Source organism: Balearica regulorum, unplaced genomic scaffold, assembly GCF_011004875.1.
Source record: "Balearica regulorum gibbericeps isolate bBalReg1 unplaced genomic scaffold, bBalReg1.pri scaffold_34_arrow_ctg1, whole genome shotgun sequence".
Taxonomy (NCBI): Eukaryota; Metazoa; Chordata; class Aves; order Gruiformes; family Gruidae; genus Balearica; species Balearica regulorum.
Window position 1 is genome coordinate 335,325 of NW_022679072.1, and position 70,459 is coordinate 405,783.

Here is a 70,459-nt window from a genome sequence, read left to right on the forward strand (position 1 = left end):
TGAAGCAGCAGGAACAACGTCTGCAGCAGGCAAATACCCCCTCACATTCCCTTCTCGGCCTGGGGCTGCCGTGTCGAGGGTCTGAACCTTTGCAAATGGCTTCTCTCTCCCGGGGACGGGGCAGGAGCGGCTGAGCAGGGCTCACCAGAGGAAACAGCTCGAACAGCTACGAGAAGAGCTGCCCAACAACCCTGTGATGCTGCTGACTGCAGACCAGGCCCTCAGTGCCCCTGTGAGAGGCCTCTCCAGCACGCTGTGTAAGGCTTCCTGCATGCTGCTGATGCGAAGGGACACGCTGGGGACAGCTGCACTTGTATTGCACTTCTCAGGAGGCTTGGGATGTTCCTGGGGGCTGTTTTAGTTCCTCTGTATATAAACCTCTGATGTGAGTTGGTCTCCTCGTCCTCCAAAGGAGTTCAGTGGAGCTGTCTGAGCCAGGGCAGGGCCAGGAGGGGATGGAAGGGAGAGGCAGGTGGGTTAAAGGCCGTTTGCACTGGGAGGTTGGGGAGGACCTTGCTGCAGGGACATGCAGGCAGCAAAAAAAGGGATGCTCTCTTGTCTCCATCTGCAGTTCCTCTAAGGGCGGCAGCACCACACAGTCGGGCTTCTGTTCCAGGCTTTCCGCCTCCTGTCAGGGTGCTCCCTCGGCACAGCCCGGGGTGTAGCAGGGAAACCTTGGCCATGGCTGGCCCTGCCGAGCTCCACGCCAAAGTGCTGCTGCTGCTGCTGAAGCACAGGGCCCAGGAGGTGAGGTGGAGGGAGACCGGGGCTGGAAGGGGCTTTGAACCCGCTGGGTGGGAGCAGGGCTGGGTGAAGCCTGATTTGAGTGTCGACAGTGTTGCCCCTCTCCTCACCCCATCCCTGGGAGAAGCCAGCTCTGCTCGACTCTGGGTTCGTGATGTCCCCAGCCTCTCCCGTCAGCCCCTGCTTCCCTGCTGGGTCCTTCCCCAGGCCAGGATGCTCTGTGAGGCTTTCTCTGTGGGTCTCGCTCCGAGCGTGAGGTTATGGGCTCTGAAGGGGAGCCCATACACCCCAGGGGGGACCACAGGTGGGTACCTGCCCACTGCTTACTACACGAAGGAGCGTTTGGGATACTTCCTTCACTCATGAGCAACACCCTGGACTGCGACCCCGTTTCTGTGGCACCGTCCAGTATCCACCCCATCCATCCCTCTCTTCTCAGGACCACGATTTCTTGGAGGATGAGCAGTTCTTCCTGGAGAGCCTGAAGAAAGCGTCCTACAACACTTCATCACTGTCAGCCTGAGTAGGTGGCATCCCCAGACGCTACCCAAGGGACGGCTGTGTCCGTCCTCGCAGGAGGCTGCTGTGCCCTCCACGTGAGGGAGGAAAACAAGCAATCAATAATCCCAGTTCTCCGCTGAAGAACTCTCGTTCTCTTTAAAACCAATCTCGGAGTGTTCAGAGTGTGAAATCCACCCCCATGGGCTGTGGAAAGCCCTCCCCACGGGTTGTCTGGCCTCCATCCCTTGGGGCAAGTGCCCCTGGCCACCTGGGCTCTCTCGGCCTCCTTTCTTGCTCTCTGTGTAAAACGGGAACTCTCTCCACTTCCAGCTGCGCTCTGCAAGCGGGCAGCCCCGCTAGGGCCGATGCCCAACGAAGATACTGACGTCAGCAACTTGGAAGCGCTGGAAAAATACCGCAGTTTCACTCGCTACTTCAAGCTGGCGGAAAAGGAGAGCAGGAAGCAGAGGTGGTAGAATCAAGTCTCCGATGTCTTGAGGTTTGTGTCTCTTTCACTCACTCTTTAACACTTTTGCAGGGCTCTTGGTTTGGGTATGTTGGGTATTTGCGTTTTTTACATACGTGATTTTTTCACCCCTCTCTGAAGAGCCAAAGACAGACATCAGCTTACTGCGTGATAAGCTGCCACGGGCAGAGGAAATCAAGGAAAGAAAAAAGATGCTGAGAGAGAACCGCCAGAATGCCGAGATGGAAAGAGCAGCACGGCTCCGGACTGGTCCGTGCCCCACCACCTCCTCTCCCTGCCCTGGCCGCTCTGGGTCCCCAGCCACCTCCTGCAGCGTTTCTCTCTCTCTCTGCAGTGCTGATCCCCCTTGGTGAAGTCAGAGCTGAGTGGGAGAAGACCAGCGGCCCATTCCACAAGCAGCGTGTGGCGGAGCACTGCGGGATATTTCGTGACTTGTTCAAGGGGGCCACGTTCACCCCCTGGGTTACCTTGAGGGTGGAGTACAGCCAAGAGGATGAAGACCTCGTGCCGGTCTACGATGGGAACATGGTGACTCCATCAGAGGTGCGTGAGGGGAGCTGGGAACACCCTTGACCCCATTGGAAGCCTGGGTGTTTCTGTCAGATGCTTCCAATGGGCATTGACCGTTCTGGGGGGTTTCTTGAGCAGGGTGTTTCCTCTGTGATGAACAAAATAGGTTTCTTGGACGTGATAAAGACAGAGCTTTGCAACAGGATCATTATCTGCTAGCAGGCTGATGTTTGTTAACGCTCTGGGGGCTCTCCAGGTGGAGCTGGATTACTTGGTGGCGTGGCCGTGCCCATGTTCTTTGCCTTGGAAATCATGACCTGTTGTTTGAGTGATTTACGTTCTCTTTGTGTTGCTCATTTAGGCTTCCAGTCCCCCTGCAGTGTCATATGAGGCAGATGAAGGCTCTCTCTGGACTTTGTGGCTGACAAATCCAGGTGAGTAGCAGGTTCTTTAAAAAGACCACGTTTAAACGGGGTTGTTTCACTCTGCTTTTGGTTAACTCCTGTTTCTTTTGGCTGCACAGGCAGAGATGATGGGATATCTTCTAAGTAGGGATGTATTATGCATGCAGGAAAGATTGTAGCCTCACCAAATCTCGAGTAGTTGAGAGATGGGACAGTGATGCAACAGGACCTATGTCAGAGTGTAGTGGAAGCAATTCCCTGATGCCCATCTTTTGCTTACCCCCAAACTCCTCTCTCCCTCAGCAGTCCGCCTGGGAGGTCGGTTAGCTGACACTTCACTCTGGGAAACCAGGACACAGTGAAGCGGCTGACCAAGAAGTCCTTTTAATCTCAGAATTGCATCTGTAGAGTTCTTTGTTCCTTGTTTTAAGCTCAGCCCTAGAAGAATGAGTTACTTTTCTGCTAGGAAAGGACTGTTGGGAGGTCTTGAGCTGCCCCCTCCGTTCCAAGCGGGTCTGGGCCTTCTCACTTTGGGGTTGATGCCAACACCAGGTTGTCACAAAGTTGTTTTTCTCCGTTGCAGATGGGCATTTACGAGACGCGAACTCGGAGTACCTCCACTGGCTGGTGTGAGTACTGCACATCAGAGCTGTGCGCTGCTTGGCTCGGGGAAAAGCCCAGGCGGAGAGGGCAGGAACTCCTCCAACAGAGCTTGGGAAAGAACTGTTTGCTACGGCAACAAACCGTGGCTTTCTCTGGTGCTCCTGCCATTAGCGTCTTTACCCCTGTGTTCTGGATGCAGTAGTTCCAGGCGTTGCTGCTGCTGTTCGGCATTCAAAACGCTGGGCGTGATTTTTCTTCCAGTGAAAGCAGCCTCTACTACCCGTTTGCTTGTCAAACGGGCATAAGTCACGTCGAAGTGCAGCACAGAGTGATTCGCAGTCCTGGGTGAGTCTGCTGGTCCTGATGTGGGGAAGTGAGTGATCCGTAGTGAAGTCAATTTCTTTGTGTTCAGGACGAACATCCCAGGCAACGACATCAAGTCGGGCAAGGAGATCTGTCATTACGTGCCCCCCTTCCCTGCCATGGGAACCGGCTGCCATCGCTTCGTCTTTCTCCTCTTCAAGCAAGACTGCCCCATAGATTTCAGCGAGGATGTTGGGCCCGTTGTCACCGAAATCCGGGAATAAACCTCGTAACACCAATGTAGTGTTCAAAGGCAGGCATTCTTTATTGCAGCGCTGGATGCACGGGGGATAGCTCCACCCAACGTGCATGCCAGGTGATCACCAACACACAGGTTATGTGGGATCAAAACATACATAGTCATCATCTTTCTCAGAAAAGGCAGTCCTATGATAATCATGTCTTAGAATCCATTTCCATATTCTCCTCCCTGTCACGCATGCTCAGTGATTTGAGTCGGTGGTCCTCAAGGGTCTCTGGTGGTCGTCAGTGGTCTCGCACCCGTGTCCGCTGGGTGACCCTCTTTGTGTGGGCATGCGCAGTACCCTTGCTGTGGGTGCACCTGTCCATAACGACTTCATAAGATTAATATCTCCAAACCTATTGTTCAGTTTGGTAGAGACTGTACATGGAACAGAGCAGCATTGTACCTTGCCATGGTCAGTTAGCTTCATTACGTATTACCTTGGTTACAAACTAATTATCTCAACCTCATTCTATAGTTTCTGTTTCACAGTCCCTATCCCACAGTTACACTGTCTGTAACAACGATGTACGTTATTAATATGGTTATTCTTTTTCTGCGCTGCACATCAAACCGTTCAAGCAGTTGTGAAATTTAACAGAGTTAGAAGAGTTTTCACTCTTTAGGCTGTGATGTTTATTAAATTATGTGTTACTTCCATAATACATTCTAAATTTTGATATGATAAATAGTATCTATTTATTCTAGTGACTATTTTGTTTTTGTTTTTCCTGGACAGATTTTATCAAAAGGGGAGCTGCAGGTCCAAAGAACGACACGCAGAGCTGGAGCAGATGTTTAGAGACATTGCGACTATTGTGGCTGACAAAGGTGTGGATCCCGAAACAAAGAGGCCATACACAGCAATCCTTACCGAAAGAGCCGTGAAGGACATTCACTGCTCCGTCAAACCACACAAGAGCACGAAGCAGCAGGTCAGTTTTCTTGCCAAATCGGCTTCTGCTCAGAGGTGTTGCCTTCAAGTGTAATTTCTCCGTTAGCGGTCACAGAGGGAACAGCAAAGCCCTCTGGTCTCACAGGCGCAGAGTGACTCCTCAGGTGGTTGGCAGGTGACTGCTGGGTACGAGCAGCCTCTGACACGCGTGCAGTTTGGTTTCTGACCATTCAGGGAAGGGAGACGGAAAGAAAGGAATTAAAGCAGCGACAGCGATATGCCTGGAACAGAAAAAAAGAGTCTTAGGATTTATTTTCCTTGAGGTGGTAAATCTGGGTTTACACCGGAGCCACATGGGTTTCTGTTGTTCTGCTGTGTAACTGCTACGTAACGTTGTTTCAGACAGGTTTGTTTAGTATTGGAAGTGATCTCCAACAGCAAGAACTCTGCCTTTTCTTGTTAATCTCTCAAAATAACGTAATGGCAAGGTCCCTGCGGCAGAGTGGCGGTGATCGGTACTGAGACGTGTGTCTGAAGCTCGTGCAAAGGATCCGAGATTTTGAGCTGTGCCTGTTCTGTAAGCAGGTATGTAACTGCTCTTTGTTCTGAATGTCTTTACAGGCCCTGGAAGCGATCAGGCAGTTAGAGGAGACCATGCAAATGGAACGTGCTCACATGAGGCTGCAATTTCGTCTTCCAGCACAGGAGGGGAAGAAACTGAGCTTGAGAAGCTCAAGCCCCTGATTAAAACTATTGAGAACGAAGACTTCCACGAACAGTTGGGAATTGTAAGCGGTCAAGCGATTCTTGTGTTTCCTACTTGATTTGACTACACCTGTACAGTTTACTGGGAGATGAATTAATCTATGGAAGTGGTTTCGATAAGCTGCAAGATTACCAGAGATTCTAAATCAGAGGGGTAGTTTGTAGTTTTTCATTTGACACAACCCTATTGATGAAAGCTTGGAAGTAGCCTTTATTACTCAGAGACTGCTGCTTGGAGCTGAGGAGAAGCCCCGTGTCATTTCTCTTTGCACCGATGATTTCCTTTGCAAATATGGAGTGTTCCTCTTGTGTACTTGGTGGGTCAGGCCTGTATTTTGACAGTGGTTAATTAGTTTGTTCAACAATAGTCTGTGGTAAAGTAAAATTTGGTATTGGTAAAAGTCTTTCTGAGAACAGACCAGAATCCAGCAATGTCTCTAGTCAAGAGACATGTCCCCAGCATGGACATGGAACTGCAGAACTGTGGAAAGATGACTTGATAGAAATCGCTGATCAACTCTGCAGAGTCCTTCGTAGGAACTAAACAATGCGGAGTGAGACAAAAGGGAAAGGAACGCTGGGAGTGCTCAGTCTGAAAGACGTGGAGGAAGGAGATGAAAAGCTTGAATAAGGAAAACCTTCCTGGCACAGTTCTACTTGAACAACATCCTACGAAATGACTGGTGTTAGCCACTCTCTTTTTTTTCCAATCTCTTGCTGCCACAGCTTTTCTGACACTAATCCTTTGGGATTTTTCCATGCAGTGTGGGGTTTTTTTAATCGTTTGACACTCGTTTGTTTACAGATGGGTTTGCCTGTAGGAACATTTGGTGTCAGAGTTGCACTACTGAGGATTGAGTTAAGACTTGATATGGAAGTTACTCTGGCTTTGGTTTGCTTTAATGAAGGGTTGCAGTTGAAGAGCATCTGACCGATACGGTGCCAAGAGGTTTTTCTTGAAGTTGTCGGTGTTGAGCGGAAGATGGCCTATGTGGCTGAGAGGGGGGTTTTGTGTGTGAGGAGAGGAACCTGAAGGAAAGGGAGCTGCGTTTTCACTCTGAAACAGGTGCAAAGCGTGGATCGTGCCTGAACTGACCTCGTGGCAGCGTGAAAACTGACTTAGCCTTCCGTAATTGGCTGCTCGATAATTAGAGTACTTTAAAGGGCCATTCTTAGAGATTTCCTTCACTGGCTATAACAATACTTGCTGAGTTAGGAAAAAAAATGTTCTCCAAATAAGGTATTCATAAAATATATTTAGCTACATTAATAAAAATGAACTATCATCTCTTTATATATATTACAGATAGAGAAAGAAATAAAAGAATTATTTTTCGTGAATAGTCTAGGAGGTCTCTGTGGCCGTGGCGATGCTTTTTGTAGGCTGAAGGCTCAGCCTGCGCTTGTGAGCTGTTCTCACATGGTAAAACGCGTGTGGGACAGGCAGCAGTGGCCCCTGGCCGTTGAGCTAGACGGGCTTTGTTGGGCCGTAATTCCCTGGCGGTAACTGTTTGTACGTGCTCCTTTTCTTCTCAGTGGGGTAGAGAACAATTCTGGCAGCTGTCCTTTAGCCTCTCTCTTTTTATGCTGCTTTCTAATACATGCACAGAATTTCCTGATTCTGGAACCATTTTATCCATTTTAAAATGCTTTCTCCTACCCCCCCAAAACAAGAGATAACTACATTATTAATCCTAAATACCAAAACAATTGGCTTTGTGGGCACTTAACCTCTACTTCGGCAAGTCCTGTTTCTCAGGTACAGTTCATCGAGGCTTAACTTCTCTGGTGGGTGTGGGGGTCCATTCATCGTCATCAGGCCTCGGTGCTCTTTTTACCCGTGGATAATGAATCCAGGAATTAAGTCCCTCTACTTTGACTGCAGTATCAGTCTTCAATAGCACGGTGTAGGGTCCTTTCCATTGCTCTTTTAGTGGTTCATCTTTCCAGGTCCGTCTGCAAACAACATCTCCGGGTTGGAACGGGTGAACTGGTGCCTCCAAGGGAAGAGACACCTTTTGATTTAGGTACCTGTGTGGTGAAGACAAAGTCTGCAAAAGAGAAATCAAATGTTCTTTAATTGCAGCCTGACCTCTTCTATGCATTTGGTCTCCCTTGACATTTCAAAGGTTTGTAGGAGATGCTTTCCCGTATACGATTTCCAAGGGGCTTACGCCTTCCTTCACCCTAGGGGTTATTCGGATTTGCAAAAGAGCTATGAGTAAGGCTTCTGTCCACTTAAGGTGTGCTTCCTGACAAAGTTGAGAGACTTGTCTTTGGAGAGTCTGATGCATTCTTCCTACTTTCCCACTAGACTGAGGCCTCCAGGGGGGGTGTAGTTCCCACTTAATCTGCAAAAACTTGGAAATCTCCTGTACTATTTCTGCAATAGAAATTCGGTCCGTTATCAGAGGAGATCCCCTCTGGAACACCAAATCTGGGTATCATTTCTTTTAACAAGATTTTAATTACCTCTCTAGCTTGGTTGGTATGACAAGGGAAAGCTTCTGGCCAACCAGAGGAGGTATCTACTAATACCAATAAATATTTATACTGGTTACATCTAGGTAATTCTGAAAAGTCCATTGGCCAGTATTCCCCAGGAGTTATTGTTAAAGAAAATCTACCGGACGTGAGTTACCCTAGGTTTGCTTTATTGCAGCGCTGGATGCACGGGGGAAACAGCTCCCCCAAACGCGCATGCCAGGTGATCACCAACATACAGGTTCTATAGAATCAAAATATACATATTCATTGTTTTTCCGAGAAAAGGCAGTCCTATGATAATCATTTCTTGGAATCATTTCCCTATTCTCCTCCCCATCACGCATGCTCAGTGATTTGAGTCGGTGGTCCTCAAGGGGTCTCTGGTGGTCGTCAGTGGTCTCGCACCCGTGTTCGCTGGCATGACCCTCTTCTTGCAGGCATGCGCAGTATCCTCGCTGTGGATACACTTGTCCGTTACAACTTACTTCATAAGATTAATATTCCCAGGCCTATTGTCCGGTTGGGTAGGGACTGTACAAGGAACGTAGCAGCATTGTACATTGCCATGGTCAGTTAGCTCCATTACCTATTACCTTGATTAGAAACCCCTTTCCCACAATTATAGGCTTTAAAACAGTTCTAAGCCTTAAGCAGCTTTCTAGTTAATGTCAGTTTTCTTATAGCTAAGCTTCTATATTTTTGACAGTTCCCTCCTTTTGTTTTCATTGCAATCCCTGCAATTATTGATATCTCCAAGCTCCTTGTAAGTTTGCTACTACACTAGAAAAACAGGTTATGCAACATTGAAAAAGCACTATTCTGCATACAATCCCTATGATCACTAAGGCTGCTACAGCAAGCGCCTTTTTGAGCCACACAGAGAAATCAGGAGCCCAGGAAGTCAACCACGGCACAGTATCAGGAAAACCCCAAGATGTATCGTCTTTTTGTACTTGTGGCATTTGAGAACTAATCTCCCAGGCTTTATGTACGTCAGTCAATAATTCCCCTGAACGATCTACATACATGCAACACCTCACATTTAGCATTGTACAAACTCTGCCTTGTGATGCTAACATCATATCTAGGGCCATACGATTTTGTAGGGTCATTTTGGAAAGTTCTGCAATTTCAATTTGCAAGGTTGTTAACCCACGAGCGGTATAATGTGCCAGTTTTTCAGTTTCTCCTGATATGTTTAAAATCGCTTTTTCCAGTTCACTCACCCCTAAAGATGGCATGAACCATCGGAGAAAAGAGTGAAATCCTGAGGGGTTTTCTATTAGTGGGTTATTGGTCCTTTTAACACCGAGTTAAAAAGGTGCGATGCCAGATTGGAAGCATTTATAGTTTTAGGGAGAAGTTGTAAATCCACAGTTACCAATCCTAGAGTGCAAATTCCTCCCCAGCGGGGTGGAAGTGCTTTATAAGCTTTGTCACCAACCACATAACCAAAATACTCCCAGTGCCTTTGGCCCCCTCCAGGCCCAGCTCAAGCGAGATTGAATATGATTAGTTGTGTTACATTTAGTCCAATTTCCCACAAAAGTGTGGTTAAGACAAAACTGCCCAGTCCAACTTTCGGGGGGGTAACATCTCGCTACACAGAGGATGTTACGATATTCGTCTCAAGGAGGAATTCTGAGGGTTAGTATTTGCTCCTCATATTTAGTCCTTATAGAGGGATTTCTCCAAAACTTTTCCCAAACGGAATCCTTCGGAATTGGAATACCAATTAAATCAAACCCACGACCTACAGATTTTGGTAAAGATGCACAAAGCCAACATTCAGTACAATTCCGATTCTTTCGCAAAGGACTTCATTAAAGAAACATGAGTGTTATTTAACCAAAAAGTTTCCTCTTCATTTCCAACTACACTTTGTTTACTTAATCTAGAGTTGGTCATTATTTTGTCAGTATTAGAAATGCCAGCTTGAAAACCCCATGGAAAATCATAATCATGTGCTACCGGAAAATTCCTAAACCCATCTCTGATAATGTAATACATTACAGAAAAGAATGGACTTGTCAGATTCAAATTGATACAACACCAATCATTGTGTTTACCCTCTGTCATTACCCAGAAGTGATGGTTGACGCACCAGGTTCCTCTTCCTGTTTGCGGCTCATATATATATATATGTGTGTGTGATATGGACACATATTCCATGTATAACTTCTTGATGATTCCGTTCCAGTCTCAGGATCTCCCATCACAAATCTAACACAAAAGTCTAGAAAAACATTAGGATTAAAAAAAGGATTCCATACAATCTCAGTATTTCTACCTACTACAATATTTTGCCCCTTTGCATTCTTAGTTCCCCAAACTTTACAACAGGTTTGCTCCCAGAGACTAGTATTACTATATTGTGCTATGGTTCCATTTGTAAGTACATCTCGGTATCGCAGGATGAACTTTGTCTACAAGGTATCAGTCTGACTCAAGAGAAAACCAATCAGCAAATACAGCAGTGCGTTGATTTTCATTCTGTCGCGGAATCTTTAAGCACACTGTGAGTGATGGATCCACGTCTCTTTTCCTTGTAGATTATTTCATAGCTAATCTACAGCATAAAAGGAGGTTAATAACACCATGTAAGGTCCTTCCCATTTGGGCTCAAATCTATTTTTCCGTTTTAAAATTCTTTATCTAGACTTTATCCCCTGGTTGAATATTGCGTACCTGAATTTCAGGTGTTATCCCTTGATACCAAGAAGCATGATTTCGTAATTGCATAAAAGAATTCTGCAAGTACAATAAATATTGAGTTACCTCCTTCATCTCCATCCAAAAGGCTTGTTTTTGCTGGAGTAGAAGTTCCAGGTACTGCTAAAATTCTCCCAAACTAAAACTGCTGCTGGAGATACACCTACTGCTTGCCTCGGTGTATTTCTAATGTCCCAAAGGACTACATTTGATGCTTCTGGCCACTTCAAGCCAGTTTGTTTACAGGTCTTTACTCATTTGTCTTTGATCGTCCTAGTCATCCTTTCTACTTGTCCTGACGATTGTGGATGACAAGGTGTGTGCAATTGCATCTTGGTATTTAATGAATGATAAATTTGCACTAAAATTGCGGCAGAGAAATGTGCTCCCCTGTCCGAGTCAATTATTTCAGGAACTCCGTACCTAGGTATTATCTCTTTTCACAGAGCTTTAACCACCGCTTTTGAGTCATTCTTTCGAGTTGGCAAAGCCTCCACCCAGCCCGAAAGCTGATCAATAATCACAAGTGAATAAGCATATCCCATAGCCCTAGGCATCTCCACGTAGTCAGTCTGTAGTTTTTGAAAAGGATATGTTGCTGGAGGTCGCTTTCCTGCTGGTGCCTTGATTTTCAAAGAGGCATACTGTTTGCACAGTCGACACCCTTCACAAACTCTTTTCATAGCAGTGTAAATCCCCGGGGCTGCCCACAATCTCTGCACTCGCAAAGCTATATTCTCAGGTCCACCATGGGTTTTCTCGTGGTGCCATCGCACAATCGGTATTAAATACCTTTTTGGGAGTAACGGCTTACCCCCTAGAGTCCATTGTCCATTCTGCTGTTCGGCTCCCAGCTTCTCCCAGAGCTGGCTGTCTTCCTCAGGAAGTTCCTCAAACAGCTTTTGCGTGTCTGGCAATTCCCGGTCGAGCTCTCCTTGATGGGTCAGTGTCATTGCAAAGATGACTTGTCGGGCTGCCGCTTTTGCAGCCTGGACCGCGAGCGCATTCCCTTTTGCCAATTGATTCTCTTGGTTGGTGTGTGCTTTAATATATATTACTGCTAGTTCAGATGGTAATTGGATCGCCTCCAAAAGTTCTTGAATCTGCTGTCCATGGGCGATCGTTTCACCTGCTGACGTGAGAAACCCCCTTTCTCTCCACAGCATACCTGTAGCATGACAAACTCCAAACGCGTACTTAGAGTCAGTATACAAATTAACCCGTATTCCGATCGCATATTGTGCAGCTTTCGTGAGGGCGACGATCTCTGCGCCTTGAGCACCTAAAGCGGGAGGCAAAGCTCCTGCTAACAATACCTTCCTTTCCGTGGTAACAGCAAACCCAGTACATTTCCATCCTTCTTCATAATAGGAGGAACCGTCAGTAAACAAGTTCATATCTGGGTTATCCAAAGGTTGATCTTGTCAGTCATCTCGTGGTTTGCTCGTCACTTTGATCATCTGTTCACAATCATGTTCATCCTTTTCTCCATACGTGGGCAGTGGCATTAAGGTGGCAGGATTCAAGGTATTCCATCTTTCCAATCTGAAATTGTCAGCAAGCAACAGTATTAGTTCATATTTATGGGCTCTTTGTGGAGAAAGTGCTTTCTCGGCATATTGTTTCAATCATATTTCAACGTCACGTGGCACACAGACTACTAGGGGATGTCCCAAGACTATGTTCCGGCTTTTTTCTACTAACTCAGCAGCGGTAGCCACAGCTCTTATGCAAAACGGAGTTCCTCTTGCTACTGAATCTAATGTGCAAGAATAATAGGCGATAGGGCTTTCATGTGGCCCTGAAGTTTGAACTAAAACTCCATTTGCCGTTCCTTTGTTTTCTGTGCAATAAAGTTTAAAGGGATTAGAACAGGCTGGAAGCCCCAAAGCTGGAGCTTGCATTAATGCTCCCTTTAATGCACAAAAAGCTTTTTCTTGTTCAGGACCCCAAGCTAGTGGTTCCACTTGCTCATTTTTTGTTGCCTCATTAAGAGGTTTCGCTATTTCACTGAATCCAGGAATCCACGGCCTACAAAATCCTACTTGTCCTAAAAATCCCCCGAAATGTTTCTTTGTTACTGGTCTGGGAATTTCTTGTAGAGCTCTTACCCGTTCTGGATCTACTTCTCTCCTCCCTGGTTTAAGAATAAACCCCAGATACTTTACCTGGTGTTGACAGAGTTGCACTTTGGATAGAGATGCACGGTGACCCTTTTTTGCAAGGTGGATGCACAAATATTCACTATCCCGCATACAATCTTCAGCCGTATGGCTTGCTAGTAACAAATCATCAACATACTTGAATCAAAACAGAACCCCCAGGAAATTTTAAGTCTCTTAGATCGTTTCTGAGAATTTGAGAGAAAGGTGGTTGGTGAACTAGTAGACCCTTGTGGCAAGCGTGTCCAAGTCAACTGTTTCCCTTGCCAAGTGAAGGCAAAAATCAATTGACTTTCTTCAGCAATAGGTATCCTGAAAAATGCTCCTGTGAAATCCAAAATGATCAAATATTGTGCCCATACAGGTATTTGGGGAAGAATTAAATCTGGGTCAGGGACAACAGGGTGTGGGGAAATGACATGCTCATTTACTGCACGGAGATCTTGAACAAATCTATATTCTGGATCCCCATCCTTATCTAATCGATGTTTACTTACTGGCAAGATTGGAGTATTCTATGGACTTTGACATTCCTTGAGTATTCCTTTTTCTAAGAAAACTACAATCTGCTTTTGAATACTTGGGATAGCCTCATCTGCAATCGGGTACTCTTTAATTGAGGGAGCTGACCCTCCTTTTGTTTTAATTCTTACCGGTTCTGCAGATAACAACAATCCTAGATCATCACCAGAGCTGCTCCATAGTTCCCTTGGAGAACTGCTTCAAGTCCTCCTGGAATTTTAAAAGCCGATTCTTCTTCTTCTTGTGGAATTTGCACAATTTCTGCTCCCATGATTATTAATTTGATTCCCGCCGGAGCAAGGAGTATTTGAGTACCAAATTCCTGCCAAAGATCACGTCCTAGCAAAGACACAGGTGAATCTGGAGATATCACAAATCTTCCCCATACCATTTTCTCTGCAATGATAATTGGAAGTGGGGTTGAAAGAGATTTCATTTCTTGTCCAACAACCCCTCTTCTAAGTACCTTCTCCTTAGAAAGCAATGTTTGTGGGAGTGCGTAATTCAAAAGGGACAAAGTTGCTCCTGTGTCTACTCAAAAATTCAAGAAAACGGTTCCCCGGGGGCAAGCGCGGCCGTGCGGGGGGCAGGCCTCCCCGGGGGAGGGGGGTGTCACCCTCCCGCCTCCCGGCGCCGAGAGCCCCCTACTCTGCCCGCGCCAGAGCCAGAGCCGGCAGGAGACGCGAGCCCCTACCTGACGGCGCCGCTCCGCCTCGCCCCCTCAGCCCGCGCCCGCGCCGCCCGCCCGCCTGCCGCCTTCGCTCCCAGCCGCGCCACCATCTTGCGTCTCACAAACTACTGCCCTTCTTTTGGGGCGGGGGGGCGGCGGGTGAGCCGGGAACTCCCAACGCCGCCGCCCGCAGCGCCCGCTCGTCTCCTCCCGGCGCCTCGCTGCCCCGGGGCGGGCGCGCGGGGAGGCCGGGCAGCGGCGGCCGGTGCCTCAGCCTCCCTGGCAGGGAGCGGGGGCGGAGCCGCTCCGCCGCCCCGCCCGTCAGGCGGCGGACAGCAGCCAGAGGGCGGCCGGGCCCCGCCGAGGCCGCGGGGGGCTGCCCCGGCGCCGCAGCGCCTCAGCCCGGGGGCCGCCGGCGTCTCGTCGTCCTCCGGTCGGGCGAGGTGCCGGCGCGAAGCGGCTGCGGCAGGGAGGCGCGGGGATAGCAGGCCGGGAGTGCCCAGGTGGCAGCGGCGCCCTCGCAGCCCGCTCCTCTGCCGCCAGACTTGGGCTCCGCGTAGAGCCTCCCGCCGAGCACCCAGACGGGTTTTAAGGACGGCGGCGTCTCCAGCCCCGTGAAGGCTTTTTCTCCGACGCCAGCCCCGAGTTTCCCTCGGGCGCCCCGAGCTGTCGCTGGGGGAGGCCATTGCCGCAGGGTCCAGATCCCCAAACCAGGGACGAGCGAGAAGTAACGGCTGTGAGGAAAAAACCCCACAACCTCTGCCCGCCGCCGCCCCCCCCCTTTTTTTTTTTCTGGTTTAGTTAGAGAATTTGGAGAAAGGAGACCCTTTACTACATACCTAGATACTTAAGTATTTAGTTTTAACTCCCAGTGCATACGTTTCTACATTCTGTTTCTTTCATCACTGTTTGCCATTTTGGTTCAGACACTAAAATGGGATGTGTTTCCCTGAGAGAGAAAATAAAGATGTGGCTTGTGGGAACCGTTAAAGAGTTACCAGTTGGTCATGGAAGACCCACGATTTACGCAATTACCATTAAAAACCCAAAGCCCCTGTAGAGGTGCAGTATCCTGTCCAGACTAGTGCCAGGAAGGAGTTTGATCAAAGCTTTGAAGAGCAAAAGTTTTGATCCCAGGAATGTTTCTGGTTCTTCCTTTCCACAGTCACTCCTGTTCAGTTTTCCCAACAGTTACGCGGGGAGCACGGCTAACAAACTGCTCCCACAGTCCCGTCAAAAATTGGTGACAGCAGCCAAGGCAGGCTAATGAAAAATAACCTGAATTCCGTTATTATATTTCCAATGTAGTATTTTCCTTTGTTTCAAGTTAGGTTTTTTGGACAGGCAAAAATATGCCATAGCAAAAGTTCTTATGTTTGTGGAGTGTTTCTCCTACATACTTTCTGTAGGTTGTTAATTCTGTGAAAGCCCCTTGAGGTGCTGTCACATAATGAAAAAAATCCACCTCTCAACTGCATTGAGAGAGGTTTCTAAAGGATTTACTTTTCATGTACCAAAATGAGACTTGGTTTAAAACCTTGATGGAATATGCGATGGGCTCTACAGCACCACAGACGAGTGCAGAACAACGTATTCCCACAAGTTGCAAAACGATGATAAAAAGTTTATCATTTTCTGTTCAAGAGAGGTACTGCAGTTATCTGGGAGACGTTGAGGTCTGCAGCGTTCCAAAGGCAATCAATCACAGCAGTATGTCACATAAAATATATATAGGACAACAATATCAAATAAAAGCAGTTAAAGGACTTTATTTGAGCTTTCTTAATAAATTTTAAGATGTATTTGTTTAACATATGTAGAAATATATATGTAGAAGTAATCTTTATTGAATTAATTATGTACAGATAACAACATGCAGTGAAAAGAAAACATAAGAGTAGAAGTCAAGTATGTGGAAATCAGCACTGAGCATAACTGAAGGCTGCAATTTCTTTCTTCATTTCCTAATAAGAAAAAAAGACAAACTAGCAGTCAGCATGAACAACAGCTTAAGAACCCTGTTTATTTCTTCATAAAAATATTAATAAAGGATCTGTACACACATACATAGTATAGTAATATTGAGCAAATACATCCGCTAGCACCACCATAACATCTTTCTATACCCGCTAGCTTCAAACACATGCTTATGTGTCCAAAATGGACTACAGAGACTGCGTGGTTCTGTATCAAGAGACTATGGAACTGTATCAACAGCGGTTCCAACAGTTAGAAAGAGGAGACAGTTCCTGAAAAGGCACAACTAAAAGCTGGAAACATTATTTGCTGCACTCTGAATAATTACTTGTTAAAGTCTTAGCTCTTCATACAGTAGAGCTTGCTCCTGACTGACTTGCAGTGTCACTCTGAAGAGGAGACTTTTTTTTTTTGTTAAAGCTAAAGGTAGAAGTAGGAAACAAAGAAATCAAGTCTCAACTTTTGATGCTTCAAGTCACAAAACCTCACAAGCCCAAAGATAACATTAATAAATCCCTTCTCATGCTAAACAACATCATTATGCTAGCTGAGAGATGGGCCCGTTTTTCAGGAACGGCCTCCCTGAATCCAAATACTCCTCCCTGTTGCACAATCAGAACAGAACGTCTGTTCTAACTCCTTCTCTGATGTGGAAGAAGAGATCAAGATGACCCGAGCTGAAGAGAAGAGGCCTCCTCTTTTTTAAGGCAGGCCGAGAGGCGTAAAGAATTTCATCTGTTCTCAGTCACAAGCATCTCAAAGACAAATGGATTCAAGGATCTTGAATCTGAAACCTGACTCTCCAACCTATCTCAATCGACTCAATGCTGGGAATGCCTGAGTGGGACCAAGGGCATCTCTGGAAGAGTTCTGACAACTCAGAAATCCTCTCTTAGAGGAAAAGAACAGAGAATTTGACTCATTAAGGTTAAACCGCCAGAGGCAGAAATCTCCCCATGTGTCAACTTAAAGATGCTCGAGCCATGCTTGTTAAAAAGAGATTGTGGTGAGACCAGAGAAAAGTCTCAAACTCTTGTTAGGTTTCCTACCTAATTTCTTTTCAGGAATGGAACGACTACTATATGAAGTGTTACCGTGTCTGACTGCCTGGAAGGGGAGAAAGAGGCAGCAACAGACTGGGGAAAGCACCCTCCTTATGTAGCCCCCCCACCCCTAAAAAGGTTCTGGAGAAGGACTGTTGACAGACTGAGGTTAACTGCTTTGAGAGGGCTGTGTGGGTGGACCCATTGTCTTCCAGTTCAAGCCATTTCCTGCTGAAACTGCCAACACTTATGCCAAATACAACAATGGTTTTGCAATAGGGATAAACCTCTTCCAGACTGAAATGAAAGCGCCTCGTAACACAGGCAACTAAGCAGTAAAGAGTAATGCTAAGGAAGCGTGATGTCCAGAGTGCGCACATACACGTGCCTAAGACACACGTGCATAACAATGATAGAAAGTGCTGTAAGAAAAGAAAAAATTACCTTCACTAATGCAGTTTTGTCGTAATCTTCCCGATGCTGGTAAATGCACTGACAAAGAACAGCACATAGTCTTTCCATGCGAAATATGTCGTACTTTTTAGTTACCGCCGTGACATAACGCAACAGTTGCTGAAAAAAAGAAAAAGGAAACTACAAGTTTGGAATAGTGCAAGATCCTTTGAATAGGCTCGTCATGTTTTCAGAAGCTAAACAGTAACAATACAACACAAACGACATCCTACCTTCTTATATTATGAAACATGAGTGACGGTTCAGAGAACAGATTAAATATCTCACAAGATTTAACTGAAGAACAGGAGTTACTTTTTCATACTTCAGAGAAGAGGAAAGCTTAAATTTCAGACACTGTTTTATTACCAGTCAATCTATCACAGCGACAATCCTAATTGCGAATCAACTGCTTCCAGAACAGCAGGGAATGACACAACCCACTTTGTCGTAGAGTTGCTGCCACAGCAAAGCCACTGTTCCATTTTATTAGAGAAAGTGTTGCTGCAATGCAGGGCACTGTAAAATGGATCTGTGGAAGCCAGGCTACAAATCTTCTGGATCCAGCTGTGCCAGCTGGAAACAGAAGCATCCTTGTGTCACCGAAATCCGGGAATATCCCCCGTGCATCCAGCGCTGCAATAAAGAATGCCTGCCTTTTAACACTACATTGGTGTTACGAGGTTTATTCCCGGATTTCGGTGACAGTTTCTGGCAACCCAGATGGGACTCTGCTTTTGAACCTCGACGGATCCGTGGGATCGCAGGATCTCCAGCCAGCACCGGGGAATTCTCGGGGAGAACCTCTGATCCCCGGACCGAAGAGCTCTGAGCAAGACCCCTGGGAGAGGTAAAGGCATTCTTATTTGATTTGAATATTGTTTTTTTCTCTTACAAGTTGAAGGCCTTATTCAAGGAGCCCCGTGGCTCACCGGGACAGGCCCACATTGGGACAGGCCCGCACCAGGACAGGCCCGCATTGGGACAGGCCCACACTAGGTTCAAGGAGCCTGTGGCTCTCCGGGACAGGCCCACATTGGGACAGGCCCGCACCGGGACAGGCCCGCATTGGGACAGGCCCACACTAGGAGCACGGGAGGCCTGCTCGTAAGGTGCGGTGAAAGCTGCGCAGAGTTGGGCTGAGGAGACGTTTCAGGTAAAAGTCTCTGATAGGCGAAAGCCTGTGGAGCAGGGCCCACTGGGGAGGGGAAGCCTCCAAGATTGGGATTTCTGGTGGCAGCAGAAATCCCTGGGATTTCCAGTGGCAGGGGAAATCCCTGAGGGAGCTCTAACACGGGTTGGAGTCCCTCTGACTAGTGCTTGTGATAGTGCACAATCACAACCACTGAGTCCTTGAGAGATGGGTACTTTTCCGAGTAAGAAATCAATCCCACGAAAAACACCACTGGGATGTATTTTGGAACATTGGAAAGATCTGGGAAACATTGATCCTTTGACTCAGAAACAGTTGATTGAATATTGTAATCACTGGTGGCCACTGTATATTTTAGAGAATGGGGAAAAGTGGCCGGAAAACAGGACGTTGCAGTATAACACAATTTTGCAACTAATGTTATTTTGTAAAAGGGAAGGTAAATGGCATGAAATGGCATATGTGGATTTGTTTTTCACGCTGCGAAATCATCCGGAATGGCAAAGACAATGTGAATTGGTTTCATCTAGTTCTACGGTAATGGCATTAAAGGGGCAGGAACCTGATAAAGATTTAAAAACAGGTTGCTCATCTTGTGATAGTGGTAAACGGTGTTTTAAATGTGAATTTGAAGATGATGATGTTGAACTGTTAGTTGCGCCTCGCAGGAGGTTAGGAAATGATCAAGGGGGTCAAAATCTGGGGGCCAATAATGCTTCCGCCCCTCTTGTGGAAGAAGAGGTGGAAGAATTCAGCCCAATTGCTGGGAGAACAAGGGGAAGAGGGGGAGGAAACGGATTAACTCCCCTCCAGGCCCCTCTTCGACAGGCTGTTGGCAACGAGGGTCCGGTAATGGTGAAAGTCCCCTTCTCCATAACCGATTTAAGAGCATGGAAAGAAACTGCAGGCACCTATCGGGATGACCCAGAAAGAGTTGCCAAAGTAATGGAAACAATAATTAGAACCCAAAATCCTGATTGGGAAGATTTGCAAGTAATATTGGATACATTATTGGAAGACACTGAAAAGAAAATGGTATTAAACACAGCCCGAAAACAAGTAGAAAGTGCCCATGCTAATGGAAATATACAAGGATCGGTGGACCAGAATTTTCCATCCACAAACCCTGAATGGGACCCTAATCAGCCAGGGCCCAGAGGAATGTTGACTAGGTACCAGAAGTGGATTTTATTTGGCATTAGAAATGCAATGCCAAAAGCAATTAATTGGTCTAAATTATATGAAATAAGACAAGAATTAAATGAATCCCCTTTGGCCTTTATGGAAAGACTGAAGGTGACTGCTAGAAAATATACCAATCTGGACCCAGAAAAACCAGAGGAAGCTTTACAATTGGCCTCTATATTTATGGGACAATCAGCCCCAGACATAAGGAAAAAGCTTCAGAAATTGGAAGGGGCTGAGTCCAGAGACTTAGGTAAAATGCTTGAAATTGCCTGGACTGTGTATAACAACAGGGAAAAGGAAAAAGAAGTTAGACAAATGCGAAGGGACACGCGAAGGGATGGGAGAATTCTGGCCGCTCTGACTGAGAATAATAAAGGAGGCATGGGAAGGGGACGAGGAATGAGCGTTGTTGATCGGGGGCTTGGAAGGAGAAGGGTGGTCTCCAGATTAGCAGGAGACCAATGTGCTATCTGCAAGGAGCATGGGCATTGGAAAAAGGATTGCCCCAAAGCTGGGGGATTAGATCCAATGCTTCAGGCCATTAAATTGATGACCTTGGATAATGAATCATGAAGGGGACCGGGGGAATCAACCCTAGCTGAGCCCCTGGTTACACTAAAGCTAGGGAATGAAGAAATGGAATTTTTAGTAGATACAGGGGCTACATATTCGGTATTGAACACATGTAAAGCAAAACTTAGCCATAAATCTGCAGAGGTTGTTGGTGCGACGGGGCAGAAACAAAACCGGCCCTTTTTGAAACCATTAAAATTTAAATTAGGAAAACAGTGGATAACACATCAATTTTTATATATGCCCGAATGTCCATTGCCTTTATTGGGGCGGGATTTATTAAGCAAATTAGAGGCACAAATTATTTTTAAAGATGGAGAAATTAGATTACTGATACCAGAATCAAAAGCTATAGAGGCGAGAGTGTTTGTGTTACAGGATTCCCCCAAGGAGGAACAGATTCCAGAAGTAGTGGACAATGCAGTTATCCCCCTGGTATGGGCAAGTGGAGTTCCGGGACGATCCAAACTGGCAGAACCGGTAAAGGTGACTTTAAAACCTGGAGCCAAGCCGGTAAGACAAAGACAGTACCCTCTCAAATGGGAAGCCCGAAAGGGGCTAGAGGAATTAATCACAAAATTTTTAGAATATGGGCTGTTAGTAGAATGTGAATCAGAATATAATACCCCTATATTACCAGTAAGGAAATCAGGAGGCAGGGAATATCGAATAGTTCAGGATTTAAGGGTCATAAATCAGATGATAGTTCAAGATATACACCCAGTAGTGGCCAATCCATATACCTTGCTGACATCTCTGAGGGAGGAACATAAATGGTTTACTGTGCTGGATTTAAAGGATGCCTTCTTTTGCATACCTCTGGATACCAAAAGTCAAGGCATATTTGCCTTTGAATGGGAGAGTCCCACTACAGGAAGGAAAACGCAATTAACATGGACTGTACTTCCACAAGGATTTAAAAATAGCCCTACAATATTTGGAAACCAATTGGCAAAGGAATTAGAAATGTGGAAGAAACAGAATCAAGGAGAAGGCATATTACTACAATATGTGGATGACATCCTGATAGCAGCAGAAAGTAAAGAAACATGTTTTGAAATGACTATCAGTTTATTGAATTTCCTGGGCCAGGGAGGATATAGAGTCTCCAGAAACAAGGCTCAGATAGGGAAAGAAGCAGTGATTTATTTGGGATTTGAGATATCGCAAGGACAAAGACAATTGGGAAACGAAAGGAAAGAAGCCATTTGTCAGATTCCCGAACCTAACAGCCCAAAGGAACTGAGAGCCTTTTTGGGAATGATTGGATGGTGCCGACTCTGGATTTTAAATTATGGACTGTATGTGAAACCCCTATATGAAGCCCTGAAAGAATCTAAAGATCAATACCTGACTTGGTCACCTGAATGCCATAAATCATTTAAAGAACTTAAAAAGGCATTAATGACGGCCCCTGCACTGGGTCTACCTGATCTAACCAAACCTTTTGAGCTGTTTGTACACGAAAGGCAACATCTGGCCCTTGGAGTGCTGGCGCAACGACTGGGATCTTGGAAGCGACCGGTGGGGTACTTCTTCAAACAACTTGACACTGTGAGTAAAGGATGGCCGGGATGTTTGCGTGCCGTGGCAGCAACGGTGCTGCTGATTCAGGAAGCCCGAAAATTGACTATGGGCCAAAGAATAGTGGTATATGTACCGCATATGGTAATAACTGTCTTAGAACAAAAGGGGGGTCATTGGTTATCCCCTAGCAGAATGTTGAAATACCAGGTTGTCCTATTGGAACAAGATGATGTGGAATTAAAAACCACAGCAATTGTAAATCCAGCAATGTTCCTGTCAACAGAAAATCCTACTGAGAAATTGGAACATGACTGTCTGTTAACCATTGAACAAGTTTATTCCAGCAGACCGGACCTGAAGGACGAACCCTTGGAGAATCCTGATCTGGAACTGTTCACGGATGGAAGCAGTTTTGTGCAAGAAGGAAGGCGAATGGCCAGGTATGCTGTTGTCACCATCGACAAAATATTGGAGTCAGGGACACTACCTGCAAATACATCAGCACAGAAAGCAGAATTGGTGGCGCTGAAGCAGGCCTTACGAATGGCTGAAGGGAAAAGAGTAAACATATGGACTGACTCCAAATATGCATTTGGTGTGATCCATGCTCATGGAGCCATATGGAAAGAAAGAGGGCTGTTATCAGCCCAAGGATCACCTATAAGACATAAGGAGGAAATTCTTCAGCTCCTGCAAGATGTGCAAAAACCAAAGGAAGTGGCCGTAATGCATTGCAAAGCTCATCAATTTGGTCAGACGGCTGTCAATATAGGTAATCGGTTGGCAGATAAAGCTGCAAAAGAGGCTGCAGAACGAGGTATCCTTGCACTGGTACCAGTAAAACAGGTAAAAATTCCAAATGTAAAAGTAAGATATGGTAAATTAGACGAACAATTGGCAGAGCATTTAAAGGCATCCCAAAATGCAGAGGGATGGTGGGTAACACCAGAAAATCAGGTAATAGTAACCCCACAAATTATGTTGGAACTTGCAAAAGAGCAACATGAACAGACACATTGGGGTGTAGATGCCATGGTTACAAATTTGAAAACATTTGTAGTGTGCGTAGGAATGACAGGAATAATTAAGTCAATAATAGCTAAGTGCCCGATCTGTCTTAAAAATAATCCTTTAAACCAGAGGAAAGCACCTTTAGGAGTAACAAAGCAGGGTAATTCCCCAGGAGATTATTGGCAAATCGATTTTTCTGAATTACCCAGACAAAATGGGTATAGATATCTGCTGGTACTGATTGATACGTTTTCTGGATGGCCAGAGGCTTTTCCTTGTCGCACCAACAAAGCGAGAGAAGTGATTAAAATATTGTTAAAAGAGATAATACCAAGGTTTGGGGTACCATTGGGCATGTCTTCTGATAGAGGACCACATTTTGTAGCAGAAATAGTCCAGCAAGTAAGTAAAATTCTGGGGATAAAATGGGACTTACACACTCCCTGGAGACCGCAATCAAGCGGGAAGATTGAAAGAATGAATCAGACCTTGAAAAGACAAATGAGTAAAATTTGCCAAGAAACATCTTTGAAATGGCCACAGGCCTTGCCATTAGCTCTGTTAAGAATAAGAATCCAACCAAGATCTAAAGACGGTGTAAGTCCATATGAAATATTTTGAAATGGCCACAGGCCTTGCCATTAGCTCTGTTAAGAATAAGAATCCAACCAAGATCTAAAGACGGTGTAAGTCCATATGAAATATTATATGGCAAACCCTACCAAACTCCTTTAATCCCAGGGGACATGAGGGTAACAGGGGAAACAGATTTGAAAACATATCTGATTTCTTTAGGAAAGACCCTCGAAGCGCTCAGAAGATATATTGTGCTGACCAGACCGCTTGCTCTTGATACGCCTGTACATCCATACCAGCCGGGTGACTTTGTGTATATAAGAACATGGAGTTCTGAACCACTCCAAGAAAAGTGGAAGGGACCCTTCCAGGTACTGTTGACAACTTATACCGCAGTTAAGGTAGAAGGAGTGGAGCCGTGGATTCATTATACTCGAGTAAAGAAGGCACCGTCAGAGCAGTGGACATCTATGCAAAAAGGACCTTTGAAACTCAGACTGTGTAGAAAATTTGACAGGGAACTGGAAAGCTAAAAGAACTGGTTTTCAAAATGGAAAATTTATAAAGGGTTTGCATGTTATGTGTTGAACTATGAATATTATGAATTGTTTGATTGGGTTAATAACACTTTTTTGTGTTTTGTCGCTGATCTGTAGCCAAAGAAATACAGAATGGCCATGGTCCCAAGCTATGATGGGACCATATCCCAAAGACCGTTCCCCAAATTTAGCCACTGTGGTAATGCATGAATCTGAAGTTTACCACTCACCTGAGTGGGAATGGGACAGAAAGGACTGGGTCCGTGTCTTAACAGGAACAATTGGAGAAAAAATCCAAGTAGGATGCAGAAAGATGGAAGGATCTCTTCATGAGAAAGCTTCTTCAGTTACCATCACCGGAAATCTATTAGACCCTAGTTCTAATCTTACAACGAGACTCTGTCCCACCACAGAATGGAAATGTAACAAACAAGATTCTCTCATTACGTGTTGCCGCCAGCAGAATGTCGGTAATTACTCCTTAGACCCTAGTACCAATAATGTTGAAATCACCAAATTCTGTATTAAGGAACAAGGAGATTGTTGGCACAATTTTACTTTGACTAAGCCAGTTTATGTGATATGCAATTGGCGACTTAATCCATTGACAGGAGGATTACGAAGCCTTACATTCAAATTCAAGATAAATGTTGTAACTAAACCCCTAGTGATGCTTGTTGCAGTAGTCACGCACGCTGGCACAGATACCCTTTTTACGTTAACTAGTAAAAGTGAAGTCACCCCCTCTTTTATGGTACCACAAGGGAATGACATCACAATAAGATGCAGATTAATCACTGAATCTCGCATTGAACCTATAAACAGTTATGAAAATGGATCACATGGCCCTATTTTGTGTAAAGATCAAAATTTAGACTGTTGGTTAAATTTGACTACTGTACAATACTCCCGTAAAGTGATATGTGGTAAAAATAACACCAAATACTGGGGAGAACTTAAAATAGACGTTATAATACCTACTACCCAACCAATTGTTGCGCTTAACCCGAAAATCTTTGAAATTGGACCATACGTGATCAGAAATACAGGCTTGCAACAAATGTTGTTTAACCCGGCATGGTCTCTCAAACAAGTTGAATTGTCAATGCAAAACAATGTTTCAGATATTCAACCAGCTTGTTCACCTTTCTTAAAAATCTCATATGAGGGGTGGACAACCTGGCTACAAAAACGAACTCTTACTACGAAAAGAACACAAAGAGACTTGACCGGTGTTTTGGGAACAGGATTGGGAGTTTTAAATAGCATTGATTCAGAAGTAATAATGAACAAATTGGCAGCCTCAATTAGTGATTTGGCTAGATTACAACAACCTTTACAATCCTCTTCACTGGCTTTAGGAACTAACCAGTGGCTGTTGTCAAGTATATTACCCACATGGGAAAGAATAAATGTAAGGGACCACGAGTTAATTACAGACGCACTTGGGGTGATCCAAAATAACCTCTCCTTGGCTCTCAGTTGCATTCAGGCTCAATTATGGATGCAGTCGGTGGCTGCCTCAATTATAAGAGAAGGTGAAGAAGGCACTCTCCCTACTGAAATTAGGAAAATAATTTGGGACAGTGCTACTGATTTTGAGAAAGAACTCCAGTCCTGGTGGAGCCTGGTAAACTTTACTTATGATCCCGTTACAAACAGAGCTACAACTTTTGTGCTCACTATATCCAGTGCTACCAAATACTCAATTTACCCCATTATTGCATTAGGGATAAACCATAACGGAACTATACTCTATCCTTCCGAGCATAGAGTACGGGCCCGAAAGATGAATGAAAAATGGCAAACTGTTAATTTGGAATCTTGCATCGTGCGGGAACAACAAGGATTTGTCTGTGAAGGTAATGCAATTGAGGCACAAGACATTTGTTTGGACACTGAACAAAATATTTGCCATTTTGAGGTTCATCCTAACGAAAACCCTGAAACCATACTTATATATATCGGCAAGGGCTGTGTATGCTTGAGAACTGTTTGTGATTTTTTATATGTAGATGAGGTAGTGGTAGAGATTAAAAATAATTCAAATTTTTGTATTTGTAATTTTACTAAGATTGATGGATGTGACTTTTCTTATTTGACCCCGGTCACATCGCACCAACTTTTGCAGTCTAACTACATGTTGATTCATGAATTATTACCTATCCCCATTGGAATGAATCTCACTTTAGTAAAACAGTTATTACGACACAAAGATTTGATTGAAATTCTGGAAAAAATTAAGGAAAATGGGCAGAAAACCCTAATAACTGTTCATCACAATGTGAAAGAAATACATCGAGTTTTTGAAAGAGTGCAGAGAGATGCAGAACTTAAATGGTGGGACACACTTTTCGGATGGTCGCCTACTGCTACAGGCATCCTAAACAAGTTATGTCACCCCATCGTGATTCTTTTAACATTGGTTTTGATCAGTATGACCTTGTCAGTAATATTATATATCATAACTTGGAAAATGATGAATCGATTAACACATCTGAAAGAACAAATTATTCGTGAAACTTCTCTCACTCATATGATCATCCAAGCTGTTGCAAAACAGCAAAATAAACAAACAATCCCAGAGTTTCTTCCAACACATAGAAAATAGTTAGTATAGTGGAAGTATTGAAAAGGTGATTATTTCAAAACTTCCAAAGGGGGGATTGTAACCGATGTGTTTAACTTTTTTAACCATGGTGATGGAATCAAGATGAGATTATTAGCAATAGTAGGGAATGAGAAAATATTTTAGGAATGAGGACCTGAGAGCTTGGTGGTACCATGGAACTGATAAACTGTGTGGTCGGTATGTACCATGGAACTGATAAACTGCATTATTGGTACGTGAGCCAAATAATATTTCATTTTCTGTCAAAATCATGTCCTTTGAGTGAACTTTGTTCATTATAATCTCATTATAATACCAAAACACACCTCCATGCTAAAAACTACCCACCTCCAAGGTACGACCACCCCTCACTGGGCATGCTCTCTGAATTTCTTTAAGTATATAGCTTTAAAAGCAAAGCCAGAAAGTTTTACACCAATCATAATGAAGTAACTATGTAACTATGTGATGTAATTGTGACCATGTGTGTATTGAGAATAAAATATGTGCGTGTTCGTAGGCTAGGTATGCACGTTGGGTGGAACTATCCCCCGTGCATCCAGCGCTGCAATAAAGAATGCCTGCCTTTTAACACTACATTGGTGTTACGAGGTTTATTCCCGGATTTCGGTGACACTTGGGTGCTCACCTTTACCCGTTAGCTGAACGTATACTGTGCCTACAGCTCTGCTGGCAGAACACACTGCTCAAACGTCTGAAGCAGATCAGGGAGCAAAGGTACATCAGTTGGCTCCTGCCTTTAAACTGATGAGTGGAGAAACTAGCAGAGTGACTCTGCCTGTAGCACATTACCAAAGACGTGAATGCAATCATCTCTGGGAAAACGACAGTGACAAACTAGTGGCAGCACCTTCTTCCACTGCTGGAGCTATTCAGTGCCTGTGTGTTGTGTGAGGCTGTGAAGATGTAGCTTAAGAGAGCAGCCGTACCAAAGGAAAGTATTACTGCCTCACAACTGCCTGTCGTCAGACTCTGCCTCCCTCAGATCAACGAGCACAAAAGCCGAGTATTCCCCTCAACTTCATTCTACGCAACATGCAGATAAAACGCACAAAAGCCACGCAGCGTGCTTTCAGCTGCTGCAAACAGAAAAGGCAGGATGTGACAGAGGTGTATGGTCACCATCCCATGTGAAACTATTTCTAATTGCTGCCACATAGATGACTGCATGCGTTTCTATATGTTCATAAAGTTCTAGGCCTATTACTAAGCAAATAAACAAACAAACCCCCCCAAACAAAACCAAGCAGCTACATTTTGGAGGTTCACCTAGCTTATTCACTGCAGGTGAATCCTAAAGAGGCTCTCTGGTACGAGCAGCTAGTTCCAATGGCATCTGGTATGAGCAGCTAGTTCCATGAAACGAATTTTCTGAAAGATGCGTTTCATGACTGTAGCTCTCATAGCTGAAACGTATATAAGGGCTCTACCGTACCATTTCCACAGTGGGCAGTAACTTTGGAGCACACACTGTTAGCACCCTGACTCTCTGAAAAACCTGTGTGGCTTCTCTACACACAAAAGCAGACATGACCAACAAAACCCCCTGACATCTGCTTCCTTAGGAAGCCAGCTTTAAAAAGTTAGTTTCACCTCCACAAATTAGGTCACAGCTTAAAAACGTGACAGAAATTGTGTTGGCAAGCCCCTGCACTGCATGGGATTCCTCTCTGGTCACATTCTCCCCACACAGGGGAAACAGCCGGGTAATACTCCCTCTCTCGTCATGGCAGGTAAAGAGCAGGCCTCCTCTGCTTTGGCCAACCTCCAGAACTCCACCCTAGCCATTTTCCTAACTTCCTCACTGCAGTATCCCCTGAAGATGAGGCCCTTGTTCTACCCTCTGCAATTCATGCAAAGGAATCTCTTTTACCCCCTGCAGCTAGGCCATTTCTAACCCTTTCCCCAACTGTAGCCTAGGATAGCAGCTTCTACGAGGGACTGGAAAAGCCTTATAACACTGTAACTGTATGAATGTGAAATTCTCACACTGGATTTTGAAAGAATTTCAGAAAAGTCGGTATTAGTATTTTATCCTCGATGAGCTTTACGTCAACCTAACTTCAGGTTTCAAGTCATCACGGCTAGATAGGAAGGTTCTTTTCAGGTTCCTAATAAATGAAACCATGCAAAACCCAAAACCAAACCCCCAAATCCATCATAAAAACTGTTAAGACATTAATAACCAACAGTACTAGCAGGCTGTTAGTGGGCTATTTTCAAATTCAACAAGCCCTTTTAAATGAAAGATTAGGAAGAGAACCAAAATCAAGAACAGCAGCCTACACCAGGTGTGGCAACACAACAGTCATAGTCCATTACAGGTTGAATTATTTCACAAGCTTGATATCCTTCCCATCAATTGTTTTAATTGGCATTGGTTAACTGACTTAATTTACACGTAGCAAGGCAAGGTCCTACTTCAGTATTAACAAAATTGACATTAGACTTACTTTGAGCTCGTAGTAATCCACAATCACTGGCTGTGTGAGCATTTCCACGGCTTTATCGACACACATCACCTGTTGCTCTTCTACCTGAGAATGTCTCCCACGAGTCATACGGTGTACCCACGAATCTGGAACGACACAAGTCAGCATTTCTGTTCATCTGGAATACAGTGTCAGTGAAGTATCCTGTACCTGGAATACAGTCGCTTTCTGCGGTGACAGAGACAGGATTTCTACCATTTTTTCACTGAGAAACGCTTGACTTTTACTTACTTTCTGGCAAAAGTCACCGCTCTGTAACAATTGGACACACAAAGAAGCACTAGAGGAAAAAGGCAGGGTAAAACCAGGAAAAAAATGCAGTCACATTGCCATTACAGCACTGCACGGTAACACTCCAAAATAATTAAGGTTAGGAAACACGTCTTACATGGCAAACATTAGGACCTAAGTCTTGTATTCTGCATGGCACTCTGGGTCCATGCCGCTTGAAGTACAGCTTTTTAACTTACGCTGCTCATGACTGGGACGATACTCATACAATAAAAGAAGGCCAACGATTGTTTTGCAATTAGGTACCATTTGAAAAACAACCTGCAGAATCAAGAAACCAGCAGCTGCAGAAAACCACGAGTTTGGCCTGCGTAACTAGAGGGGCAGCATCCTTATGCAGGAAACGCTGTGTGCTGCTTTTAGAGATACACTGCAGAAATAACAGAACTCCAGAAGGCTAAAACCTAATAATTACCTAGTGTAATCCTCAGGAAGAAGAACCACCTAAATAACCTGTTTTTACGGTACTCAAATACAAGCATATGACAAATTATCGCTAGAAAATTACCACCAAAGCAAATACTGTATAGCTATTAACTTACAGTTAGCAAAGTTTTCTAAGTAGAACATCCTCACCTGCACTGTGTTTTGATGCAGGAGGTTTAGCAGCTTGATTTAGAATTAAGTCCTCAAAAAACATTCTTCTTTCTTCCTCATTAGGCAACTGGATTTGGAAAACTTCTTCATAATCATCCATAAACAATTCTTTTATCTAAAGCATGAGGAGAAAAGATATTTCAGATATAAGGCCACACAAAGTCGTACTCTATTCCAAAAAGATGAGTACCTTTCAAAATTAAACTGAATAATCACTCGAATAAGACAAACTGTGAGAAGCTATCTTCTTGTCCTTAAAACTCTACATTTTCCTAGGTTAGCACGGCAGATTAAAATATCTCCTCTAAGGAACACCTCTAGATTTAAAGCTCAATGAAGGGACCATATGATACACTGATCAAGTGGGGACATTCACCACCTCCAAGACTGCTTATTTTCTATTTCCCTGCCTTGCTGGTTTCAATCTCTGTGGCATCCCGAGAGGGAACAGGCAGGGTTCAGCAGACAAGTGTGGGCTTTTTGGTAAGGTGTTTGGGGGGTTTTTTTGGTTAAATTAATTGAAGTGAGGTGTCTGAAGCTGTACACTTCCAAGTTTTACTCCGTTTTTCAGTCTCTACTACCAAAAGTTATGGAAGGAATTTCAATACTTACTTTAGAAGGACTTTATTAACAGTATTAAAACTCCTCGAGAAAGTTAAGCCCTTCCAAAGCAGTTGATGATAAACACATCTAGGTAAGCCCCCCACAGTAACTGAGACAAAATAATCAGGGCAGCATATTCACATTTTTGAATATCCTCCTTTAATGCACACTCTCAGATGTCTAGGAAGCTAAGCATGTACTCTTACTGAATTTTGTTAAGGAATACAACTAGAAATCCATTTCCAAGTTCCCGAAACAGAAGTTGGAACTTGGCTTTCTAATTTGTAAAGCTTTCACTTATATGAACAAAGAAATGGAAAGTTTTATTAAAGAATTTAAATATGAAATTACATTCCATCATTACAGTGTGACCACCATACTTTCTCAGTAAAAATATCTTTCAGTTTCAGTAAAAAAGTTTTCAGTAAAAATATATTTTTCCCATTTCCTTTTCAAGCACCATATATTCCTGACTAAGTACATACCCAACCATCCTGAAGTCACTGGATTTATTGTCTGAAGTAAATGGATCCATCTGTCTAACAAGCATGAGTGTGTGAGAAGGAGGAAAAAGTTGCGTCAAAGTCCATCTCTTTACTCAGAAAACACTTCAGACAAACGCTTTCGGCATTGTTTTGTCTAAGCAAATTTTAAGAGACCTGGTTAGGGTGCCTGAGTAATAGCAGTATGCATTTGCTTAAGTACTCCAATGCTTAAAGGATTTATAACTGAACAAGCAATTGAATAAAAAAAGTAAGAAAAGGAACGACAGAAATACCTCTGTTGGGAGATCTGCGTGACACACGTCGGATGTTGCAAGCAGCAAAACTGGAGCAAATGCTGGAATGTTGTGCAGCAGTGTTGTAAAAGTAGCTTTCAGTGTAGCTCCAACAGCCTCCCACCACAAATGGATATGTGGGATATAAATGATACTCGGTGCTGTTCTTTGAGCTTCTCGCATCAACTGGTGAAATGAAAGCTTGGATAAGAAAACTAAACCATGTGGAATAGGCTAATAACTAACTACGTATCAGTCAAACGATCTTAGGAAATAGGAGTACGTGAAGCCAAAATACAAACCCAAACCAACAAAAGAACAACTCCTTAACAATAAGGTAAAATGTTTGACTCAACTATAGACATTGCTACGCAGACAGACCTGAAGCTCTACCTGATTTCAAAACTCCTTAGGTGTAAGGGAACTCCTAAAGAGCCTCACAACTTAGCTGGTGTAGCGCTGTGCCTGAAAACACAAGACTAACCCTTCTTCAAGATGTATTAGTCTGGGTAAGTCACTACCCGACTGCAACTACACGACCGACTACACCATCTTCAATTCAGAGCGGGCACATAGCCAAGTCAGTCTGGAGCACAGTCTGAACAAAGACAGAGCTATGTGAAAAGATGGGGGCTGATGCTGTAAGAGAAGCCAGGTTACCATTCCAAATTTCAAGTATGTTTTATAAGAGGTGACCAGTCTTCAGCCTGCCTGAACAGCTAAATCACGCACAGCCTCTCATTACCAAAGGATCCATCAGACCCGATGACACGCTTTGGATGGCCGCAAGCCGTTGCCTACAGATGGTACCTCGATCGCAGAAGAGAGCGTGCACCTACTGCCTGAGGGAAGTGGCAACGGCCCTTTCACATGACAAATTTCTCTGTGTACCCTTTCAGATTATTAATATTCAGGGAGTTCCTGTCACAAAATGGGAAGCGCACGTGGTATATCTGGGCAGTGACTAGACACGGTAGTTATACGACTGCGGAAGCAACCGTGACATAACAAAAAAGGAATTGTGCCTCTTCTGTGACAAATGAGTATCCAGTCATGTAGTGTGTCTGTCCTTACTTGTCCAGCTCTCAAATGCTGCTACCTAAAGGTCAAACTATTTTAATACAGTGATGCCAAACAATAAAATGGCTTTCCTGCCTAAAAGTAAAAAGGAAAACAGCACTACATCTGCTTAGATGTAATTTTCCCAGTTAAGAAAAACATACCGGTGTACAAATGTAAGCCTTCCATGAATTTTAATGCTTTTACTGCATATAAGTAAGTAAGTATTCCACAGCAGTGGAAGCTGTGTGTATATATACACACACACACACACACACACACACACACACGTATATATGTACAAAAAGAAACACTTCTTTTCCCCAAAACCTTGATTGCCTCTTTATTATATTTAATAAAAAAGGCTACAAAAAGTGCGTGACGTGCAGTCAGGCTGATGCAGAACCACCTACCGAGAGCACAGTCTCGTAAACAGCAATGAAAACAACTTTCTGGATCCCACCGAAACGGGCAGGATTTCTTGCGATAAAGAGGGATTTATTAGCAGCACCTCCCAGCTTCCCAAGCTGCTATCAAATTCCTCACTGTTTAATTTGGAATAGAAAATACGGCCACGTACAACATCCTTACTCGGTATTATATGATCTAAAAAGAAACGTGCGTTTTCAGACAGAAGTAAACCGAACAGCACATTCAAACCAGGCCACCTCTATTAACAATGAATTTTGCTGGCTTTACTAGTTTATATACAGTTCATGAATCCTATGAGATTAAAAAGAAAAAAAGATACCTGTGCACACGTTTCTTCCGGTGACGTGGCAGTAACAAACAAAACAGGTAGGTCTAGCACATAAACTGGAAACTTTTCCAGGGCATGTATTACTGCAGGTGCCAAATGAGAAGCTTGCCCATATCCTGACTCTCCAACTAGTAAGAACCGTGGCCTGCAAGATGTTGGCTGGTAATAAGCATTTCTAGAACAATTAGAAGATAATAAGTTTCAAAATGAAGTGATGAATAGGCACACAGATGTTAAAGGGTTTTTTCCTAACCTCTTTTTTTGGTAAATCCTCTCCATGTCCCAGTAAATAATAAGCTGGAGGCCTATCAAAGCTCATTTTCTCACAAACTTGTACCATAGCTCCCCAAAGAAATCCTGCCAAGCCCCAGCATGTCTGCTGTTCGTTTGGCTGGCTTAAGTAATGGCTCTTAAATCACATTAGCTGTATCTGAAGGACGCAATTGGATTAGTTAAATTACAGCAGTACGGTACATACGTACAAGATTTTATTCAGTCATTCTAATTGTTTCATCTTTGAATTGTGTATTAATTTCCTAGTAATCTTGCTTTACTAGCATGAAAGACATTTGTGAAGAGCGTTTGTTTTTTCCACCACAATACCATTGTACCTTTACTGGCTGAAGTCAAAGATCTTAGAGACCTAACCAAACTCAGCTGGTCACATTTTCTGGACAGCATAGCGATAGAAAAGGAGAAAAATAACTGACCCAACAGCAATCTCTTTTTGCAACTGTTGGCTTCTACATCTTCCACATGAAAATGTCAAGAGATTAATATAAACGTTTACCTGCTAAAGCTGAGGAATTTTTCCTTTTCTCTACTGGGCATTTTATGAGTTGGCTTCTCTTCAAAGATTGATGGCGATTCCTCATCACTGTCAACTGTATCATTTCTTAAAACATGATTTACACTGTCTGAAAGACAAGAGAGGTTTGTGAACTTCCCTGAATACTCCATGTCTCACTCTCGCATTAACACAGCTTCAAATCAGTGCTGGAAATGCCTTTTCTTCTATTCTTCATTTGAGGGCACACACTGAATGCTATTTTCTGAAGAGTTCATCCTACCACAGACCTAAGGAGACTGCACAAGTCTCTACAAAGCTGTCCTAAGTGCTTGGGAGGTTGTTTGTTTGTTTTTTTTTTTTTTCTCCTTCGAAGAAAGATGATTAGGAACAACTCTGGTGGTTCCTAGACACCTGAAAAACCCAGGAAGGCCACTTCTTTCTGGGGCAGGTTCCCACACTGGAAGTGAGGGAATTAAGTGAGTGCGATGGCCACAAACTTCCATTTGTGTAGGACTAGTGAGTCAGAAGATACAGACCAAGACATCTGCTAAATAAGGCTCCTCCAAGATCACCGAATGAGTCGATAATGGAAGGCAGACAACAGAGAAGGGATGCAATTACCAATCCCCTAGCCTCTCTGCTTTTGTTTTGTTGGTGGATTTCTGCCTCTATTTTACCAATGCTAACCTGTCTCCTGGCTCTACTGGGAGTAATCCTGGTAGGATAGTCTCCAGAGATTAGCATAACTAACTATTAACAGATTTCCATTAATCAAGAGTGGAGTGAGTTTATCAATTTCTTTGCTCTCACCAACTGACAGAGTAAACCTGATCAGGGCTGATGCAGTCAGGGGTGTGAGCTCACGTATGCTAAGCCAAGTCCCAAAGTACACACTACTAAACCATTCTCATCTCCTGTACAAGTGTACAGTGTGATCCACAAACATTTAAATTAAGAGACTATGGTTAAAAAAAAAATCACAATAGCTAAAACAGTATTTAGCTTAAACCACTTATACTTGCATTGCGGTCCTGACATTCTTTGGACAGGAATGAGAAGCATTCATGTAAAAAATACCTCTTTCCCCTCTATTTAAATATTTTGAAAGAGGTGCCTCATACTTTAAACCTTAGATCCATCTCTACAAATGACGAATATGATGTTAGCTACGGTCAGAAACAGGGTGCTGTAGTAGAGAACGCATAGTTCTCTACTGCGTATTGTGAGTCATTCACAGCTCCCGTCCAGCACTTCAGTTTAGAATCCAGAATAAAACCTATCCACGCTGTTCCTGAAATAAAAGCATGCACATGCATATTCTAAAATTCTACTCTCCTTATGGCCAAGAGGTTTGTGTATGTTGATTGCATAAATGAGAATTTTTTGCTTTGACTGAATTTTGAAGTAGTGAGTGTTACTGTTATACCTGGCTGTTGGTCCTTCTGGAAGGCAAACTCTGCATGGGGAAATACTCTCTGCAAGGCTTGTAAAATGCTTGCTAACGTGTTTTCAAGCAGTGGTTTTGAAACAGATGATAGCGCTCGCCCAGGTGAAGCCACAGCCCTCTGTGAAGCTGGAACAGTCTTCTGCATAGCCATGGCAAAATCCTTTGCTGTTATTCTAATAGAAGCAACATCTAACCGCAGTTTCTCGCTACTTTTGTATATCTGAGGATAGCGGCAGCGCAAAGCACAGAGGGCAGCTTCAGCACATAAGGATTTAATATCAGCACCACAGTACCCTAGCAAACAAAACAAGAATCAAATGTTACATCAGTCTCAGGCAACACAGAAGTCAAGGCCAAGGTTTCCAAAGTGCGACACTGAAAGGCTTTGTATGCAGCCAAAAATTAACAGTTTAAGAGAGAACGTAAAGAGTTACTGCACTGCAGAGAGGCTTTCTTACGTGGCTCGCAGCCTGATATCCTGCACTTATTAAGCAGCCTCCTAATCAAAACTGTGCTCCCCAGGAAGATGCCCCAAACCCATTCAACATTCTGAGAGACAAAAAGAAAATTAAAAGAAAAGAAGCACCTAACTTTGTTTGCTCCCACGGCGTGCCAGCCGCCTCACTCTGCAGCAAGGTGCAAGAGCTCGAGTACTGCCTGCTACAAGCTCAGATTCCTTCGGACTCAGTCACACGCAGTAACTCACTGTATTTTCAAACTTACCAACACATTTTTTCAGCTAGCTCTTCAAGGAACATGTCCAATGGCTTAGGGGTCCAATCTTGTGTGTGAATCTTGAAAATCTCTTTTCTAGCCTGGAAATAAAATGGTCGCATTTTAGTTTGTCCAAAGTTTTCTCTGCAAAAACCCCAAAGCAACACAAAACCCCCCAAACCCTCACATTAATACAAATCCTTGGTTTGTCTGCTAAACTTTTAAGTATTTTACAGTTCGATTAATACGCTCTCTGCTTTTTCAAGCAGGAAATTTCACCATTCTCAATTTGTCACATTACTCTCTGCGAGGGCGTGCAGTGAAATAAAAGGCTTCCAGAAAAAGTAAGTTTCCACAAGTATGAGGCCTGAAGATCCTGAGGAAAAAATTGTAGTAAAAACTTACCTGCAGAGATTTTTTCATCAAAGAAAACTCTCAGGAATTTAGCAAAATTTCAGGTGGCAGCCTCATTAGTTCATCAAATTTGCTTTTCTGCCAGTTCATTCAAGGAAAACAGTCCTAGCACTACGTTTCAAATTGCTGCAATTACTACAAAGGCAAACAATAATTATGACTCAAACTACTGTCACTGATGCAGAAAATGTCAAACGTTGCCTATCTTCATCTCCGATCTTAGCAAGATCTTTTATTTAAGTACTCCCTGGTACACAGTTTATTTATGGCAGAGTTCTAGACTTCTTCCACAGTAGGGAATCATAGATTGCATGTGTTTCACGGCACCTCCTCTCCTGTTCCTGAAAGCAGATAAAAACTGGAGACAAATGTTTCTGTTAAAGATGCTGTTTAGTGCACTTTTACTAGCCTTCAATCCAACAAGCATTTTATCCTTTTTCCAGAAAGTGCTAATGAAAGAAATATCCATGATAGCCAAATTAAAACACACAAAACCAGGGTTCCACACTCTCTTCCTCCCCATATTTTTTGGTTGCTATACACCTACTTTTTCATTGCTTAGCTATCGCCACTGCACTAGAAGCTTCCCAAGCCCCACACCTGTCCAGCGTACCTCACATCTTTGTCCAATAGTAAGTTACCAGTAAGAATGTCAGATCCCAAAATACTTCCCTCCCAGGGTACGCAGCCTGGGAACAATCCAGCACAGGTACATCCGCTGTCCATTCATAAACCAAGAACTGAGAGCAAGACCACTTCAGGATGAAAGTGTCTAAGTGGATTAAGTAAGTCTGCAAACATGGACAGATTTGGGAATGAAAAAAAATTAAGTCGCTCCAACACCAGCCTTGAGAAAAGTTTTTGTTTGCAAAAAGGAATTCTTGTGCGCGCACCATTCTTTCATTTTCAAGATGAGATAGCAGTAATTTACAGCTAATTCAGCCATTCATTCTTTCTTACATGTTTCAGTGACTAGCAGCAGCATGCCATCTTCTTGGCTGGTCACAGTGAAACCAAAACTAATTACAGAACTAACTACTTGTGGAAATCCTCTTAATGGTGTATATATTCAGTACCGGATCTGCCCTCCACAGTCTCTCTTTTGTCCAAGTTGTCCAACACTGGTTCTGACTTTAACTGCTCTGTAATACTGCATTGTTACGTGGTTGTGTTATAAAGAGGGACTTTGTCACATGAGCATTAAGGTTGAGTTTAAGTTCTGACCTCTTGATTTGGCAAGCTGAAGAGGAACTCTCGATCAAAGCGGCCGGGTCTTCGTAAAGCAGGATCTATAGAATCCAGCCTGTTGGTGGCTCCAATGACCACAATCTCTCCTCTGCTGTCTAAGCCATCCGTAAGGGCCAGAAGAGTTGACACAATAGAGCTAACAGAAAAAATATAATTGTCATTCACTGGTTTAGTAAATTTTGTTACATTCTACACAATCTCCTGCAATGATCACTCAAAAAGGACAAGCTTTTCTTGATGAGATGCTGATTAGCCAAAGACTTCATTTAGGACATAAAAAACCCAATAAGCTAACACAGGCCTTGTGCTGATATCAAGCTGAGTGAATTGCTTTCAATTATTGTTTAAAAATCATCTGAAGTTTAGTAGCATCGAATTACTAGTTTTCAGGATAAATTCATGTATCACATAAAGTTAAACGGGCTGTGGTGGTCTTCTCACAAAGATCAAGCAGCTTCTATGTAGATACACCAAATGTACTACCTATGAATTTGGTCTTGTTCACTGGACTGCACAGGAGCAAGACCGTCTATCTCATCAAAGAAAATAATTGAAGGTCGCATCTGGTAGGCCTAGAATGAAAACAGAGGAATATTGACATAAGTAAACCAGCACTCTTTTAAAGAGAAAATGCATTAACAATGTTTTGGTTGGACAGTCCCTGGAACTAGATTTTTCAGACTGGCATCAGGGATCTCTACTAATTGAGCTCATGGAGTGAGGGGCACGAGTAACAGAAGACAGCAGCTTGTGTCAAGCCACTGAGACTGGGTGACAGGAAACAAATCATAGCAGTAGTTTTTACAGCTATTTGGCAACCGCCCGAGAACAGAGCCGAGACTTAATTCAATTACAGGTTCTGAAAGCAAGCTTCCATTAAGAATTTCAATGACTATGCCTTCAGCCTGCATCTGTTTCCCTCTGATCTAAAGCCACCATCCATCTCTTGCCTCTTGAAACCCTTTTTGTGGCTGTTTTGGTTTGGGTTTGGCGGGGTTTTTTGGTTGATGGTTTTTTGGGGGGTTTTGGTGGGGTTTTTTTGAGGTGGGTAGCAGGGGTTTGCTTTGCGAGGTTTTCTCGTTTTATTAATTAAGGAGTTTTATTATTATTAAGGAGTGAGTTGTTCTTAAAAATACTGACCACAGAAAATTACAGTTACCACTCGGACAGAACACACAGCACGTTTCAACCTTACCTGATCAAATAATAAACGAAGCTGTCGTTCCGATTCCCCCGCCCATTTACTCAGGCAGTCAGCACCTTTTCGCATAAAAAAGGCTGTTCTCCTCTCACCTTGGCTACATTCGTTAGCAAGCGCACGAGCAACCAGTGTCTTTCCAGTCCCTGGCGGACCATAGAATAGACAGCCTCTGCAATTAAAAAAAAAAAAAAAAAAAGAAAGAAAGAAAGAAAAAGAAAAAAGATTCATATATGATGGAAAAGTATCTATGACAATCCTCATCCCTAAACCACACACCTCTTCTCTCCTAACCCAAACGCTTCGTGTATAAGATCACAGTAACAGCTGAAGTGTGAGAAAAGTGAAAAGAGATGGAAGTTTTGTGTTCCTACGCAATTCAACGAGGCAGTAAACGCAGCAAATAAAGAGGATAATGGAGACGTACAAACCTTGAGAAAAGATCTTAGTGTCCCAGAAGGACGCTTCCAAAACTGCTGACAAACTAACGGGGGTGGTTACAGCAGAGTGGAGCCAAACCAGAACAAACTTCAGCGCAGAATCTGAGACTTGGCTAACTTATGACACGCTGCATATAAATGCTTGTTTTCACAAAAGGCAAGATTTGCTAGTAAAGCATTTCATTCTCCCTTAAAACCTTTCAGCTACTGGATTTGGTCTCCCAGGCCATCCATTGCTGATGATAAATGAGGTGGAAGTCTAAACCTGGGAGAGTATTCTGCGTTTCCAGATAAATACAGCCATCAACTAGAAAAGCCAATACACTGCTGTTTCCAGAAGGATTTCAATGAATAAAGAAGCAAAACCACTGGAATATTTTCTTTTCATTATTTGTAATACTTTTAAAGTTACTGAAAGCAATGACTTTAAAGTCATATTTCACTATACCATAATTGAACTCTGCTGATCAAGACTATATAAAGCTAACACTTAAATCTCTAATAATTTCCTAATGCAGAACTACTTGAGCTGTGTAAAAAGTGGACAGATTCTTATTGTAGCCCACGCACAACAAACACTGCAAGGTTCTAGTTGCAAGTCCTGTCAATTCCAAAATGTATACTTGATCACTTGAACAAAAAGACAGTTGGTGGGAGAGACAACTGGACTTCCAAGCAACAAATTACAGTTGACTACCAGTAGATGATTCCTTCTTGCTTATAAACTAGAATTTATAGTTTTAAAGAATATCTGTTACCTTGGAGGTTGAATTTTGAATCTCTCAAAGACTTCTGGGTAAAGCAGTGGAAAAACCACCATCTCTTTTAAAGCTGAAATGTGGTCAGAAAGACCACCCACACCATCAAATCGCACCTAAAAACAAATTCAACAGAACACGTTTTATATGTGAAAGAAATGTTCTGGGCAATGTTCAGATTGCTTGAGGGAAAACTGTAAACCAAGGTAGTTGTCGACAGCACGTTATTGAAAGCTCTCAGAAACACTGGAAACATCTCACGGACACAATGAACTAAAATTACTTACTGAACAATCTATTTGCATTGGATCAACATCAGCCAGAGTTGCTCCAATTTTCATGCGATCCTTGTGAATTCCCTTTAACTCATCTTTTCGAAAGTTTAGTGGAAGACACCTGATTTGAATTAAGGAGAAAGAGAAAGGCACTTTCTAACTTGGGATGCAGCTAGATTTTTGCTTTTATAATGATGGCAAGTGAACGCAGAAGACCTTCTAAAGGAGATAAACTTCCTAAATAATTAAGTATTTGTTCAGATTGGTTTACATTTAATGCCCAGGAGTAAAAAAAGGAAAAGGGTCACTCCAGACATTAAACTGAGTTAATTATTTTAATCGCTCGTAGCACTTCTAAATATCCATGCCAGACCACACAGCATACAGATGAATGCAAGCTTCAACCAACTTACTCCGTATGTGGAGACCGTGACCTGACCTTGATTTGTGTGACGGAAGAACTCCCCAAAACACACTGACATCTTTCAAAGATTTTTTGGCTTCTACGTTCAAAGACTTACAGCCCAAGGGGATACTTATTTCAGTGTGGATTAACATTATAAAGGCTGGCCACTACTGCTGGTCCTTCCCAAGGACTTTGGGATCCATGTGCCAGAAGACACACGTGTCTGAGAGACGTTGGGCTGAAAACTTATTTATTTGATTGTTATTAAAATAGTTTTTAGAAACTGTAGAAGATGAAGTGGATAACACTTCACAGTCAGGCAGATGCAAACTCCTCCCAAAGAGATTTCTCCCTCCCCTATTCTCCAGTTTCATTAACCTTCTAGAATTCCTGTTACGGCTGCGCTTCCTACGCCTCTCAAAACGCTCTTCATCGTCAGATGAGGATGAAGAGGATGTGGAATCACTGTTGTGGACTGCGTGTCTCCATCTGCAAACATTTAAACAAACAAGTAAAACATTAAAGTACACACTAAAGAGTATCAAAATTTAAGTGAATTCTATCTCAGAATTTACTTTGAGATCTATTAAGTTTCCAGATCATTCTACTCCTTTTGAGTCTGATTTCAAAGTCTATTACATGATTTCCCTTCTGACAGTAAAATTTAATCTTTCTAGAGGAAGGTAAAATGTTTAACTGTTTTGTAAAGAAGTTTCAGAAATAAATTACTCATTTTGTCCAACTCTCTCTCTCTCACACCCACATAAATGGAGTTTCCCTTAGCATTATATATCCACTCTGTGAAACATAAACCTTTTAAACTTGTTTACAAATTTGGCTTCAAAAACCCTTCCTTCCATAACTGTCTGCTTTCAAAGATGCTGAACAAAGTGCTCATATCTAGCAAGAGACAGCATTCTGCATGCTCTAACTGCTTTCAGGAGCCAAAACCTCCTTGTCATTACTGCTGTAATTCATAATTTATAATTTCATTTAGCATTTTTCTTGTTTAAGGACAGTTTCATACAGAAACATTAACTGATTTCAAAGAGAAACCAGAATCAGTATTTGACTGATTAAAAAAAACAACCCCACAACAAATCCATTAAAACTTCTGTACAGGTTCTCCCTCTACCTAAATTATCTTCAGTTTTAAGAAAATATTGGTATTCTTCAAGATTAGTCTCAGATTTTCAGAGAGAGATTCTGGCTTCAGTTCAAGAACAAAAGAATTGCAGCTACGTAATCTCAGCACAACCTCCGTAATTACCTTATCAGTGACCACCAGTACTGCATTTTAAAATACCTAATGGCTAACGAAAAGTGCAGTTGACACTCTCAATATTTGTTTTCTTTATACCCTCGGACTACCACAGCAATAATCACACTATTACTCTGTAATTACCACCAATCCAAACACCCTTGAAAGCGTTATTCAGTAATGTGAGCAACAGCACTATTGAGAAGTAAGAGCTATCACTAACCATATACCAACCTGTTAGTTCTTTTGCAGCCAGAGCCTGCTGACTGAGCACTGCTAAATGAGTATCTCTGTCTGACAGGGGAAGACCGGCCCGAAAAATTTCTCTTACGTTGTCTTGGTTCTGTTGAAAGCAAAGAATTTAGAATAATGTTACAAACAAGTTTAAGAGAAAGCAGGATAGTGAAGGAGGTAGAAAATTTCAGGGGAAGTTTCAAGTGATTGGGGGGGGGGAATTTATTTTTTTTTATTTTTATTTTTTCAAATCAGTGCACAGTAGAAGGGAAAAAACACACACTTGTGTTTTAAGGAGAACTGAAAGCCACTGAAAGAGTAGGATTATCAAGTCTGCTTAATTAGTATTCTTTCAAGGATACACAGGCCATTTTTTAATTGAAAAACAACAACAAGTATGCCAAATGGCAAAGGAATATAAGGTGCACAGGATACATGCATTTAATAAAATTTACTTGCAGAATGATGGTAAGAAATTTAAATAGAAGTTGAGTGTGCATATATTTCATTAAAAAACCCAAACTTCTATGCAAGGAATTAGGTCTTAAGAGAAACTGTGCATATAACCTACTTTCCAATGGAGCTTGATAGCGCTCAACAGTTTTCCTCTGTCGAAAGTCGTAACGCTTTCGAGTGTCTTCACCATCATCATGCTCTTTCTCTTCACTTTCTTCTGACGAACCTGCTGTACGTTGACATAACGTTAAACTGTTTAAGTACTGTTGCAAATGATACTAAATTCAAAATGGACTCCACAGGTGCCTATAGGTTTTACTAGTACCTTCATGTTAATGACGACAGAGCTGAAAACTTGCAAAACCTGACGACCAATTTATGCAAGAGACATTCCAGAAATTACAAAACACAGAGGAGCGTACATATAGATACACTGTTCTGTGCTCGCTGAAGTTGCTGGGTGACTTCTCATCGGTCTTACTAACACCAATTCTGTCATCTTGCTTAGCTAAGATGCAGCTCCCATGAAAACCGCTATTTCAGAAAGTCATTTCTTGTTATTGTGGGAAAGTGTTTCAAGGAAATGTTTTTCATATTCTATAGTGCTAAGACTAAGCACGGTAATCTAGCTCCAAGCCCTAGCTCTGCCACAGATTACGTGAGCAATAATGGGCAAGTCACAGGTTTGAACTGCCCCAATCAGAAAAGAATGTCAAATGCATACAGTTTATGCCACTAGCTTCTGCAAAGTAACTTGATGTTTTTTCATGAAAGATGGTAAGAATGCAAAAACCAGAGTATAATTACCTAGCAGGTTCCTAATAACACCCTCTCACATTAATAGCTACACACCGGGTGAGGAATGTAGACGCTCTGTTCACCTCCCTGCTCCCTAAAATTAAGTACATTTGACTCCGTGGAAAGCACGAAGCTTTATTTCTTCCCCCTAAAATGTCGCACTGCTTTCTGAATGCAAGATAAGTTACACAAGATACCTAGACAGCACATGGAAAAGTGACAAATTATTTTGGCATCACTACTCTGCCCAGTCCGTGGTTCTCCAACACTCCTGTCACAAAGGCATGAGCTTTTCTGCTCCTCTAGTCCTTCCCCTTGTTCCACTCACTTTCTTTACACTAACACACTTTCCTCACTCCTTCTTGGCCCGCTTTTCATTCTAAAAGTATATTTTAGTTTTTTCCCAATTTAGAATTCCAGAGTTATCACTTTGATCACAAAGGAACTGCCCCATACTCTTATTTCCCTTTCAACATACTATTTAGAATTACTTTTTTCTACAAGTCTCTCCTGCCCAACACCTCGAGATCCACACACTTGAACCAAGCCATACAGTTCCTCCCTCTAGACTGCCCATACCTTGGATTAAAGCTGCTCTTATTAAAGCCTTGACTTGATATTCTCCTAACGAGATCTCCAAATGAGTCAGCTGTCCTCCCTTACCAGTCAAATGTCCTCGGCACACTTGGTCCTTTCCTTTTGTTAATGCCTTGCTCTACCTTGGCTTCTTTAGGTCAGCCTCTCGCTGGACTCCTGCCGTGGCTCCAGGTGTTTTCTCACTGCTCTACCAGGAGGTCTGGGCACCGAGGTACGCACCTGGGAGCCACAGGCTAGGTCTGAACTAATGACAGGCTGAACAACAGGCCGAAAACCAGGCCACGGACTGTTCGCTGGCCTGATCCTGGGTAGGAACAAGATCACCCCAGTGCTCATTAACACCTGGACATCTAGCTTGAACCTTTTTGTAGGTCTCCATTGCCAGTCATTAAGTCGTACACAGGCTGCGTAACACATACAAGATAACGCCCGCACTGGAGATTGCATAAATCATCTCTCATTCAAGTTCTGATAGTCTGATGGTCAGGCAGGTGACCAGACGCAGGGCACAGGCAGTACTGACCAGCAAACTATTGACATGTGACTGGCCCGTTTTATCCCCTTGCCCCTCTATTTTCCTACTCTTGTTCCTCCCAAAATCACCTGAACGCCTCCCGTGTTGCTGCCCTTAAGATCCCTTCAGTCCTGGGTGAACTGCTTTTCCCCTGCATCCCACAAAATGCCCCACTGCTGGGCAGGAACCCCCTAGTCCGTAAGGTGATATGCAGAGCTGCCCCCGATGAATCCTCCAGATAGGTTTCCCACCCGGCTGCTGGGGCTGAGGGCTCTGATGGGACGCACAGCCCTGGGAGAGGCCCAGACAAGGTGGCTGTTCCTCCTCGCTTTGATCTGGGTGTCTGCCATTGCACACCCACACGCTCCTCCGGGCTTGTGCAGACAGGGCTTTGATGGACTGATGGCCTTGGGAGTAGCCCGGCAGGGTGTTCTGTGGGCTCCCCCTCCTGCCACTGTCTCTCTGAGCGAGTGTGCAGAGGAGGTCTGTCACAAAACCTAACACTGATCAGCTCAACTACTGCCACATCCTTTTCTATCCTTAAGCACAGTCTCGCCCCATTCTGTTCCATCCAGAAATCTCCTACAAGGATTGTTGGACTGACTGCCTTAATCACAACTGTCCTTCTCCTTAAAACCTTAGAGGTTTTTCCCCCTCACTTCAAACATAAAGTTCATATGGCCTTTTACAATTTCACCTTATTGCTCATGTTACTTCCCACTGAGTACTGGGATGACAGCTCCTAATTACAGGCCCAGACAGCAGCTTCCACCGACTACCTGCTAAACACAAAAATGAACACCACTAGCTTCTCCCCTGCTGATCGTCACACTCTGGAGGAGCTTTCCATACGCATCTGGCAGCCTGCCTGCCTGCCTTCCTGAAAATTCTCGCTGCGCTGCTCAAAACCGTGAAAACTGTCGTGCTCCTGCTGCAGCAAGATCACTCTTTCTCATTCTGAGGAATACTGTCCGTTTCTCTCTATTCCCACCTGTCCACAGACACCTGTTGCCTTTTATCTGGTCAGCATTTTGGAAAAGCACCGATTTTTTTTTTCCTCCGAATACCTGTTCTGAGCTCACTACAGTGCAGCTCTAGAGTCCGTGACTATGGCTTGTAATGTCAATAGCAACACAGATTTTTTTAATAGAAGAAAAATACTCAGTACTTCAGCTCATCTCAATTGTTTAAGACAAGGCTCTTGGCTAGAGCATAGTAAAAAAAATTTAAACCAGAACTAACCTACAATGCCACCTTGATGATCAGCTATTTCTTTGTCAGCTCTTTGGATTTCTTTCCTTCCTTGTGCAGACATATCAAGGTTCTCCTAAAGAAAAGAAACAAGAAAGATCAGTCACAAACATGCAGAAAACCTGACATGGGCATATTTAGTGCCTATACAGTAACATTATCAAAGCACTCCATGTACACAAAAGATTAAATTAAGGTACAGGAGAACAGGAACATCCTTCTGGCACCCAGGATTAATAACAAGAATTTCTGCTCTAAAACAGGGGTTTGTACATGTGATAGTTAAATACTTAAATACAAAACCAAGTGTATCAATTAATCACAGGTTAGTAATCCAAGAACCCAGGAAAAAGCAATTTCTAGCAGATAAAAAAACCAAAACCCACATATGGGCATTTGAGACATGATGTACAAAGTACTATGGACAATTCTGGTTTCATTACAAAAAAAAAAAGTAATTTAGATCTAAGCAAAAACCTGTGAAAGCAGGCTATGACGATGTTTAAAAAATGAAGTGCCTGTCATTCAAAAGGACAGTAGAACTTAATTTATTGAGCAAAACTAAGAGGAAATATGATTGCTGTATAGAATTTTAACTTGAGTTCATCTAGGGACAGAGGACTCCTTAAGCTCACAGGCAAGGCTGGCACAAAACCAAACATAGATACATCAGACGCCAACGAATTCCATTTTTAGTAAGATTTGAAGTGAAAACCCAAGCCCTGAAACAGCTGTTTGTAAACAGCCTCCATTCAAAAATCATAAGGCCATTCAGAAAGTGTAGTATAAGACATGTATTTCAGCATATTACTGCTTTGTCCTGTCTTCTGAAGATTTTTCCTCCACCCACCCTTAGAGTGTATCTGTAGCGTGACCATCACAGTAAGATGTTAAATTATAATTAGAGAGCAAAACCAAATGTTATTTGAGACTACACTATTCTTTGGAATAAGTTATTTCAGGTAAATTAAAATCACAACTAAATCATTTCCCTATGTGGAATACACTACTTATACAGAAATGGTAAAATAGATTAGTATCTCCTACATCGTGGAACACCCCGAGGTCTTCCATCATTCGCCGTCTACGCTTCTTCTCCATGTCATCCATTTTTTGCCAGACTGCTTCTGCAGTACTACGACAAAAAGTTGACATGTAAGAACAAAGATAGGCAAGTACAAACAAAAATGTTTAAAACAGTACACATAATCAGCATGACATTTTAATATAGTATGCACAAAGTAAGAGGCATTGACACTTAACCAAGTTTTTTAACACTACTTAAAAATCAGGTCAAATGTTTACTTTTTTATAGAGAGAGTTAAGAACAAGCGATTGAGGAGTTGCAGGCACTGTTTTCAGGTTTACTTTCCCCTCTCACTGAACACGGTCAAAAAAAAAAAAAAAGAATCTAATTTAGTAGGAAAAAAGAATTCTGAAGATCATAGCAAAATAACAGAAAGAAATTATAGCAGTTTTTAATAGCGCTTAAGTTGCTCTGCATGATAGCATTAAGTCATGTTTAGTTCACAGCCTTCCTCAGACAACAGGTTGCTGCTGCTTCTCTTAACTGTAAGTTAAGTTTCGTGTTGATTTCCCATGACTATATATGCTGGAAAAAACCCCGTCCCACTCCTGTTACAGTTCACCAACTTTTCAGAAAACAATGTCAATTTGGGCTTCACAAAGGTCATTAAGCCATGGACAGACAGGCAGAAACACTAGGACGACTTCACTTTGGCCGTATCCAACTTTCCCCAGTATCTCAACTCAACCGAGCATTACACAAATATTCCTAAGCATGGAAGAAAAGTTAATTAAAAATGAAGGCGCTTCCGATGCTAAGAAAATTGATTTAGAGGGCAAGTTAAATCTACTGAAAGTCACACCGTAAAGTGATTGTTTTGGTTCACAAGACAACACATAAACCCACCCAGCCCGTACAGAGAAGATGCTCTAGGACAAAGATCTCTCTGCAACTGGCAATCACAAAATGAAGACACCAGGGGCCATTTTAAACATTGGCTGTGCCCAAACTCTTTACACGTGAAGCACTTTCCAAACACATCCTCATACACACACACGCTCTCCAGCCTGGAGTTCTTGAACAGCCACAAGCATCGCTTTCCAAAAGACTCAGGTTAAACAGCTTGGCTGCGAAGGACAAAGGCCCCACACGTTACCTAAATCAGTGTATTAACAATAATTACAGGACATACGGGCAGGGGCAGAGGCAGAGGCAGAGGAAGAGGCAGAGGAGGACACCCTACCTGACCAACGGAAATGGAATGTTAGCAGCAGTTGCTAACAGCATCCTGCAAGTTCCGAGCCGTGCGACCCTGGTGGGACTCTACGGTGGAGGGCACCTGAGCCCAGCAGTTATCACAAGGCCACAGCCTATATGTAGTCTCAGCCTAACCACTGAATACATTTAGCTCTCGCTACCAGGAACAGTAATGCCTTTTTCTGTTGTCCAAAGGAGGAGAAAGTTGCTAGCTGATATTATGCACAAAGGCTTGCTAGTAAGGCTCATTTTAGTAGCTTTGCAAGCTGATGACAAAAATCTCACTCACTTTGTTGTAAGTTTGTCAAATCAAACAGATTGATTTGTAGTGGTGTAATGGCTTTGTCAAAGCCTGCAGCTTCGGCGGACCTCCAAATCCCCATTTTCTTCATGGACTTGTTCTGCAGCTTTTGCATCAGCTCTAGTCTTCAGTGTTCTGTTGACTAAACTACGTTCATATATGAGATATTTTGAGACAGAAGATCTGTTATTCCCTTTATTTCACCGTTATTCTGGTAAAATGTAAAAAAAATCTGCCGTGGATTTTTTCTTTAAATACTGAATTAGAAGATATTGTCACGACCAGAGCATTCAACTTAAATGACTTCTGTTAAAAGCATGACTTGTAGAGCAACTTTTTATTAGTCTAGAAAGCCAATCTGATGAAAACAAACACGCAGTTTTTGTTTCATGCAGGAGGCAAGTTTATTCCAGTTACTTCTTCCTGGAAAAGTGAAAACAACAAATACGTCTCTCTAAGGGGTTTTCACTCCATTCATGTAAAATTGTATCTGATAGTTTGGTTTTTTTAAAAAATGTTTATGTGGGAAGTCTCTTCTTAAGATGTCTAGTTTTAGGACACTGTTTAAGCATACATCGCTTTCATTTTCTGCATCATGACACAAAAGCTCTAGAAGATAAGAAATGTCTCCAGCTAAACTCCCAAATATCAAAGAGCTCAAACCCTTGCTGCTTTAGAAAAAGATCTGCCCAGTATTTGCCATGCAGCATCCTTTGCCACAGGTTCGTTACTTGCACTATGTCCTGGGTTTGCATGGCAAAGTTTGGGTAGCGGGGCAGGGCTACAGGGGGACCCACGCTGGAGCTGTCTGTTCCTGAAGGACTGCACCCCGGGGAAGGGACCCGCGCTGGAGCAGTTCGTGAAGGACTGTGTCCCGTGGGAAGGCCTCGTGTTGGAGACGGTGGTGGAGGACTGTCTCCCATGGGAGGGCCCCCACGCTGGATCAGGGGAAGAGTGTGAGGAGTACTCCCTCTAAGGAGGAAGGAGTGGCAGAGACATGTGAGGAACTGATCACACCCCCCGTTCCCTGTCCCCCTGTGCCGCTGGTGGGGGGAAAGGAGGGAGAGAAATCAGGAGTGAAATTGAGCCTGGGAAGAAGGCGGGGGGTGTTGGGGTGGGGAAGGTGTTTTAAGATTTGGGTTTATTTCTCCTTACTCAACACTGATTTGATTGGTAATAAATTAATTTTCCCGAGTTGAGTCTGTTTTGCCCATGAGGGTAATTGGTGAGTGATCTCTCGCTGTCCTCATCTCAACCCACAAGCCTTTCATTATATTCATCCAGCTGAGGATGGACAACGATAGAGCGGCTTTGGTGGGCACCTGCCCTCCAGCCAGGGTCAAGCCACCACACACTGTCATTAAAATAATTAAGAGAGGTCAATGAGCAAGTAGTGCACAATTAGAACCTGAATTACTACAGACAAAGTGCATTTCAGGCCCCTTCCTGTGTTCAGCCTGCGGCTGGCAGGACGCTGCCTGCAAATAACAGATTTTCCCAGCTGCCAGCAAGCAGCTTCACGGCACCGAGCCTGTTTGTGTACTCCGCACCGCAATTCGGTTCCAAGGTAAATCGCTGAACTTCAGTCACACCTTCCTCATGTCTGTGGGTTTGTGCTTCTCATGACTGAATTACTTTTTAACTCACATATAACACTGCAATATTCCCTCCTATTTGCAAGAACGATTGATTTTCCATCAATTTGTGTCCTGCAGGCTCCAGAAAATCCATGTCATGAAGAAACCCAAGCTAAGGAACAGATTCTCTAGTGCCTAAGAGCAGGCTGGGATTCACACTGCGTTCTCCCCAAGCCTGCAAGGAATTAATAGCATATCCTCCTATTTGCACCTACCTCTCTTCATACAACTCATAGGAAATTCACTGCCTTTGAGGTACCTGTTCTCACAACTTCAGCTGATTGTGGCTGATGAGTTCAGAAGTTTTTGGAGCCAAGTTCAATAGAGTGACCAACGACAAGCCTTCTCAGAAACCAGGCTAAAAAGGAATCCTAAGGAATTATCACTGCTCACCTTCTTTATATTCTTCTTTTTTGGGGTCTGATTTCGGCTTTGCCAACTGCCTACGTTAAGAAAGACGACAGAGAAAAGGAGAAAAGAATTGTTGTATTCGAATTTTTGTATTATAGCATATCATATCGTATTGCATTGTATAGTTCCCCCTCAAGACTGGGGAACTTCACCAAATTTACAATCCGGTGCTCCACATCATGCAAAAAAAAGCCTGCGGACCACAAGGATTCAGATGTCTGCTGCATAGCATATGCACAATTCTATAAGGACAGACATTTCCTAACCTGCTAACCTTGAAGTCTCAACAGCACAAATAACATCTCAGTAATCAAAGCGGAGGAGAGATCTCAAAGGAGTTGGGAACAGATACATGCTTTTTATACAAGCAGAAGACTTGTACTAAGAAGAGGGATTCTAGTTCTAAGATACTGGCACTGATATTAACATAATCCTATCCCTCTGCAGATTTTTAGCTGTAGGTGTATCGTGATGTGACTCGTGCATGCTTTCACTTTTCTTTCTCTAACTTGAACGGAGATTGAACACCTAGAAATACAATACCTTGTAAAGTGTCTTCGATCGACATTTTCACTTAATATTTCCATGCTTTTGTCAAAGCTAGGGTCTGAACAGGGCGGCATGTTTTTTCTCATTGATCTTAGAGAGTGTCCATTGAAACATTCCATTTTGCCAGAGGAAAATTCCTAGGGGAAAAAAAAAAAGGAAATAAGAATGTATTTATCTGAACCACATATATTGAGTTAAGAAGGAACTTCTGCCTCCTTTAGGCAAGTTTATTCTGTAACACTCCTGATTCAACAGGGGTGCAACTAACAGCAGGTAACTCGCACACCAAGAAGGAGCTCTCAGAAAAAAACCCCAACTTTCAAAGCTAAAGCTCCCCTCTGCCACACTCTTCTTGTGGACAACTTGAGCTTAATATCCTTTCAAAACGTTATTGCGGCAAAGCCTTTCATATAAACTTAGTGTTTCATTCAAAAAAACCCCAAATCTTTTATTTCAAAAGTTGGTTCAGAGGAGCAGTCAAGCTTGACTTTGCATGTTCTGGGATTAAAATCTAGTGAGGAGAGCTTCTCTTCCTCTCTCTGTCCCATTTATAACTGCATTCAGAGGCACATGAAAAGATTTCCTTCAAGAGGATGGTATTTATCCCCGGGAAACCAAAGGGAACTCAAGATACACTTTTTTATGGCTGTTGATCTTGTTCACATTGCCATTTCTGCAAAGAGGATGAGTACTATCACCTTTCCTATGTGAGGGGGAAAGCTATACCCGTGAGAGGGGGCTTGTTCAGTTTGTTCAGCCAACCCAAAGTTTCATTAGGAGTACGCCAAACTAAGTCTCACACCGAAAAGGGCAGAAAACAGACCAGATTCTTTCACTTCTTGGCACTAACTTCACCAAGAGGTACTTCCATTAGTAGCTGATGGAGATGATAACAGAAGCGTGAAGAACGCGGCTACAGGAGAGCAATGACGCGCACGCAATGCCCTTGCAGTGCCACACAGCGAGGGCTGTGGCCGCCCGCTGCTGGAGGGTCAGCCCTGAGCCACAGAGCTGGGCGATCCTGACGGTCTTCTCTTCAGACAACCTTGAACAAGTCATCCCCAACGTTCACTGCACAACTGGTCGTGATAAGACAGGCCTTTTGACGAGGAGGATTGCAATCACCTTTCCTTCATCGCTCGTTTTAAAGAGCGCCTCGCTTCCTGCAGTTCTCTAAGCTGGTGGAGCGAGGCCTCGTGATATGCTTTCCCATATCTGGCTTTACGTTGGGGCATCTGAGATGAAACCCCTACAGATATTTTATAGTTCTCAGATCCAGCGTAGATGGATGTAACAAGACCTAAAGCTTAATGACAGGCAGTCCGGTCTGTCAGAGTCACTTTTCACATTCTTCCTCTCAAAGGTTTAAGAAAGAAATTGTAACAGAAAGCCTTTCAACTTATTTTTAATTTGTCAGAGCCCTACATTTATTTGAAGGCACTTTTTGTGCACACTCACACACAGGAGTATATAAAGACTTAAACCAATACTTTCAGCATTCGCCACTGAGACAACTAGAAAAAAACCCCTAGACTAAGAAATAATCTCACCTGCAAACGTACTCATAGTATTCCTACAGCTGGATGCCTGTGGCTTGTACATCGTCCTACAAAATGTATAGGCATGCCTGGGAACTGCCTATAAGGGTGGGTTATGTGATTAAAGGCTAATCTGCATAAACCAAAGGCAGCGGGGAAGCACGGGTGGGCAGAGGCACCCCAGTAACACAGCGGCAGGGGAACAGCCCGGCCCCGCTCCTCGTGAGGCCATCGCTCAGCCCAAGGCCCAGCTCCAGGGTGAGGGACCCCCCAGGGGTGCAGGCAGGAGAGCCCTTGGGGTCACCTAACAGACCAAGTGGGGGCCTCTGCCTAGAATACGACTCGCTGGGGGATGCCCATCATCACAGCCTGTCCTGGCTTCTTGTTTATTCAATGGCACTTCTGCCTGCCAGGGCACAGAGGTCCGAGCAGCAGCAACGGGAGAAAGGGCTGCAGCTCCTCACAGCCTGCACCATTGCTAACAGACACCAAGCCAGCATCAGCTAGCAAGTGGCTTCACTTTTGGGAACCAGGTACTGGAAAGGTCACCAGTCTGGGCCAGGTATGGGAGACACTGGGCTGGGGGGACAGCTACTGGAGAGGCCATAGGTCTGGGCCAGGGACCCATCTGTCTCTGCACATGAGGCTTGTCCTATCCCAGCCTGATGGATATGGCTGCTGCTGTTCCCATGTGTGTGTTCAAACAACTTACACTTCATTCCGAAGAGCCAGACAGACAAACACACACACAGACTTACACAAATAGTGTGAACGGCAAAACAAATTGCCGTAGAGCAATGCCTTTAAAAGCACCCATGTATACATAACCACCACTTATATAAACATGAATGCAGTCCTTTCAAGATGATCAGGACTGTGTGTTTACTAGTGAAACGTAAACACACCTTCACTCATTCATAAGCACAGCATGTTCATAGCTTCCTCAAATAAAAGTATGGAAATTAATTAAGTCCATGTAATGTGACTGGATGTCAAGCTCTCTACCCAGTCATTGGTACAAACTTTGTGTCTTTCTAGATCTGTGTCTCCTGGGTCATGAGATAGTCCACTTTCACATTCACTGGTGCATTGTACACATACATGCAGGGATCCCACCAGTATGCGGCCTAAGACATTTCGTGTTTCCAACTGCTGACCCCAAAAACTCTAGCCCCCTATGACTTGTAGTCCCTTATTCCACTGCACCTTCACCCTCCTCTCTGACCAGGCATGGTTTCAGCCCTTTTGAGTGACTCTTCCCCTTTGTGCTCTACTTGACTGTGGCCGCATTTTGCAGGTGCAGAGCATGGAAGGCCTTGCCTCGCACAGGAGACTGAACTGAAGCAGGGTTAGCTGTGAAAATTGGCAACTTTATTTCAAGAACTAAGGCAACTTCAGCATTTGTGTGCACTCAGAGGGGCATGGGCAGGACAGAGCAGGCCTTTGACACTGAGGCTGCCTTTGGATCAGCAGGCATTGCCCCACAAGGAAATGGCGTGGTACACTGCAGCCCGCACTGGATCCTGTTGATCCTGCTGCTCAAGCTTTTTTTCCCCTTATGAATTGCAGAAGCTCCTGCAGCAGATTAAAGAATTCCACCAGCTTCTGGAGTGGAAATGGGCAGGGCGGGAACCTGCCTGATTGCATTGGTGTTGGCCTTGGCCTCTGAAAGGGGGTTGAGGTGAAGACTGGCCGTGGTGTTGGAGCAGCCCTCATTGCTGGGTGCAGTCCCATCTGTACCAGGATCCAGTCATAAAAGTGTCGAGTGGAGGTGTAGACTCCGGGCTGTTTTGCTCTTGCACAGCCTCTCCCCCAGCTGGTCACTCCAACAAGCCAGAAGTAGTCAGCATTGTTATCTTTGCACACAAGTGGCCCACCGCTGTCACCCTGCAGGGGAGGAGAGAGGATTAAGGTGGTGTTGGGTGGCCATTGTCAGCACTATGGCTGGCTCCTTCTCTCTCACAGCACCTGCCAGAGCTGTATTCGCTGTGCAGAAAGGCTCGCCTCAGGTGCTGGAGCCTACAGAACCTTGTCTGGGAGGGCGTCATGGGCCTGTAAGGTAGGGCTCTCCCTCATCTCTGCACAGTCATCCTGGATGTGCGGAAGACGGCCACTGGGACAAGGGGGGCACTGGGCAAGGACCTGCAGATGGGGAAGGGGAGGCGAGCCCCAACAGCGGTGGGGACCCAGAGGTGGGAGGGTGACTTGCCAGGCAAAGCACATGTCAGGCCATGTTTGGGCAGTTGTGACAGGGCTGCCTGTGGTGCTGGGGGTTGACTTGTAGCACACTCCTACCTGGCAGGTGTCGATGCCACCCCGTGGATAGCCAGCACACAAGTTGTGGGTGTGGATGGCCCCTCTGTACCACCGGCTGCTGTTACAGAGGTTGGTATCAATGAGGTGGACCTTGGCCTCCTGCAGGATATCAGTTGATACTCCAGCTGCGAGCACAAAAAGGAATTAACACCCAGCAGCTCGTTGCCGGTTCTCCTCCCCTGTCCAGGTGAACCCCTTTGCTAGGTCTTGGCTTTGCATCTTGAAGGCATTGTACCCGTGTTTCCCTTCTGTCTTGCTTTGGGTAATGGGTCAAGCCCACCTCTCTATAGGCATACGTCCCCGCAGCCTGACTGCAGCAAAATTTCGCCTCTGCTGTCAGGAAGCCCAACCCACCTCCCCAGCACGCCAAGCTTGCACTCAGGATGCGAGTACTTTTGGGGAACTCACATCTTGCTTTCGTGGAGCCCCAACCACTGACGTAGCAAGTTGTCAGCTCTGACACTCTCAGCGAGGCATCGGGCACACAGGCAGGCTGTATGTAGTCACTGCACTGGATGGGCTGGTCCAATTCCAGCAATGCAATGTCGTTCCTCTGTGTGATATTACTATAGCGTTCATGAACCAGTAGCCGCTTAATATTGCGCACTTGGACCTCAGGACCCAGCCGAGTCAACTGTGTGGCACCGATCACCACACGCCACATGGTGACGTACCTGGAAGGCAGATGGAGAGAGGGGTCAGAGGGAGCGGAGCCACGTGCTGCAGCAGCCCAGCAGTTCCCTGCCATCTGCTACAGAAGGGAGAGAGGAAAGCGGCACTACGGAGGGTGTGCGAGTGCCGTAGCATGCCTTAGGCACAAGGAATGTTGAGCTGGAGGCTGCTAGGAAGCCATGGGACGAGCCCAGCCTTCTCCTGAGCAGCCTCTCAGCTGGGCTCGGGAGTGGCCAGGCACTGGGTGTACTGCAAGGAAACAGGATGGGAGGAACACATGGTGCTGCAGACAGGGCAGCTAGTAGTGTTGTGGGGCTATCCCCTTTCCCTGGTCCTCCTTACCTGGCCTCGATGAAGCAGTGGGCTGCTGTGAGGACCCACTGTGGGCTGATGAGGGACCCTCTGCATACATGCCCCGTGCCTATTTTCCAGGGATTCTGGATGCTGACGATCCAGGGCCAGGCCCCTGGCTGGGCATCTCTGCCACCCACGACGCGTGACATGCCGTAGTAAGACGCCATGGGCCGGAGCCCGCAGGTCCCTCTGTAACCAGAAACTCATTACTGTCCTGCTCGATGGCTTGCTGCTGTTCAGGCTGAAGGTCAGCCGTCTTCCCTCCCCACGAGGCACTGTATGGACAACGGGGGCAGGGAACCCCATGGGGCATGCGTCTGTCTGCCCGTTTCTGCTTTAGCCTTGTAGATGAGTTGTGCCAGCAGCCTGGGTGCTGGCAAGGAACTGAGGCTCCCACATGGGGTTCGGGAAGGTGTGGTGTGGTCACGGGAACAAGCGGGCACCTGCCAGCGTATCCCATCAGGGTTGCCAAAGCTCCCTCCCAGAGCCTCGGGCCACTTACCCACAGTTGTCCCACGTGCCGTGCGCTGGCCAGCACGCGGCCAGCAGGACGAGGAGGGGGAGCAAAGTCATCGTTGCCAGCAGTACGTGGCAAGCACAAGAACGGAGGGCTCGTCACCACCAGTGCAGTAGCTGACGTAGTGCCCACAGTGCTCACGTTGCCGCGGTGCCCTTGGCCCTGGGTCTGATGTCACAGAGCTGCTGGTTCCGGGTGCTGGGGAGGGGCAACGTGGGGGGGTTCCAAGCAGGAGGGGAGGCAGAAGCTGGGATCGGACACCCCCGACAGACCCCTGCTGAATGCTCTGCTTGCGGGATGAGGGTGTGCAGGCCCCGTGGCAGGCAGCAACACCTGGGTCCGTGCACTAGCAGGAGAAAACAAAGTGTGGCATTGCAGCTTCTTTGGGAAGTTCATTGCCACCCATCCCTCTGCAGCCATTTGCCACCAGGTGCTTCCCAAAAATCCTGCACCAGAGAGCATAACTACTACAGGCAGTATGCACGTGTTTGGGTGTTGTAGAGCAAATCTGGTTACAGTCACAGTTACAGGCAAGCAGTGATGTGCAAACCGAACAAGCCAAGCACATCCAAGCAGTGTCATCCTTCCTGCACAAAGCACGGTGAAACACAGATGCAGCACAGTCCACACTGGCTGTTTCAACCACAGCAACACCCTCTGGCAGGCTTCACGTCCTTGCTGTCTATGAGTTATATTGCTGTTCTGGGCCAACGCTGACAAGGGCAGTCGTGGCACCTGGTATGTGTGGCCAAGGACATGCAATTTTAAGCTCTAGACAGAGAAGGATGCTCCTGCTCTCCGCCCCACATGTCATTTTGCACGGCTTTGGTAAATTCTGTATCAGCCTCATCTCATCAGTCTGCCTTCCACAGCTACATGCAGAAGCCTTGCTCACATGCTGGAGTGCAGGGCAGTCATGGCAGAAAAGCAGGGGTCAGCCACGTGTGTTGCATTTGCTGAGCAGAGCTAGGTCCCTGGAGGGTAGAGAGCAGTGGCTTGAAGAATGGCAGCCTCAAAGCTCGTGAAAGGTGCGAGAGCTTCCCGCTGCCATCCTGGCTTGTGTGGATAGATGTAAGGCATACAGCTGAGTGTGCAGCCTGGTCCCTACGATGACAGGGCAGGCTCCGTCTGAAAGTGGAATGCTGCTCTCAAGGCCCCTGAGGTATAGCATGGCTTCATCGGCACCAAAACTGGGCCCCAAACTGCACTCCAGGCTGCTTTGTTTTTTGAAAACTGACCTGAAGGCGATGCTCCATATCTACTTAGATCAGGCAAAAGGCAGCCTTGGAGAAGGCAACTTGTGTTCTGTGGACACTCTGCTATTGCAGCACCAGATTTTGCAAGTGGTCAAGGGGGAATGATGTGAGAGGTGGCCACACTTCACAGCTAATTGAAGGAAGAGTTGGGGTCATTTTGGGGAGAGGAATCTGGCACGGACAGCAGTACCCCAGAAATCACATCAGTAATGCCACGGAAGTCCAAGGTGACCTAGCTAACAGCACCGGAAACACCAAATCTGTTCACAGATGTGGAAACCTGGGAGCAAGGGGGAAAAACAACTGTGGGTAAGTCCCTTGTTTGGGAGGAGACAAGGGTGGAGAAAGGGATGAGCCAAGGAAGGTGAGAGGGGATGTATAAGCATGGAAAACGGAGAGAAGGGGGGGCGGTCAAAGAGCCAGTCGCACATAAGCAAACTGCTGGTTGGTTTGCTTGTTTGACTGAGCCCTGCACCTAATCACCACAGTACAGCCTTCTTTCTTTTTGAGAGTGACTCCAAATCCTTTTTGTGTGGCCCCACTCTGTACCCGCTGCGGGGTGGGTCCAGAGGCCTGGCTGCTAGCCAGAGAGGGGGGAAGCTGACGAGCAGCAGCATCCTGTTTGCTCCCTCCTCAAAGCCACTGGGGCTCTGTCCATCCACTGCAGCCATGGGGGTTTAGCTTGGCAACATGTTGCAGGTGTTAGAGCAGAGCAGCCTGGGGAAGCCCAGAAACTCCATGGCATGACCCAGGCCAGACAAAAGGCCCCCACTCCTGGATCCCCCCTGACCTCCAGCTGGTTCTACTCATCAGGCACACAGCTCCAGCCCTACACCCAGCCTTCACGCACAATGCCAGCCGAACCAGCCCGCAGGACTCACCTTCCCTGACCCAAACAGCACTGGACTCAGGTCATAGCCATCCAGGGCAACTTTGGGAAGACTGCTCCAGCCAGGGCCGTCAGGGTTGGCAGGATGTCCAGGGTGCTTGCCAGCTCATGCGTCACTCCTGTCACCCACCACAGCAAGGCCATGATGCGGGGGAACTGGAATGAGGCGTTGGTTGGCTGGGGCAAAAGGGATGTGGCGTGGCATTGCCAGGTGAGAGTCCAGTGACCTGAAGTGAGGCAAGAGGTAGACGCTGCTCTGAAGTGGACCCAATGCATGATCTGCTCCTTGTTCCTGTGACTGAGCTGCGCCCCTCCTCATGGCCAGGACTGTGCAGCCTGAATATACCCTGATTCTCTTTGTGTGTGAGTGGCATTGGTCTCTGGTGCCCTACTTAGGTGTCTTGAGAGCCGGAACACTGAGCAATGTGCCACAGACAGCTCTGCTCTCTGCCAGTTTTATTCTTCCTGCGGTTGTGAGCAGCAGAGGCAGGGACAGCTGCCACACAGGTGACACACAAACTCAAAGCAGCCCCGAACCCTGCAGATTAAAAGGAACTGCTCTCCTACAGCAGTAAGGAGCATGCCGGCATAACAAGCAGGAACAGCCCTACCAAGCGAGTGTGAAACTGCCCAGTGAGAGCCTGAATTACCATGGTACGGTGTAACCGTAGGATAGGGGCCGTGAAACAAAAACTATAGAATCCGGTTGAGATAATTAGTTTGTAACCGAGGTAATACGTAATGAAGCTAACTGACCATGGCAAGGTACAATGCTGCTCTGTTCCATGTACAGTCTCTACCAAACTGAACAATAGGTTTGGAGATATTAATCTTATGAAGTCGTTATGGACAGGTGCATCCACAGCAAGGGTACTGCGCATGCCCACACAAAGAGGGTCACCCAGCGGACACGGGTGCGAGACCACTGACGACCACCAGAGACCCTTGAGGACCACCGACTCAAATCACTGAGCATGCGTGACAGGGAGGAGAATATGGAAATGGATTCTAAGACATGATTATCATAGGACTGCCTTTTCTGAGAAAGATGATGACTATGTATGTTTTGATCCCACATAACCTGTGTGTTGGTGATCGCCTGGCATGCACGTTGGGTGGAGCTATCCCCCGTGCATCCAGTGCTGCAATAAAGAATGCCTGCCTTTGAACACTACATTGGTGTTACGAGGTTTATTCCCGGATTTCGGTGACAACGGGCCCAACATCCTCGCTGAAATCTATGGGGCAGTCTATTGCTTGAAGAGGAGAAAGACGAAGCGATGGTAGCCGGTTCCCATGGCAGGGAAGGGGGGCACGTAATGACAGATCTCCTTGCCCGACTTGATGTCGTTGCCTGGGATGTTCGTCCTGAACAGAAAGAAATTGACTTCACTACGGATCACTCACTTCCCCACATCAGGACCAGCAGACTCACCCAGGATTGCGAATCACTCTGTGCTGCACTTCGACGTGACTTATGCCCGTTTGACAAGCAAACGGGTAGTAGAGGCTGCTTTCACTGGAAGAAAAATCACGCCCAGTGTTTTGAATGCCGAACAGCAGCAGCAACGCCTGGAACTACTGCATCCAGAACACAGGGGTAAAGACGCTAATGGCAGGAGCACCAGAGAAAGCCACGGTTTGTTGCCGTAGCAAACAGTTCTTTCCCAAGCTCTGTTGGAGGAGTTCCTGCCCTCTCCGCCTGGGCTTTTCCCCGAGCCAAGCAGCGCACAGCTCTGATGTGCAGTACTCACACCAGCCAGTGGAGGTACTCCGAGTTCGCGTCTCGTAAATGCCCATCTGCAACGGAGCAAAACAACTTTGTGACAACCTGGTGTTGGCATCAACCCCAAAGTGAGAAGGCCCAGACGCGCTTGGAACGGAGGGGGCAGCTCAAGACCTCCCAACAGTCCTTTCCTAGCAGAAAAGTAACTCATTCTTCTAGGGCTGAGCTTAAAACAAGGAACAAAGAACTCTACAGATGCAATTCTGAGATTAAAAGGACTTCTTGGTCAGCTGCTTCACTGTGTCCTGGTTTCCCAGAGTGAAGTGTCAGCTAACCGACCTCCCAGGCGGACTGCTGAGGGAGAGAGGAGTTTGGGGGTAAGCAAAAGATGGGCATCAGGGAATTGCTTCCACTACACTCTGACATAGGTCCTGTTGCATCACTGTCCCATCTCTCAACTACTCGAGATTTGGTGAGGCTACAATCTTTCCTGCATGCATAATACATCCCTACTTAGAAGATATCCCATCATCTCTGCCTGTGCAGCCAAAAGAAACAGGAGTTAACCAAAAGCAGAGTGAAACAACCCCGTTTAAACGCGTTCTTTTTAAAGAACCTGCTCTCACCTGGACTTGTCAGCAACAAAGTCCAGAGAGAGCCTTCATCTGCCTCATATGACACTGCAGGGGGACTGGAAGCCTAAATGAGCAACACAAAGAGAACGTAAATCACTCAAACAGCAGGTCATGATTTCCAAGGCAAAGAACATGGGCACAGCCACGCCACCAAGTAATCCAGCTCCACCTGGAGAGCCCCCAGAGCGTTAACAAACATCAGCCTGCTAGCAGATAATGATCCTGTTGCAAAGCTCTGTCTTTATCACGTCCAAGAAACCTATTTTGTTCATCACAGAGGAAACACCCTGCTCAAGAAACCCCCCAGAACGGTCAATGCCCATTGGAAGCATCTGACAGAAACACCCAGGCTTCCAATGGGGTCAAGGGTGTTCCCAGCTCCCCTCACGCACCTCTGATGGAGTCACCATGTTCCCATCGTAGACCGGCACGAGGTCTTCATCCTCTTGGCTGTACTCCACCCTCAAGGTAACCCAGGGGGTAAACGTGGCCCCCTTGAACAAGTCACAAAATATATCGCAGTGCTCCGCCACACGCTGCTTGTGGAATGGGCCGCTGGTCTTCTCCTACTCAGCTCTGACTTCACCAAGGGGGATCAGCACTGCAGAGAGAGAGAGAAACGCTGCAGGAGGTGGCTGGGGACCCAGAGCAGCCAGGGCAGGGAGAGGAGGTGGTGGGGCACGGACCAGTCCGGAGCCGTGCTGCTCTTTCCATCTCGGCATTCTGGCGGTTCTCTCTCAGCATCTTTTTTCTTTCCTTGATTTCCTCTGCCCGTGGCAGCTTATCACGCAGTAAGCTGATGTCTGTCTTTGGCTCTTCAGAGAGGGGTGAAAAAATCACGTATGTAAAAAACACAAATACCCAAAATACCCAAACCAAGAGCCCTGCAAAAGTGTTAAACAGTGAGTGAAAGAGACACAAATCTCAAGACATTGGAGAATTGATTCTACCACCTCTGCCTTCCCTCTGCACCTTCGTGGAGAGAGATTTGGGACCAGGCATGAATCACAAAAGCTGTGTGCAGCAGAAGGTCCCGCAATAGTGCCCTGCTGTGCTTTTGGCAGAACACTACAATGCACCCTGCTCTCCACCGCCTTAAACTCCCTCCTGCCTGGTCGCAGCCTGCCATATCGGAAGACGTCTTCTCTCACCCGCCTGGCATGTCTCACCCACCCACAGGGCCCTGGGCTAACCTGGCCAGAGTTACTTGCAACGCCCCCATGAAATCCAGGGTCCCACTTGGTTAACGTTCGCAAAGGCGGAAGCAGTGGCATGGCCCAACAGTTGATGGACCTCCAGTGTCTGCAGAGAGGGGGGTTTCTCGGCATTTTGGTGGGCCTGCGGTGGGTATTTATTTGTAATTGAAGGGTGATCCAAGAGGGTCCGTCCAAACGCAAGGGAGCTCCCCCTGTCCAAGTCCCTCTGCTTCACAGCCTGTACCCCAGCTGGCCTTGCCACTCCCAGGCATGCCTGCCTCATGGAGGCACTCTGCTGCCTCCAGTGGCTCCACTACCAAGGGTACGTCTGCAGGCTGCGAGGATATGTCACAACAGTCCTTCTGCTCAGCCTTGAAGGCTTGGTAGGGAAGGCGCCCCAGAGAGAGTCCTCAGGAAGCCCCCTCCCGCTAGGAGGAAATGGATGCCAGGTTTTTCAGATGCCTTGAGCATAGCCTTGATGCTGTGGCCTTAGTGCGGGAAAGATTTTCTGCTGCAGCCCAAGAGGCACCCTCTTTTTGGCATCGGGCTGCGTACTCCCTGATCGTCGGCCCTTGTACCGGCATCAATTTGTTCACTCAGCCAAACGGGTCTCCTTCTCCCCCGCCTCCCTCAAGGCCCCTGGTCTTGTCGGGTCAGGCTCCTCTCGGCCACTTCTCTCAGGAGGGGACATGTCTGAGTAAAACGCAACAGGGCTCCTGAAGGCGGCAGCCACTATGGAAGAAGACATCTACGGCGGGACTAGCTCTCCCGAGGAAGCCCCTCACCGTGCCAATAATGCAAAAGGAGCATTGCTGAACTGCGGATGGTGGAGGAAGTGCCCGTCGGTTAGTTAGAGAGCGCTGGCCGTACGTCCCGAGCCTTGGAAAGAACCACGGCTGGCAAAGAGACCAACCAACGCCCTGTCTGACATCCTAGACCATTCACCGAGGACAAGGGAGGCAAAATGCATGCAGCCCTCTCCACGGAAGCTGTCCTGCCGGCCGGGGAGACAAGAGGCAAAATGAACTGAGACTTAGCAACTTCACAGAGCAGAGGAAGGCTCGAGGGGAGGACGGAGGAGCTGGGAGTCGCGCACACTTTTATACTGTGTCCCAGAGCCCCAGGGGAGCTGAAAAATGACACCAACATGAAGCATGTTGAGAAACAGCAATTTTGGCTTCTCAGAGCTCTGCTGGTAGATGAAAGACAAGCCTCCTTTGCCTGAGATGCTTGACTCCCTTTTCATCCTGAGCATGAAGGGAGTTTGCACTGAAGCACTGAAGTGATTTTGTTGATAGCAATTCTGTTTCTCCGCAGACCAGAGCTCGTTCGAGGTCTCCTTCCAGCGGATTCAGGCCACGAGTAGGTGTTGTGCGCGTCCTGCCCTTCCTGGGGAGCATGGCCACCACTCGCTTAGGACTTTGCCTGTGGAGCATGCCTTGAAGGCCACTCAGAAGGGTCTCTCTTTGACGGGCTGGGGCCGACCCTGAGCAACACCGGTGCCTGCAGGCTATGGGGTTGCTCAGAGGCCAGCCAAGCCTCTGCAGGATGGCTGTTCCTCTGAGGGACAGAGGAGGGAGGAGACTCAGATCCCCGGGGTGATTGGAAGGTGACGGTCAAACAAGGCCCTCCTGCGGTCTGGAGAGAAAACCCCTTGTGCGCAGGGGTGGCGACACGGAGGCCATTGCTGGGGTGGCTCAGGCTACTCGGTGGCAGGTCTCTGCTCCCCTCGGGCCTCTGAGATGCACGCACTTCCCAGTCATGCAAAGGGAGCCCAGCAGTTCAGCTGTTGTCTTCGGTCAGGAACGGCCAGAGTGTTTTCTTTGGGAACTGCACAGCCCTTGCCTTGCCTGCCAGGACTTCACTACTGCTCTCCTGAGGAGAAGCCACGGCTCACGGTGGCCCTCGAGAGCGGGGAAGGAGCATGCTGAGTCGTGCCTGAAAGCGAGCCATCACCAAGTGGACCTGTTTGCTTTGGCGCAGTTTGGCTTCCCAAACAACGCTCATCTTGGCGTCATTGCCGGGTGGCTTGTTCAGGTCACTGACCCAGAGGCTCTGGCTTGATTCCGCTGGCTAGGCACGGATTGGCACATTCAGGGCCCTTTAATTGCAAGGTGGCACCAGCAGACCACCTCGGAGTCATCTGTGAGTCACCAAAGAGGGCTGAGGCACTACGAGAGACCTCAGCTCCACCTCGGTGCAAATCATCCATGCACTGGCATCAGGGGCTCTGGGGGAAATGGACTCAAGACGTGCAGGGGAGCCTAAGCACAACCTCATGTCCGCATTCCTGCAGAAAGGCAGCTTTTTTTTGTACAGTGTTGTCATGGCTCTTGGTGTCTTGCCCAACCACTTGGTGACTCTTTGAAATCCTGTCACGCTCCTTGGTGAAACAGCAGCCTGAGGAGGCCAGCACGGACGTGTCCTGATGTTCCCGCTCCCGGACGTTTCTGGAGCACAGAGCAAATTGAGGAAAGTTGCCGCCCCAACGTGTCCAGGGCCTGGGGAGCCTGCTTTTTTGACAGACCGGTGTGAGAGCCCACCGGACTGAGGCTGCAGCCACTGAGTGGCACCACATGATGCTCCCTGCAACCCTACGAGAAATAGAGGAGACTGTGCCGGTCTGGAAAGCTCTGCGGGGAGCTGAAAGGCCAGGCACGTGTCACCAGCCCTGAGAGCTGCCTGGAAAAAGCCATGCAGAGCCCGTGCGGCTTGGGAGGAAGGGCGGCCTGGTCCAACCTTTTGTGTGAAAGGGAGCCCAGATGGGATGCTCTAGCACCCTGTGCCATTGCATCTCAAAATCCTCCAGTCATGGGGGTTCTGCCACGTCCCTGGGGAGGTTCTTGCAGCGAATGCTTGTTCCCCCTGCGAAAAATGTCTTTACAGGCCCCTGGGGGAGGCTGGGGCTGGAGAAACTACTCGGACTGACCAGGGTGCAGGTGGTTCTGGTCCCAGCCCCCAAGGCTGTATGCCGCTCCCCTTTTGTCCAGGACAGGAATTAAGCAGGCGGAAGAGATGGAGAGGCTCCCGGGGCCCTGCCATCGGTGCCCATCCCACGCGGCGCAATCCCATAGGCAGCTTTCTGTTAGGCACCAGGGACAGCAAGCCTAGCCTCTGCACTATTTCCGCCAGCTCAAGGTCTGACCTTCAAGGCGCAGAGAGGTCTGGCCTCAGGGGACCGGTGCAGTGGTTTCAACTCTCTGCAGCACTGGAGCTCTGGCAGGTAAAAAGAGGAGTTGCGTGCAGTGGGGCTGGTGCCCCTCAGCTCCCTCTTCGTTCCTGACTTTGAGCTGTGCTGGGAGAGCAGCAGCCTGTGATGAGATCCTAGGTGAGCGCCAGGGGGAACAGCACAGAGACGCCATGGCCAAACCTGGCCAAGCCTGGTCCACCCGTCAAGTGTGAGTGAGTCCTGTCCATATGAGCTGGTGGTATTCTTCCAGAACGTCAGGGGGACGTGGCTGGTGAGAACTTCACCTCAAAGTCAGGCCCATGTCCTCTGGAGGCGCTGAGCCACTCCGGGATCACTCTCCCGTGTTCCTTCCTGGGAAGGAGCGTGGGGCTCTGCTCTTCAGTCATTTTCTGATGTGAATCCTGAGACCTATTTCCCAAAGGTCCCTGGAGCTCAGCCCAGCTGTCGCGAGAGCGGACCAGTCCCAAAAGGCAAAAACCGGAGCCTGGCTCCTTCTCTCCCATGTCAAACAGTATCAAAAAGTGTAGGCAGCAGGAGCAGGAGCAGGAGCTGGAGCAGCAAGATCAGGAGCAGCGGCAGTGGTAGCCGTGGCAGGAACAGCAGCAGCAGCAGGAGTATGTTGACGAGGTGGCCGAGTGGTGAAGGCGATGGACTGCTAATCCATTGTGCTCTGCACGCATGGGTTCGAATCCCATCCTCGTCGGTTAGCCCAACAATGGTCCAAGTTTCTGAGTGCGAGCCACTCAATGTGTGGCCCCGAGTAAGCTCTTTGTTTTGAGATGAGAGCTGCCTGACAAGAACTTGCAAGGTTTTGAAGTGGCTCAGGACACACCTCAATCTCTTCTGTCTCCTCCCAGGCAAGAGGAACAAAAAGGGAAAGAAGGAAGATCCAGGGCACTCACAGGATGGTCAGCCTCTCCTCAGTCCCTGGGAAGATGATAGAGCACAACATCCTGGAAGTAGTTTCCAAAGACAGGTAGCGCAGGAAGGTGGTGCGGAGTAGCAAGCACAGATTTTCGAAGGATAAGTCATGCTAAACCAAGCTGGTAGCCTTCTACAGTAGAGGCGACTAGCTTGGTGGAGAAGGGAAGAGCAGTGGATGCTGCTTACCTTGCCTTCAGTACGGCTCAAGCAGCCACGGGAACAAAAGAGAAAATACCCGTAAACCACTTCCTGTCACAGAACATTTCAAGTAGGGTATTTTTTTACGGGAGACATTGCTCTTATCTGTTCACAGAATCTCAGAATCGTTGGGGTTGGAAGGGACCTCCTGACATCCTTTAGTCCAGGCTGCACTGATCAGAAGCAGGGCATGGTCAGGCAAGCGCCAGTTCTTGAGTGACAGCCATCTTATCCCATCTTCCCCCTAGTTTTCTCAACTTTCTCCCCCCCGCCAGTAGCACCCTGAACCCTCCCTTCCCCCACCTCTGCTTCCTCCCCCAAAACATCCCAGACCGAGTCTCGTGCTGTGCTTGTGGGGACCAGACCTGGACACAGTACTCCGCATGCAGCCTGACGAGCACTGAGTAGAGTGGGATGCTCACTTCTCTGTCTCTGCTAGCAATGCCCCTTCAGATGCAGCCCAGGATCCGATTTCCCTTTGCTGCTGCAGCGGTGCGCTGCTGACTTAGGTTCAGCTTGTTGTCCACCAGGACCCGCGGGGTCCCTTTCTGTTCCCCAGCCGCACACATCCTAGCCTGTACGGGGCTCTTTCGTTATGTCTTTCTTAAACGTCATACAGTTCTCGTGCTGTCCTGTGATGCTCTTCCTCTGCACTCATCACAGATTTCCAGTACTTAAAGGCCACTAGAGAGAGGACAGACGTTCTTCACAAAGAGTCACATGGAGAGGACGGGGAGCAACGGGGAGAGGTTTCACCTTGAAAGAAGCGAGACATTTTTCACAGTGGGAACAGTCATCCGCTGCAAGAACCTCCCCAGGGACGTGGTAGAAGCCCCATGACTGGAGGATTTTGAGATGCAATGGCACAGGGTGCTAGAGCATCCCATCTGGGCTCCCTTTCACACAAGAGGTTGGAGCAGGTGAACTTCTGAGGGCCCTACCAACTGGGGCGATTCTATGAGTCTATGACTATTTGGCCTTCCTTCCTGCTTTGTTTTGTGGCTTTCGAGGTGTGCCGATGCGTCAGGGGGCTCCCTGCCCAGCAGCTCTGGCTCCAAACCGGCCTTGTCTCCGTTGCTCTGGGATGTCATCAGGGGCGAAAGAGGAGGCTCTCTCAAACCCAGGAACTATGGAGAAAGCCGTGCTTTTCCCAAGGGAGGCACTCTTGTGTGCCGACTCAGCTGGTCGGGATTGGCGAAGAGGGGAGAACGAAACATGACTCTCGTGCAAAGCTGATGCCCCATGTCTTTCATGAGAAAAATCAGAGGAAAATGGGGAAGGCGAGCGCTTGAGCAAGGCATTTTGGAGGCTGCGTAAAGGTCAGGGAGGTGCTGCCGTCTGGAGGAAAACCTCCACGCCAGGGGTGCTTCTTTCCCAATTCCCCTTTCAAGGCTCTGTCACTCGTGTCTCACCTGGACCCATTGCTACGGACGGAAGGAGGAGGTATTTCATGGGGAGCCTAAGGCAGAGCAGAGCAAGAGGGGGAAAGAGAGAGGCTTCCTTGGGAAGAGACGGAAGGCCAGCGCCTATGCCTGCGCTGGCCCTTCCTCCAGGCGGAGCGGTGGGAGCTCGGCTCCTCTGCAGACTGTGGCTGTGCTCTCAGGGCTGGCTCCAGGGCTTTCCTCGAGGCTCCTGGCGCTCGACCACGGGCTGGCAGTCCACGGGCTTCAGCATAAAAGATTGCCCCGTCCCAGAGGCCCGCAGAGCCCACGGCCCAGACCGGACCACCCAAAGCCCCCCAGGCCCAGGAAGCCCCCGGAAGCGATGGGCACACTGCCAGCGCTGAGAGAGCTCCCCACGGCAGCCGACGCGCTGGATCCCACGGCTGTGCTCTGAGGGAAGGAGCTGAGGATTGGGCCCGGCAGCGTCACCGTCACTGGCGAGGGCTGGATGGCAACGCTGGAGTCGGCGCACCAGATGACGCACGGCTCGTTGCAGCTGTTGGCAAGCGGGGTCAGGCCGCAGGCGGCTGGCAGGCACGGGCTGTAGCACGACATGTCTGGCGGAGGGAGGCGACCCTGCGAGAGCGGGAGGGAGCACGGGGCGCTAGCTGCCGGGCCCTTTCGGACCCGCAGCTTGGCTCCTCTGAGAACAAACAGTGCCTGGGAACTCAGTGGAGAGAGATTTGGGACGGGGCATGAATCACAAAAGCTGTGTGCAGCAGGAGGGCCCGCAATGGTGCCCTGCTGTGCTTTTGGCAGAACACTACAATGCACCCTGCTCTCCACCGCCTTAAACTCCCTCCTGCCTGGTCGCAGCCTGCCATATCGGAAGACGTCTTCTCTCACCCGCCTGGCATATCTCACCCACCCACAGGGCCCTGGGCTAACCTGGCCAGAGTTACTTGCAACGCCCCCATGAAATCCAGGGTCCCACTTGGTTAACGTTCGCAAAGGCGGAAGCAGTGGCATGGCCCAACAGTTGATGGACCTCCAGTGTCTGCAGAGAGGGGGCGTTTCTCAGCATTTTGGTGGGCCTGCGGTGGGTATTTGTTTGTAATTGAAGGGTGATCCAAGAGGGTCCGTCCAAACGCAAGGGAGCTCCCCCTGCCCAAGTCCCTCTCCTTCACAGCCTGTACCCCAGCTGGCCTTGCCACTCCCAGGCATGCCTGCCTCATGGAGGCACTCTGCTACCTCCAGTGGCTCCACTACCAAGGGTACGTCTGCAGGCTGCGAGGATATGTCACAACAGTCCTTCTGCTCAGCCTTGAAGGCTTGGTAGGGAAGGCGCCCCAGAGAGAGTCCTCAGGAAGCCCCCTCCCGCTAGGAGGAAATGGATGCCAGGTTTTTCAGATGCCTTGAGCATAGCCTTGATGCTGTGGCCTTAGTGCGGGAAAGATTTTCTGCTGCAGCCCAAGAGGCACCCTCTTTTTGGCATCGGGCTGGGTACTCCCTGATCGTCGGCCCTTGTACCGGCATCAATTTGTTCACTCAGCCAAACGGGTCTCCTTCTCCCCCGCCTCCCTCAAGGCCCCTGGTCTTGTCGGGTCAGGCTCCTCTCGCCCACTTCTCTCAGGAGGGGACATGTCTGAGTAAAACGCAACAGGGCTCCTGAAGGCGGCAGCCACTATGGAAGAGGACATCTACGGCGGGACTAGCTCTCCCGAGGAAGCCCCTCACCGTGCCAATAATGCAAAAGGAGCATTGCTGAACTGCGGATGGTGGAGGAAGTGCCCGTCGGTTAGTTAGAGAGCGCTGGCCGTACGTCCCGAGCCTTGGAAAGAACCACGGCTGGCAAAGAGACCAACCAACGCCCTGTCTGACATCCTAGACCATTCACCGAGGACAAGGGAGGCAAAATGCATGCAGCCCTCTCCACGGAAGCTGTCCTGCCGGCCGGGGAGACAAGAGGCAAAATGAACTGAGACTTAGCAACTTCACAGAGCAGAGGAAGGCTCGAGGGGAGGACGGAGGAGCTGGGAGTCGCGCACACTTTTATACTGTGTCCCAGAGCCCCAGGGGAGCTGAAAAATGACACCAACAGGAAGCATGTTGAGAAACAGCAATTTTGGCTTCTCAGAGCTCTGCTGGTAGATGAAAGACAAGCCTCCTTTGCCTGAGATGCTTGACTCCCTTTTCATCCTGAGCATGAAGGGAGTTTGCACTGAAGCACTGAAGTGATTTTGTTGATAGCAATTCTGTTTTTTCCGCAGACCAGAGCTCGTTCGAGGTCTCCTTCCAGCGGATTCAGGCCACGAGTAGGTGTTGTGCGCGTCCTGCCCTTCCTGGGGAGCATGGCCACCAC

The 70,459-nt window shown here is 46.4% G+C and overlaps 3 protein-coding genes, 1 long non-coding RNA gene, 1 other non-coding gene and 1 pseudogene across 5 annotated transcripts in view; 4 read left to right on the forward strand and 2 right to left on the reverse strand.

The window, feature by feature from the left end:
- LOC142599788 (uncharacterized) overlaps positions 1-694 on the forward strand; it is a 768-nt gene extending 74 nt beyond the window's left edge. Inside the window, exons 1-3 of the long non-coding RNA XR_012833252.1 lie at positions 1-29; positions 125-257; positions 572-694. The exon at positions 1-29 is cut by the window's left edge and continues 74 nt beyond it. This is a non-coding gene — a long non-coding RNA (uncharacterized LOC142599788). The remainder of the gene's footprint in view (positions 30-124; positions 258-571) is intronic.
- Positions 695-1,610: 916 nt separating this feature from the next.
- Positions 1,611-3,836, forward strand: LOC142599796 (large ribosomal subunit protein mL38-like). Its single transcript, XM_075741555.1, has 6 exons — positions 1,611-1,720; positions 1,818-1,981; positions 2,067-2,275; positions 2,604-2,676; positions 3,230-3,275; positions 3,662-3,836. Exons 1-6 carry the CDS (start codon positions 1,611-1,613, stop codon positions 3,834-3,836), a joined length of 777 nt encoding a protein of 258 aa, XP_075597670.1.
- An 11,977-nt stretch (positions 3,837-15,813) lies between these two features.
- Positions 15,814-52,363, reverse strand: LOC142599797 (ATPase family AAA domain-containing protein 2-like; annotated as a pseudogene).
- Positions 24,248-28,638, forward strand: LOC142599791 (uncharacterized). Its single transcript, XM_075741550.1, has 3 exons — positions 24,248-24,308; positions 25,027-26,544; positions 28,475-28,638. The coding sequence occupies exons 1-3, from the start codon at positions 24,248-24,250 to the stop codon at positions 28,636-28,638; spliced, it is 1,743 nt and encodes a 580-aa protein (XP_075597665.1).
- A 2,018-nt stretch (positions 52,364-54,381) lies between the features above and the next one.
- On the reverse strand, positions 54,382-56,504 carry LOC142599799 (acrosin-like). The gene is made up of 4 exons (XM_075741557.1): positions 56,173-56,504; positions 55,567-55,832; positions 55,138-55,277; positions 54,382-54,729 (listed from the first exon to the last, which is right to left on the reverse strand). Exons 1-4 carry the CDS (start codon positions 56,349-56,351, stop codon positions 54,382-54,384), a joined length of 933 nt encoding a protein of 310 aa, XP_075597672.1. The 5' UTR covers positions 56,352-56,504.
- Positions 56,505-66,214: 9,710 nt separating this feature from the next.
- On the forward strand, positions 66,215-66,296 carry TRNAS-GCU (transfer RNA serine (anticodon GCU)). Its single transcript has one exon. It is a non-coding gene; the product is annotated as a tRNA-Ser (tRNA).
- Positions 66,297-70,459: the final 4,163 nt, after the last annotated feature.

Coding starts and splice junctions, on each gene's coding strand:
- LOC142599796 (XM_075741555.1), top strand. CDS start 1,611: ATGCCCAACGAAGATACTGACGTCAGCAACTTGGAAGCGCTGGAAAAA. Junction 2,276..2,603: donor ACATGGTGACTCCATCAGAG/GTGCGTGAGGGG, acceptor TTGCTCATTTAG/GCTTCCAGTCCCCCTGCAGT. Junction 3,276..3,661: donor GAGTACCTCCACTGGCTGGT/GTGAGTACTGCA, acceptor CTTTGTGTTCAG/GACGAACATCCCAGGCAACG.
- LOC142599791 (XM_075741550.1), top strand. CDS start 24,248: ATGGTCCCAAGCTATGATGGGACCATATCCCAAAGACCGTTCCCCAAA. Junction 24,309..25,026: donor CCCCAAATTTAGCCACTGTG/GTAATGCATGAA, acceptor ACTCCCGTAAAG/TGATATGTGGTAAAAATAAC. Junction 26,545..28,474: donor TTTAACATTGGTTTTGATCA/GTATGACCTTGT, acceptor TCGTCATGGCAG/GTAAAGAGCAGGCCTCCTCT.
- LOC142599799 (XM_075741557.1), bottom strand. CDS start 56,351: ATGGCGTCTTACTACGGCATGTCACGCGTCGTGGGTGGCAGAGATGCC. Junction 55,278..55,566: donor GGGCTCCACGAAAGCAAGAT/GTGAGTTCCCCA, acceptor TCGCAGCTGGAG/TATCAACTGATATCCTGCAG. Junction 54,730..55,137: donor GTGGCATCGACACCTGCCAG/GTAGGAGTGTGC, acceptor CCTCCCCTGCAG/GGTGACAGCGGTGGGCCACT.